Source organism: Xenopus tropicalis, chromosome 6 (assembly GCF_000004195.4).
Source record: "Xenopus tropicalis strain Nigerian chromosome 6, UCB_Xtro_10.0, whole genome shotgun sequence".
NCBI lineage: Eukaryota > Metazoa > Chordata > Amphibia > Anura > Pipidae > Xenopus > Xenopus tropicalis.
The window spans coordinates 151,654,763-151,726,851 of NC_030682.2; the positions used below are offsets into that span (position 1 = coordinate 151,654,763).

At 42.9% G+C, this 72,089-nt stretch overlaps 2 protein-coding genes and 1 pseudogene across 2 annotated transcripts; 2 read left to right on the forward strand and 1 right to left on the reverse strand.

The window, feature by feature from the left end:
* The first annotated feature begins 1,202 nt into the window (after window positions 1-1,202).
* On the forward strand, window positions 1,203-5,227 carry LOC100498231. The gene is made up of 2 exons (XM_002941868.5): window positions 1,203-1,297; window positions 4,100-5,227. Exons 1-2 carry the CDS (start codon window positions 1,234-1,236, stop codon window positions 4,912-4,914), a joined length of 879 nt encoding a protein of 292 aa, XP_002941914.1. The 5' UTR covers window positions 1,203-1,233; the 3' UTR covers window positions 4,915-5,227.
* A 7,949-nt stretch (window positions 5,228-13,176) lies between these two features.
* Window positions 13,177-14,487, forward strand: LOC101734100 (proline-rich protein 2-like). The gene has a single exon (XM_004919250.2). The coding sequence runs from the start codon at window positions 13,177-13,179 to the stop codon at window positions 14,485-14,487; it is 1,311 nt and encodes a 436-aa protein (XP_004919307.2).
* An 18,837-nt stretch (window positions 14,488-33,324) lies between these two features.
* Window positions 33,325-33,422, reverse strand: LOC116411826 (annotated as a pseudogene).
* Window positions 33,423-72,089: the final 38,667 nt, after the last annotated feature.

Consider the following 72,089-nt stretch of genomic DNA (forward strand, 5'->3'; position numbering starts at 1 on the left):
AGGGCACAGAGAGGGAGACATGAGGGCACAGAGAGGGAGACATGAGGGCACAGAGAGGGAGACATAAGGGCACACAGAGGGAGACATGAGGGCACAGAGAGGGAGACATAAGGGCACAGAGAGGGAGACATAAGGGCACAGAGAGGGATCATAAGGGCACAGAGAGGGAGACATAAGGGCACAGAGAGGGAGACATGAGGGCACAGAGAGGGAGACATAAGGGCACAGAGAGGGAGACATAAGGGCACAGAGAGGGATCATAAGGGCACAGAGAGGGAGACATAAGGGCACAGAGAGGGAGACATGAGGGCACAGAGAGGGAGACATAAGGGCACAGAGAGGGAGACATAAGGGCACAGAGAGGGAGACATAAGGGCACAGAGAGGGAGACATAAGGGCACAGAGAGAGAGACATAAGGGCACAGAGAGGGAGACATAAGGGCACAGAGAGGGAGACATGAGGGCACAGAGAGGGAGACATAAGGGCACAGAGAGGGAGACATGAGGGCACAGAGAGGGAGACATGAGGGCACAGAGAGGGAGACATAAGGGCACAGAGAGGGAGACATAAGGGCACAGAGAGGGAGACATGAGGGCACAGAGTGGGAGATATGAGGGCACAGAGAGGGAGACATGAGGGCACAGAGAGGGAGACATGAGGGCACAGAGAGGGAGACATGAGGGCACAGAGAGGGAGACATGAGGGCACAGAGAGGGAGACATGAGGGCACAGAGAGGGAGACATAAGGGCACAGAGAGGGAGACATGAGGGCACAGAGAGGGAGACATAAGGGCACAGAGAGGGAGACATAAGGGCACAGAGAGGGAGACATGAGGGCACAGAGAGGGAGACATAAGGGCACAGAGAGGGAGACATGAGGGCACAGAGAGGGAGACATAAGGGCACAGAGAGGGAGACATGAGGGCACAGAGAGGGAGACATGAGGGCACAGAGAGGGAGACATGAGGGCACAGAGAGGGAGACATGAGGGCACAGAGAGGGAGACATAAGGGCACAGAGAGGGAGACATAAGGGCACAGAGAGGGAGACATGAGGGCACAGAGAGGGAGACATAAGGGCACAGAGAGAGAGACATAAGGGCACAGAGAGGAGGAGAGGGAGAGACAATATGCAGCTGAGGGACTGCCTCCCATTGTCAGGAACCATTTGGGCTCAGTCGGAGCCAAGGGGTCGGAACACAAGCAGCAGCTTTGGCTTCTCTCTCCCTTACAATGAGTCCGGTTCTGGTATCACTGGGTCTCCCGTGCCTCCTGCTCTTCATTTTACCCCCAATGGGTGAGTGGCTTTTACAGAAGCTGTTGCTATGGCTAATAATGCCCTGTATATATATATATATTACATAGAGACTGGCATCAAACCCCTTCCCCTGGAAATAGTTATATAGTTGTCTGGGCTCCATATGGGGCTGTGAATACTTTTAATGGATTGAAATAAATGTAATATTTTTATTGAGCAGCAAAGGAGACTATAATATTAATAAAGCTGAACTGAAATCAGGGAGGAATTTTCCTTCTTTCAGGCAAATTGGAGGCCAATTGTTGCCAACAAAACAAACAAATCACATAACCGCCCAAAAATACCTGCATTTGTATCTCTGGGCAACGTTTTGGGTCTTTCGGCAAAGACACTTCTCAGAATTGTCTACGGCAGGGTAATGACTGGTGTTTTGTAGCCGCAACAAGTAGCAAGTAGCACCGTGTGTCATTGCCCATAGATTTCTTTATTAGTTATTAGTTGGGTTAGTCACTTGGGTTGGACTGGGCCACTGGGGCACTGGGTAAAAACCCAGTTGGGTTCTGTGTCCATATAAAGGCACAAGGCTGCAGGCTGAGTTATACAGGGAACTCTGAGTATCACTCATGTATTATAAGGGATAATGTACCCCCTACTGTAAATGATAAGGATATTAGCAGTCACTGAGGGGTTCTGTGCCCCCCATATAAAGGCACAAGGCTGCAGGCTGAGTTATACAGGGAACTCTGAGTATCACTCATGTATTATAAGGGATAATGTACCCCCTACTGTAAATGATAAGGATATTAGCAGTCACTGAGGGGTTCTGTGCCCCCCATATAAAGGCACAAGGCTGCAGGCTGAGTTATACAGGGAACTCTGAGTATCACTCATGTATTATAAGGGATAATGTACCCCCTACTGTAAATGATAAGGATATTAGCAGTCACTGAGGGGTCCTGTGCCCCCCATATAAAGGCACAAGGCTGCAGGCTGAGTTATACAGGGAACTCTGAGTATCACTCATGTATTATAAGGGATAATGTACCCCCTACTGTAAATGATAAGGATATTAGCAGTCACTGAGGGGTTCTGTGCCCATATAAAGGCACAAGGCTGCAGGCTGAGTTATACAGGGAACTCTGAGTATCACTCATGTATTATAAGGGATAATGTACCCCCTACTGTAAATGATAAGGATATTAGCAGTCACTGAGGGGTTCTGTGCCCATATAAAGGCACAAGGCTGCAGGCTGAGTTATACAGGGAACTCTGAGTATCACTCATGTATTATAAGGGATAATGTACCCCCTACTGTAAATGATAAGGATATTAGCAGTCACTGAGGGGTTCTGTGCCCCCCATATAAAGGCACAAGGCTGCAGGCTGAGTTATACAGGGAACTCTGAGTATCACTCATGTATTATAAGGGATAATGTACCCCCTACTGTAAATGATAAGGATATTAGCAGTCACTGAGGGGTTCTGTGCCCCCCATATAAAGGCACAAGGCTGCAGGCTGAGTTATACAGGGAACTCTGAGTATCACTCATGTATTATAAGGGATAATGTACCCCCTACTGTAAATGATAAGGATATTAGCAGTCACTGAGGGGTTCTGTGCCCCCCATATAAAGGCACAAGGCTGCAGGCTGAGTTATACAGGGAACTCTGAGTATCACTCATGTATTATAAGGGATAATGTACCCCCTACTGTAAATGATAAGGATATTAGCAGTCACTGAGGGGTTCTGTGCCCCCCATATAAAGGCACAAGGCTGCAGGCTGAGTTATACAGGGAACTCTGAGTATCACTCATGTATTATAAGGGATAATGTACCCCCTACTGTAAATGATAAGGATATTAGCAGTCACTGAGGGGTTCTGTGCCCCCCATATAAAGGCACAAGGCTGCAGGCTGAGTTTTCATAGAATAATAACAAACACTGTTTGTAAAAATATGGTAAGAAAAAATGGAAACCCCTAAACTAATTGACAGTGCAAGTAAAGCCCCCAAAAGCTTAAAAGGAACTAGCAAGCCCCCCTAAAATAACAGAGGGTAACAATAGCTACAATATTCCCTCCTATTTACCTTTCTTTCTGGAATCAAAACCACTAGCCCAAAGGTTTTATGTAGAAAGTATAAGGTTCCTATTTGTGCAGGGAAGCGCCCATTGAGAAGGCAGGGGCGGAACTACAGAGTAAGCTGTAGGGGGGCCCAGGTGTGTGAGGGGCCCAATACGGCCCTAATTAGGGGGCAATTCCAATATATATCCTGGTAGTATAGGTCAACTTACCAATGTTTTGGGGCCCTAAATGGAATTTGCTGCGGGCACATTAACATCTAGTTACGCCACTGTGAGAATGGAAAACATACACAGTCCCCTCGCCGAAATTGTATTTCATGAGTTTGGATGCAATTAGACACACAGGGGCAAATTTATTAAAATTCAAATTTGTACAGTTAGACTTTTTTTAGTGCGAATAAACTCAAATGTTTTCTTATTTATTGAACAATTTGAACGAATCAAATAAAACCATGTTTTGAATTCGTATTCTACTCACCATTTACTCTCCCATCCATTTTGCCTAGGATAACTCCCATAGACTTGTACAGGAACTTGTGAGCTTTTAGATGCCGAAGTTTCACTTCAAGTTTTTGAAATTCGAATTTCTGAGTTCTATCACAAAAAAATGTTTAAATTGTGGAAAAAAAATTGAACTTGAACACTGATAAATGAGCCCTTTACTGTGCGACAAACGGACCTACACCGTTTGGGTATTAATATTTACTTGTGTAACTCATCGATATATTTTTGTCTACCACCATCATTCCTATGACAGATCGGGGAGCAAACGGGCAGCCGGACCTTCCCACTACAAAGAACCACAACTTGGACGATCAGGTACCATATTGCCAGAAACTGTTGGAGAAAGTGTTTGGAGTTGATGTTATAAAGGAGGTGCTGGCAGTCAACGCAGCTGCTACTCCAATGCCAGAAGTCAAAAACTTTGATCCACAAATTGGTGTAAAGAAACTTCCAAGTCTGAAAGCAGCCAAAACAGAAGAAGGAAACACACTGGAGTCCAACGGGGAGGCAAACTCAGTCAGTGAGGAAAATAATGTGTCGCTGAGCACAGAGCCTACAGTCAAGGGGAAGGAAGATCCGGAGTGGGGCTTTCTTGATAGGAAAAAGCCAAAGAATTACGAACAAATGGACATTAATAAGCTCTTGATGCCCAACAGTCATAAACACAAACATCCCCCAAAAGTGACCACAAAACCCACCCAAAACAAATTTCCAAATACTACAACAGCTTCTGCTACCACTACCAGTGCTACTTCCCCCGCACTTCCACCAGTAGAAGAAAGTACAGTAGAAGAAAGTCCTACATTCACCGAGGCATTACAGAACCAAGAAACCCCTGAACCGATTGAGGTTAATACGCCAAGCCCAGGGGAAGGATCCGTGAACCAGCAAGCGCAAAATGCCAGAGGCGTTGCGGAAACTTGTCAGCCATTACAGGAAGAGTCTCTCTGTTTCAACGACGAACTTCTGCATAAAATTGAAGAGAAGATCAAGGATATTGTTAATCAAGCGCTGAGTGAAATTATGAGTGAAGTGTATGCCTCCGGCCAACGTAGGTGTCCAACCTAATAGCAACCATTGGCCTGAGTGGAAGAGATACAGTACCTACATAGTAACATAGTAACATAGTAAGTTGGGTTGAAAAAAAGACATACGTCCATCACGTTCAACCATAATGCCTATATATAACCTGCTTGACTGCTAGCTGATCCAGATCCAACTACGCAATGTACAGTAATTGTAAGCAAGGCGGCCATAGATGGAGTAATTACAATCCAAAAGGGTCAACATGTAGAATAGTGAGGAAACCATAAGTCTTTCATAGAATCCAAATGATTTCAATAAGTGGAACTCAATAAACAGTAGTAAAGTTTTATCCAAATATCTGTGTGCTTGGTGTCTAGATCAACTGAATCTCATAATAATCAATGTTATATTCCGTCCTACTTTTCCCTCTATATTCCCTATATTTTCTCAAGATTCTCTGTGTTCTTTCCCAGGATGCAGTGGGTCAGTACTTTGCTACACCCAGCACCCAGCACAGCCAGCAAGCATTCCAAGCCATTCCTAATGTGATGATAGTACTGAGGGTACCAATGGGGTTTTGGTACTACCCATAGTGCAGAACCCTTAAACTACTAACAGGCATGGACCTATACTAACCAAGCTGAGACCGTAAACCCTAATTACATATTAGAATCAGCTTTTTCCTAATCCACCGAATCCATTAGTACCTTACCAGAGAAAAAAAGTAGTGGACTGTCTAAAACTAAGCTAAGCTCCCCAAGTACTTGTGGGTATATGGGTACCAAGTGGTGGGTCTTGAGCTAAATCTTCTGAAATATTGCAATGTAAGTACTGTAAACCTGTCTCCTCTATTGTAATATACTATTCTCCCCTGTAACCAACATTTTGCTGTGCACCCACAATCTAAACCAGAATCGTCAGACTGAAGTTTATGGGATTGGTCTTTGCAAGTGAAGCAATCAGTTTCTCATTTTTAACAATTCATATTTACTTTCATATATCTAGAAGTATCTGTGCTTAGTGTTTTTACTATTCTTTTCTAAAGGAACAAAGATGCTCTTGTATTATTTTAAAGGGGAAGGAAAGGTACAAACTCAGTCACTTTATCAGCCATAAGCACTCACAGCTGCACTGAGTCCTCTATCAAAAGATTTGTTGTCTCTGTTTTCTTGTGCCAGAGACACGCAGCTCTCTCCCCTCCCCTGCTCCCCCCTCCCTCAAAAATTCTAAGAACTCACTCCCCCCCCCTTAGGAATGTGGATCTGAGCCAATCAGCAGGAAGCTGACTCATAGGGGCACATTTACTAATCCACGAACGTCCTAAAAGCGTCCGAATGCATTTTTTTTGTAATGATCGGTATTTTGCGACTTTTTCGCGAATTTTTTGAGCGCTCAATACGAAAAAGTCACGACAATTCGCAAAAGTCGTAATGGCTATGCAAAAGTCGCGACAATTCACGAAAGTCGTAATGGCTATGCAAAAGTCGCGACAATTCACGAAAGTCATAATGGCTATGAAAAAGTCGCGACAATTCACGAAAGTCGTAATGGCTATGAAAAAGTCGCGACAATTCACGCAAGTCGTAACGGCTACGAAAAAGTTGCGACGGTGACGAAAAAATCGCAAAAAATACGGAAAAGTCGCAAAATGTTCGTTTCCAATCCGATTTTTTCCCGTTCGGGATTCGGATTCGTGGATTAGTAAATCAGCCCCATAGTCTTACTAACTGAGCATGTTCAGGGGTCTTGGTCTCGGTGCAGGAGCAAGGCATTATGGGAACTTTCTTTATACAGATCAGCGTTTTTTTTCCTATGAGGCTTCTGATCATCTGAACAGGTGAAATATGGGGAGACTACTGGGCACTATTGAGAGAACTGAAGGTATGCCTGCAGCTTGGGATTAACTCTTTACTAGCCTCTCCTTCTCCTTTAAAGGACAACCATTCGCGTGTCCCTATTTAAAAAAATTAAATGTGAATAAAGGGTTTTTTTTGTTTGGAAAAATGAATTTTAAACAATGGCCAAAGTAGGCAAAATTGCTGCTTCCGGTAAAAAGAGTCTGACTTTTTATCAAATCAGAGAATTTAGTAATGAAACCACTGAGCTGCAGTGATGGGCGGATCTGTCCCATTTCGCTTCGCCAATAGGTGACTTTTTCATGAGTGACAATTTTTATGCGTGACAAATTTTTACACGGTAACATTCAGGGGCAGATTCATCAAAGTACGAGTTCGAATCCCGTAAAATTTGGATTGGATACGATAATTTATGATGATCGGAAGTGTCACAAAAATGCTTACGTATATCGTATTGGCGATCCGAAAGTCAAAAATGTTTGTATCCGAACGATCGTAAACGGTTGGAAAACCTTTCCGACTTTGATCCTTCTGTGATTTTGGAAGCCTCCCATAGGGCTCAATGGCACTCTGCAGCTCCAACCCGGCCCAAGGAAAGTCTCCCATAGGGCTCAATGGCACTCTGAAGCTCCAACCCGGCCCAAGGAAAGTCTCCCATAGGGCTCAATGGCACTCTGAAGCTCCAACCCAGCCCAAGGAAAGTCTCCCATAGGGCTCAATGGCACTCTGAAGCTCCAACCCGGCCCAAGGAAAGTCTCCCATAGGGCTCAATGGCACTCTGCAGCTCCAACCCGGCCCAAGGAAAGTCTCCCATAGGACTCAATGGCACTCTGCAGCTCCAACCCGGCCCAAGGAAAGTCTCCCATAGGGCTCAATGGCACTCTGCAGCTCCAACCTGGCCCAAGGAAAGTCTCCCATAGGGCTCAATGGCACTCTGCAGCTCCAACCCGGCCCAAGGAAAGTCTCCCATAGGGCTCAATGGCACTCTGCAGCTCCAACCCGGCCCAAGGAAAGTCTCCCATAGGGCTCAATGGCACTCTGCAGCTCCAACCCGGCCCAAGGAAAGTCTCCCATAGGGCTCAATGGCACTCTGCAGCTCCAACCCGGCCCAAGGAAAGTCTCCCATAGGGCTCAATGGCACTCTGCAGCTCCAACCCGGCCCAAGGAAAGTCTCCCATAGTGCTCAATTGCATTCTGCAGCTCCAACCCGGCCCAAGGAAAGTCTCCCATAGGGCTCAATGGCACTCTGTAGCTCCAACCTGGCCCAAGGAAAGTCTCCCATAGGGCTCAATGGCACTCTGCAGCTCCAACCTGGCCCAAGGAAAGTCTCCCATAGGGCTCAATGGCACTCTGCAGCTCCAACCCGGCCCAAGGAAAGTCTCCCATAGGGCTCAGTGGCACTCTGCAGCTCCAACCCGGCCCAAGGAAAGTCTCCCATAGGGCTCAATGGCACTCTGCAGCTCCAACCCGGCCCAAGGAAAGTCTCCCATAGGGCTCAATGGCACTCTGCAGCTCCAACCCGGCCTCTGCGGCTTATTTGTGTCGGTGACATTTTTTGTCTTGGCAAATTTTTTGCCGCAGTTTCACGAAACAATTCTCTGGTGCCGAGATGCGGTTCGCTGCGAATCCATGCCTGGTTAAAAAAACCGCTCATGACTACTGTGTTGATTACATACAAGAAATTCTAATATGTAATGCTGCACACCTACAAAATCTATTCAATATAGTGGGTGCTCACTGCAGGGGTCCCCAAATAATAAAAAACTTCGTTTTACATATCAAAAAACCCAACGCGTTTCGACCCCAATTCAAAAGGAGGGGGGGGTCTTTGTCAAGGACACATATAAAAAGCCTGCTTTTTATATGTGCCCCTGACGAAGACCCCCCCCCCCTCCTTTTGAATGGGCGTCGAAATGCGTTGGGTTTTTTGATATGTAAAATGAAGTTTGTAATTTTTTATTATTTGGATGTGCCCTGCTCCTCTCTTATGATTACATACAAGAGACTGTGTAGCTACTATAGGTTCCTAATTTCCTTAGGGACTTCAGCTGTTCCAATTTCGATATCTAAGGCTGACGGCAACTTTTTGACGAACGCAACATTTTTTTTTTTTTATGAGCGTCATTTTTGCGTTTCACAAATGTTTCGCCAGGACAGATTCGCTCATCACTATGTAACATTTATATCACGGTATCCTCGCTAGATGAATTGTGTAACTGAGCAACAATGCATTTTTTAATGATATTTTAGGGAATTTTATTATTATTTGGGGGAAGTGCAATATCCTTCAGGTGACATAATGTTCTAGGGGGCATTTATTAACTGCAACTTTTTCTGGTCAGGCTTTTTGACGCCAACTGAAATCTGTTGAGATCACGAAGAAGCCAATGACAGATTTCCTTTTTACAGTTGGAAGATCTTTCTTTGCTTTGTTTTTTTTTAAACTGGCTTTTGCGCAACAAGTCAAAAAAGACTCAGTTTTCATGACTTTTCCACAAATTTTTATCGTTCGTGCCAGTTGCGTAACTACTCTGTGTTGGGCCCCCCTGCAAAAATATCTTCAGAGGGGCAAACTCACCCGGCTCCCCCTGTCCCCTGGGCTCTATATGATACAACTACATATCGTTAAAGAAAGTGATTATGGATTGATAAGTGAAAAATGCTAAATTTTTTTGAATCAGGGAATTTGTTTATAAGGAGGGCAATTATTTTATGATGAATTCAAAATATACAGAGAGCCTTTTGGTTTCTCATTTTATTTCTTTGTAAGATAATTAATTTATTTCTGAAGTTCAACTTATATTAAATATGTACATTTTTCTTTCGTATATATTATAAGGAATACAGAGAATAGCGACGAGCGCATTTTTTTGGGCAGGCGCGGATTCTTGGCAAAATTACGCATTTCACAAAACTGTGGACGAAAATTCACCATGAAAAAAAAAATTGCAGAGACAAAAAAGTTGGCAAGAAAAAATGTCGCCGAGACAAAAAAGTCGCCACAAAAAAAAAAAACTTTAATACATTTGGGGGCTGATTTACTTATCCACGAATCCGAATGAGAAAAATTTGGATTGGAAAACGTACATTTTGCGATTTTTTCATCGCCGTTGCGACTTTTTTGTAGCCGTTACAACTTGTGCGAATTGTCGCGACTTTTTCATAGCCATTATGACTTTCGTGAATTGTCGCGACTTTTTCATGGCCATAATGACTTTCGTGAATTGTCGCGACTTTTTCATAGCCATTACGACTTTCACGAATTGTCGCAACTTTTTCGTATTGAGCGCTTGAAAAATTTGCGACAATTCGTGAAAAAGTCGCAAAATACCGATCATTACGAAAAAAACGCATTCGGACGCTTTTCCGACGTTCGTGGATTAGAAAATGTGCCCCTTGGAGTGAGAAAAAAAGTTGCACGCGAAAAATTGACGCACATAAAAAGTTGCCTATTGACTTCAATGCATTTCACAAATTTTTCACCGTTTTGCATTTTTTTTACCAGTTTCATTAATTTTTGGGTGAATCGAAACGGGACAGATTTGCTCATTACTAATAGAGAATTGAATATTGGAAAATACATTTTGGGTCTCAAAATAGATGGAGTCAATTTCATGTTACTAGTCACAATAGTACAAGCTAGAACCCTATATTTATTCTGCAGAAAGCTTTTCCATTCCTGAGTAACAGCCCTAAAAGATCCCTCTGTTTGTTTAAGATAGCAGCTGCCATTTTAGCTTGGTCTCAGTAGCTTCCTGCTGCAGCTCTAGCTCAGTGGTTCCCAACCTTCCTGATGCCGTGACCCTTTAATACAGTTCCTCATGTTGTGGTGACCCCCAACCATAAAATTACTTCTAAGACCATTGGAAATATGTGTTTTCCGATGGTCTTCTGTGACCCCTGTGAAAGGGTCGTCCGACCCCCACAGGTTGAGAACCGCTGGTCTAGCTGGTAGCAAATTCTGATGGGTGGGGGAGCGAATTCTGATGGGAGGGGGAGTGAATTCTGATGGGAGGGGGAGCGATCTCTGATGGGAGGGGGAGTGAATTCTGATAGGAGGGAGGGGGAGTGAATTCTGAGGGGAGGGGGAGCGAATTCTGAGGGGAGGGGGAGTGAAATCTGATGGGAGGGGGAGCGAATTCTGAGGGGAGGGGGAGCGAATTCTGAGGGGAGGGGGAGCAGAAGAAGGGAGGAGAGAGGAGCAAACTGAGCAGACTCGTGCCCGTGCCCTGAAGGATATATCTGAGAGCAGGAAATCTGACACAGAAGAACATGTGACACAAAAGAAGACAAGAAATCCTGTGTTTCCTTTGATAGAGGACTCAGTGCAGCTGTGAGTGCTTATGGCTGTATTTACATAGAGCTTTCTGATAAACCTACTGAGTTTGTACCTTTCCTTCTCCTTTACATTATGGAAGACACTGAATTTTCAAAACATAAATCTGAAAGTTGACAATAGATAAACCACCAAATAAACTGTTCCAGTTGAAACAGACCCCGCCCCCCCCAGTCTTGAAATAAGCAAAAAAAACAAAAAAAAGAAACATTCGGTATCTAAAATAATTATTGTAAATAAATAAAGCATGGAGAAGAGGAAGAGGAACTGAAAGCTTTTGGGACAAGAGTCTGTAATGTACAGGGACACATCCAAAATCCATTCACCCCTCAGATGGGTTGTGGATCAGTTACGGTGGCCCTAAAGCCCCAAATGCACCAATGCCTTCGCCACCCTTCCCTTCCCAGTGTGAATTAGCTTCCTTTCAATATCTAATCCATTCTGTTATTTTCATTCAGTGTAAAATGAAAACATTACATTGGGTCAGGGAAGAAATCATCAATATCTCCTCAAAGGTTTCCTGGTCAACTAATTACCTTTTTTTTTTTTAAAGGAAACTATACCCCCAAACGTTGTAGATCTGTATTAATATATATTGCATAAACAGCTCATAGGTAAAACCCTGCTTCATCTAAATAAACCATTTTCATATAAATATACTTATTTAGCAGTATGTGCCATTGGGTAATCCTAAATAGGAAACTGCCATTTTAAGTACTAAGCCCCGCCCCCTGGGATCATAGGAGTCACAGTGCACACAAACAAGCCAAGGCACACATACATGCTAGGCCCCATCAGCCAATGAATGGGCAGAGTTCTGCCTTTTGCTCCCACACTACTTCCTGTTACAATTGGAGCTGCATCACTTCCTGTCAGCTGATCTCTGAGGGGGCACCCAGCCCATCACTAAATGGCGGCTCAAGGGAAAGGATGTAAAAGGGCAATATTTACTGATATATATATTCCAGTTTGGGGAGACTCTTTAACATAATATAATAATGGTAAATGTTTCTAATTTGCTAATGAATCTAATTACACATAAACAAGAGAGGGGGAATGAGTGATTCATTGGGGGTGGGGAGGAAAGGGGATCTCGCCATCAGCATAGGAAGGGGTTCCTTACTGTAAGGGCAGTCAGGTTATTGGATTCCCTACCAAGAGAGGGGGAATGAGTGATACATTGGGGGTGGGGAGGAAAGGAGATCTCACCATCAGCATAGGAAGGGGTTCCTTACTGTAAGGGCAGTCAGGTTATGGGATTCCCTACCCAGAGAGGGGGAATGAGTGATACATTGGGGGTGGGGAGGAAAGGGGATCTCACCATCAGCATAGGAAGGGGTTCCTTACTGTAAGGGCAGTCAGGTTATTGGATTCCCTACCAAGAGAGGGGGAATGAGTGATACATTGGGGGTGGGAGGAAAGGAGATCTCACCATCAGCATAGGAAGGGGTTCCTTACTGTAAGGGCAGTCAGGTTATGGGATTCCCTACCCAGAGAGGGGGAATGAGTGATACATTGGGGGTGGGGAGGAAAGGGGATCTCACCATCAGCATAGGAAGGGGTTCCTTACTGTAAGGGCAGTCAGGTTATGGGGTTCCCTACCAAGAGAGGGGGAATGAGTGATTCATTGGGGGTGGGGAGGAAAGGGGATCTCACCATCAGCATAGGAAGGGGTTACTTACTGTAAGGGCAGTCAGGTTATGGGGTTCCCTACCAAGAGAGGGGGAATGAGTGATACATTGGGGGTGGGGAGGAAAGGAGATCTCACCATCAGCATAGGAAGGGGTTCCTTACTGTAAGGGCAGTCAGGTTATGGGGTTCCCTACCAAGAGAGGGGGAATGAGTGATACATTGGGGGTGGGGAGGAAAGGGGATCTCACCATCAGCATAGGAAGGGGTTCTTTACTGTAAGGGCAGTTGGCATTTAAATCCCCTTGGAAAAGATGAGCTGTTCATTTTCAGTGCCTGTGAGTGTGTGACTGTGACAGGAAATAACCCACTCATACTCACTGAGTGTCTGGCTGTGAGTGTGGGATAAAGGGAGGCACTCAGACAATCTCTGCCGGTAACACACAGCATCCCCAGAAATTCCGCCACTGAGTCCGGGCCTGAATGCACAGTTGCTACTTCAAGCACCAAGGCCCACCCCGCACTATCCCAGAGGGCACCAAGGCCCACCCCGCACTATCCCAGAGGGCACCAAGGCCCACCCCGCACTATCCCAGAGGGCACCAAGGCCCACCCCGCACTATCCCAGAGGGCACCAAGGCCCACCCCGCACTATCCCAGAGGGCACCAAGGCCCACCCCGCACTATCCCAGAGGGCACCAAGGCCCACCCCGCACTATCCCAGAGGGCACCAAGGCCCACCCCGCACTATCCCAGAGGGCACCAAGGCCCACCCCGCACTATCCCAGAGGGCACCAAGGCCCACCTTGCACTATCCCAGAGGGCACCAAGGCCCACCCCGCACTATCCCAGAGGGCACCAAGGCCCACCCCGCACTATCCCAGAGGGCACCAAGGCCCACCTTGCACTATCCCAGAGGGCACCAAGGCCCACCCCGCACTATCCCAGAGGGCACCAAGGCCCACCCTGCGCTATCCCAGAGGCACCAAGGCCCACCCCGCGCTATCCCAGAGGGCACCAAGGCCCACCCCGCACTATCCCAGAGGGCACCAAGGCCCACCCTGCACTATCCCAGAGGGCACCAAGGCCCACCCTGCACTATCCCAGAGGGCACCAAGGCCCACCCCGCACTATCCCAGAGGGCACAAAGGCCCACCCCGCACTATCCCAGAGGGCACCAAGGCCCACCTTGCACTATCCCAGAGGGCACCAAGGCCCACCCCGCACTATCCCAGAGGGCACCAAGGCCCACCCCGCACTATCCCAGAGGGCACCAAGGCCCACCCCGCACTATCCCAGAGAGCACCAAGGCCCACCCCGCACTATCCCAGAGGGCACCAAGGCCCACCCCGCACTATCCCAGAGGGCACCAAGGCCCACCCCGCACTATCCCAGAGGGCACCAAGCCCCACCCCGCACTATCCCAGAGGGCACCAAGGCCCACCCCGCACTATCCCAGAGGGCACCAAGCCCCACCCCGCACTATCCCAGAGGGCACCAAGGCCCACCCCGCACTATCCCAGAGGGCACCAAGGCCCACCCCGCACTATCCCAGAGGGCACCAAGGCCCACCCCGCACTATCCCAGAGGGCACCAAGGCCCACCCTGCACTATCCCAGAGGGCACCAAGGCCCACCCCGCACTATCCCAGAGGGCACCAAGCCCCACCCCGCACTATCCCAGAGGGCACCAAGGCCCACCCCGCACTATCCCAGAGGGCACCAAGGCCCACCCTGCACTATCCCAGAGGGCATTAAGGCCCACCCTGCGCTATCCCAGATAATTAAAGGGTAAATTCAGTCCCTAGGGAGATGCATACAGAGATCCAAGCTGAACTGTTCCTGAGCCCCCCCCCCCCCTGCCCCTAATGCCTAGCGCCCCCTATTACCAGGGCAACACAATGACTCGCTGCCTGGTTACGTCCCTCACAGGGGCAGGAAATGTCACCCCCAACTAACAAAGTGGCGCTTGCAGCACAAATACAGGGAGGCTCTTACCCCTAAATACTGATTTGCCCTGAGGTGAAATGGCAGCTGGAACCTCAATGCACAATATAATAATAATAATTCTATATATTACTGTGCTGCCACTTAGTTATGTTAGAGTAACCCCCTCAGTGCCAGACTGGGTCTCACATGGGGATAAAGTGGGAATGAAATTGCTGCTTTAATCCATTTTATTTCTCTCACACGTCATTGCGCCACAGAAACAAACCATTAAATCAGGAACGCGGCACATTTACTTCATGAACTACAACTCCCAGAATTCCATCCCGCATGGCAACTAGAAGAGGCATTCTGGGAGTTGTAGTTCTTTACGCAGAGAACAAAGGGCTGATGTCTTCCAGGACACTAGGGGGCGCTGTGATGTAGGAGCCCCGCTGCCTGGATCCGCAGTCCCTCCTCTCAGCTCTGTGATTATTGGCTATAAAAACCCTCCCAGAAAGCAGCGGGAGTTTATTTGCAACGGGGAGAACTGGGGTGGGGGGCAGAAACGCTATTGAATTGAATTGAATTGGGCTGGGGGGGAGAGACGCAATTGATTTGAATTGGGCTGGGGGGGGGAGAGACGCAATTGAATTGAATTGAATTGAATTGGGCTGGGGGGGGCAGAAACGCTATTGAATTGAATTGGGCTGGGGGGGAGAGACGCTATTGATTTGAATTGGGCTGGGGGGGGGAGAGACGCAATTGAATTGAATTGAATTGAATTGGGCTGGGGGGTGCAGAAACGCTATTGAATTGAATTGGGCTGGGGGGGGGAGACGCTATTGATTTGAATTGAATTGGGCTGGGGGGGGGAGAGACGCAATTGAATTGAATTGAATTGAATTGGGCTGGAGGGGGCAGAAACGCTATTGAATTGAATTGGGCTGGGGGGGTGAGAGACGCTATTGATTTGAATTGAATTGGGCTGGGGGGGAGAGACGCTATTGATTTGAATTGGGCTGGGGGGGGGGAGAGACGCAATTGAATTGAATTGAATTGGGCTGGGGGGGGCAGAAACGCTATTGAATTGAATTGGGCTGGGGGGGGAGAGACGCTATTGATTTGAATTGAATTGGGCTGGGGGGGGAGACGCTATTGATTTGAATTGGGCTGGGGGGGAGAGACGCTATTGATTTGAATTGGGCTGGGGGGGGCAGAAACGCTATTGAATTGAATTGAATTGGGCTGGGGGGGGCAGAAACGCTATTGAATTGAATTGGGCTGGGGGGGAGAGACGCTATTGATTTGAATTGGGCTGGGGGGGGGAGAGACGCTATTGAATTGAATTGAATTGGGCTGGGGGGGGCAGAAACGCTATTGAATTGAATTGGGCTGGGGGGGGGGATACTGTTGAATTGAACTGGGGGGGGGACGCTGTTGAATTGAACTGGGTGGGGAGAGACGCTGTTGAATTGAACTGGGGGGGGAGAGACGCTGTTGAATTGAACTGGGGGGGGGGGAGGAATGTTTTGTAAAGGTGGAATCAAGAAATAACATTAATAGAAGCACAAAGTGAAGTGGGGGCTGTTTAAATGGGGAAACCCATGGAAGCTGATTTTATTGGGGGGGGGGGTCTGTGCACAATATCATGGGGTTAAGGCTGAATTTAAACCATTGGTCGGTTTAGTTGGGGGCTCAGCTATTGGCTTTGGAGCTGCACAGGGAATAATGGTGAATTATGGAGCCCAGAACTGCTGGAGGGAACCGGACTCTCTGGGGTGGAATTGTGGGGGGGTGTGGGGGACTGATCTCTGGGGGGGGGAAGTGATCTCTGGGGGCGGGGGAACTGATCTCTGGGGGGGGGGCTGATTAAGGGAGGTACTGGGATATGAAGTTAATGAGCCTGTTGGCAAATTGGGGCTGAAATTCCAGCTGAGCTGGTTCTCCTGTATAACTAAATGTTACTCAATATGCAAGTGACTTGGAGTGTGGTACATGTCTGTGTGGCTAGGGATTGGCCAACTGGCCACTAATCTACCTTCAGCTAGCTGGCTAATAAGCCCCCACTCTGGGCAAGTGCAATACAAGTGCAATACAAGCCATGGGGGCTGCTGTAGGTCCAAATTAAAGGCACCAATGCAATAAGTTGCTGAAGTCAAAATTGACTCCTTGTAGGAAACCTCCTGATCTGATTGCAATAAGGCAAAATGTCTTGGGTCTCATTCAGTCACACGGGGGGCTGCCCTGGGGGGAGAACTGCAGTACAAGTGTGGTGCTTAAAGGGACAGGAACACAAAGAGCAAAGCTGCATTCCTGTTGTGTAATAGCAAAGACTTAAATTGGAAGAGATTGTCTCATCCTGTTAGATGTTCTGAGACTTGAACCGTTTGGTGCTGCCCCTTAACTACTTATTCTGGGGCAAACTGGGTGTTTGAGTCTCTGGCAGCTCCCACTGCTGCTCATGTCTATAACCAAGTATTGTAACCAATAAACCAGCAGCTTACTAAAAAAAAAAAATATTTATCTTTAATAGGGTTAGAGGTGGAGTGGGGTCTGGTGTTCTCTAAGGCCTCATTGGCTTAAGATTTTAAATGAAGCAGCTGAGGAAACTGTGGCCCTTTCATCCTGGTCTGTAGCAAGTCCAGTGGCAGTTTAAGTGCAACCCAGTCGCCCACCTATGGGTAAGGGCCTGTGGCTTTATCACTAAATTACATGAGAATGCCCCCCCATACTGGCCCTTATTCTATAAACCCCATTGCCGGCAGTATGGGGGTGGGGAGGATTTATGTTTGGTAAAACCCACAGCTCTGTGCCTTTTTGTCTGATCATGTAATGTGTAATGGAACGGTTACTCACTCCAACTTTGTGCATAAGGGAAGGGGGTGGGAAATGTAGAAGAATACCCCCCATTTATTGCACCTCGAATGTCACCATTCTGCACCAAACTGCAATGGTTGCACAAACGCGAGGAAATCAAAGGGGGTCAGTCTCCTATTTAAAGTTTGCTGTTTTGTACCTTTTTTATTTATTTTTATAGATTAAAATCCTTTATCAAAACTTTAAGGTCAAAGTCCAGGCACCATGGGGCTCCGGCTACTTAGGGCCACATTTACTAAGGAGTGGAGTTACTCGTTTCTAACAAATTGCAACTCAGGGGTTTACATTTCTGAGTGCATCAATACCTGGACAAACGGATAAATGTTAATGTTTAATGAACCATAAACAGGTTAAGATTATCATTTGAGCATTTAAAAGAGGCAGTCGGCATGTGAAATGCGCAGTTGGTAACAAAACAGGAGGTACAGGGGGTGCAAATATCAAGTTACATTTTTTACATCTATAACTTGTATAAAGAATCTCTTCAATATGAAAACGTGTGTGATTTGGTTCCGGATATATTTGTTTAAAACTCTGGATTTAATTAGTTGCTTTGCAGATCTGGTTTCATCAATTCTCAAGTCAGAACCAGACAGAATAGACTTTGGCATAAAGGGGAATATAAAAAATTTTGCCCTTTGACTATGGAATTTTTGCCTCACGTGGTGAAACGGGGCACGTTCTTTAGCACTGAGGTTTTTTGCTAGTGAAACGTCTCCTTTTGGCAAATACGTGAATGCACTGTGCCGATGAATCTAAATATAGGAGTGGGCTTTAAAAAGTAGTGTTTCCTGCTGACTTATTGAAATTTTTCCCCCAAAACCCCACTAGCCCCGCCCATCTGTGCCACTTCCTGCTGCCTCCTTTCCCAGGCTGTGCAGGGGGGCGGCAGCACTGTAGGATAGGAACCAATCAGCAGCTAGGCTGACCTGAAGGGAACTGAAGCCTGTCTGATTGTGTGAGTGCAGGGCTGTGATTGGCTCTCCCCCCTCCTACTGTGCTTCTGGCAGGGACTGTTAGGACACGCCCACCCCTCATTTGAAACCCAGACAGGGACCTGAGAGGATCTATAGGGAGCTCCAATAAAGGGGCCATTGTTACAGATAGGGTTAATGTTTAGCCCAAAGGGAAACCAGCACCGTATATTCATAATTACCTACAGGGTTAGGGGTTTTTCCTTTATCCTATGTCTCAAGTAGAACGAGCCTAAATACACGGGAACTGCACCAAAATGTCTATTATAGTACAATAATACACATTACCGGTTTTGAGAAGCTTAAGAGGTGCACATTACACAGGCGCACACGCAATGCCGCACATACAGATGCTTACAAGTTAGTGCTTTTAGCGCATGTCGGAAGTGTAGGCTACTAATTCAATTTATTTCTATAATACAAATTAAAGTTGTGACTCTCGTCAGGGGTTTCATCTTCAGGCTCATAATTTAGACAGTTTTATTTTCAATGAGCTGGGTGCAACATGGGTGACAATGCTGTCCTAAGTGCATAAAGTAGTAGCACAGGGAGACGGCACAAACATCTTTATGTGGCCCCTAAACCCTACTAACCTGGTACAGAAAATGATCCTTATCTGCAGTTTATGGGAAATCCAGTCCCTCCAGGGTCAGGTTATTGGCTTTGTGGTAGAACCACCCCGAATTGTTCTCTATCCCTATTTACCCATAAACAATAACCCCCCTGGGAATGCGAGTAAGCGATGTATAATCGCTCAATGTTCTGTTTAGCCATATTCTAAATGTGTGTAATGAAGGTATATGAGGTGTTTTCCCCAACAAGAACCTTATTATATAATGACTCGGGTTCTTCAACATAAGATGCCTTATTGTTAGGGATGCACCAAATCCACTTTTTGGGTTCGGCCGAAACTTGAATTCTTCAAAAAACTAATCAGAATCCTGAACCCTAACTTTGTTGAAAGAAACTTCTAAACTGGATAAGAACCTACAGATTATAACTTAATATAAAACCAAAGGCAGCGCTGAAAAGGGTCTTACATCCTGCCCCAAGATTTCCCAACCGTGTTGTAAAAGCCGACCGCCAATAAGTACCAGGAAATCTACCCTCAGACTACTTTTTAAAATAGCAAGTTGCTTTTAATACCTTCAACATTAGTAACAATTGTGCTTCTATTGGCTCTAACTGTACAATGAGTATTTAATAAACCCCACACCCCCACCTTACACAAACATAATACCAAGGGCAGGTCTATTTAGCATACCCATACTTATGATTTTCCTTTTTGAGTTTCTAAAATGGTTTTAAAAGCTCAGTATAAAGCTTGTAGGCATCTAATACTCGAATGTAATTCCGCCCTAACAGCAGAGGGAGCCAAGCAACTTCAACCCCCATATGTAATAACCCATAGCAACCAATAAGATGTTTGCTTTTGAACAGGTTATCTGAAAATGCTGCCTGCTGATAGGTTGCTATAGGTGACAATATAAAGGTGCAAAGTTTGCTACATTTCTTGTGTAATCACCGTAGCATCTAATCTTGGTTTTTTAAGTAAGGGGATAGGTAGAATTTCTGTATAATCAATAATCTAAGGCTAATTGAAGCACATCCATTCTGGAAATTCGAAATTCTTATTTTAGACTGACAGAGTAAAGGGAAGACTCTGCTATGAGAGATGCGAGATTACCGGGTACACTATTGAGATGTAGCGGGAATATTTGCAATAACTGCATCAGTAACCACATGATCTGCTAAACTTCACAGTACCATTATCGGGTTTATAGCATGATTTTAGCATCCTTATCTATTGAACATTCATATAACCCTCTCCATATGAGCATATATACAATTAAAGAACATGGTATAATAGGTTTCAGTAATGCTAACATGGATACTCTGAATTCTGAAGTGTCCCATGTACCAATCTTAGTTTGCTGTTAGGGGAATTGCTACTGCTTCAGGTCTTAATATCAAAGTAGCATTACTAAGGCAATAAGTATATATGCACAGTCAACTGGAAAGTGTTCTTGGAAGCCTAGTAGGGTCTAATATGACCAAGTATCGTTACATTGATCAGCAAGATAACATTTGATTTCATTAGAGGTGAATGTATCTAGCAGTTCTGTTAAATTGAAATGGGATTATTTTGTAAGGGAGGAGAGAATGGACAATATCGAACAGATTTTAAAATGGAAACTGACTTTGAGAAGTTGAACCCAAGCATTTTCACCAGGGTTGTAACTGTCGAGTGATTTACAGAGAAGAGGAAGCCTCATGGTGAAGGCAAACTCCTTTTTAAATGTGTCCATGTTGTGTCCATCTAGTAAGGCTTCTGTAGGATATAACAGTTCAATGCAAAAGGGTCTTGAGTATAAAGAGTGATCCCAACATTTTTGGGTTAAGAATAGTCTGCAGACTCGTGTCACCAACCTGAAATGGAAAGTTTTTTTTATTTTAGAAATTGACCTGAGTTAATTGAGCTATTTGAATATTTTGAATGTACTGATGGAGGCTCATTAACTGCACCCCCTCTGCCCACTATTGTATGTAACACATATATTGTCCAGATGTTTCAAAAGGAGTTAAGTCCATATCTGCTTATTGGCTGACTTCTCAGTATGAACAGAGCAGATGGGAGATAATCGACCAAGTAGGTTGTATTAAATGTTTTTCTACAATGCCATTGGTTGTTGGACTCTACACACGTGTTGCCATTTTACAGCGCTGTTGGCAAAACTTTCACATAACTGGTTCTTAAAATGACTTCCATTGTCGGAAATTAAATTAAATGAGTGCCATATTTTGGGGGGGGGGGGAGAAATGTCAATGTACATCAGTTACCACTTGAAGTCTCATGTTTACAAGGGAATGCTTCAACCCGTTGGGAACAAGGGTCAGCCATAACAAGGAGGTACCTATAGCCTTTGCACAATGATCATATCGGTAAAGTTAATACCATTCCCTAAATGGACCAGTAGGTCTAAGGATTGTACCAGGAGGTCTCCTTGTGATTAGTAAGTTGGGTTGAAAAAAACATGTCCATCACGTTCAACCATAATGCCTATATATAACCTGCCTAACTGCTAGTTGATCCAGAGGAAGGCAAAAACCCCATCTGAAGCCTCTCTAATTAATTTGCCGCAGAGGGGAAAATTTCCGACTCCAAGATGGCAATCGGACCAGTCCCTGGGGCATCTGGTACTAAGAACTATCCAAACCCTTCTTTCCTACACTAAGGTTATAGGCATTTAGCTCTCCATCCTCTTGCTGTCTTAAGTTTCCAGTGGCCCAGGCTTGATATACTTGATTCCTAAGCGCTCTAAGGTCCCTTTTTTATCGGTCTTTAATTTTGTCTTTAACAATATGTACCAAGACAGTTGGGTCATACAGTGGCTACCCACAGAAGAAAATGCCACAGGATTTAAAAAAAAATAATTCATAAACCGTTGCCAAAAGTGAGCCCAAGTCATTATCATACTATGTTGACACAAGAAACAAGGGCATAAACTGCTTATAAACCATTATTTGAATATAGCCAACTATATTTTTTCCCAGTCCCTTTGGCCATACCTTGAATTCATATAGAACAGTATCTACGGCAAACATCTCTATAGGAAGGGGTTAATTTTTTTCTTTATCTTGCTATTTGGCTAAGTATACCTCACATTTTTCATGCCGGTTCCTGTGCAAGGAAGACTGAAATTCCTTTCAGCTGTATGGGGGTGGAGCCATCACAGATTGGCTGAAGTACCAGGAGGTTTGCCCTTGGACAGTGCTATTAATACAGGGAAACCATTTTTTCATAAGGTATATTCGGTAGCAATCAGATTATTGTAATAGAAATAAGTCCTTTTCTTCCTGGTACTTCCCACGTGACTGTGTCTGGTGCTTTTAAGATGGGGCGCCCAAACCGCCACTCCTTGGGTACAGGTAACCTACATCCGGTCTCCTGTGGGTGGGGTTCTGGTGCAACACTCCTCCAAAGCCAAGCTTCTCATGGCAGCCAAGCTCCCCCCCATACAACCACTCATCCAGGTGTTTCTTGACTTCATCATACACTCACTCTGGGGCGTAGGGCATGTAGAAACCCCATTTGTCGTACACCTTTGGTGTCTTTTGAACCCTAAATACAGTTTGCTGTTTCTGGATCCGCCCACCCAGCAGGACTCCTCCTTGCTGAATGCTTGTGGCGGAGTATGGGGCTATTATGTTCCTAATCCTTATTTCCCCTCATTCTGCTGTCCCTTTTTTGCTTAGTTGGAAAAACATGAACTGCTGAATTTGCAAAACGTGTGCAACTTTTTATCCTCGTTACATTTTAAGCTTTTTTTAAGAATTGTCTCTATGAAGTCAGGCTTATATCTTTTAGTCGCAAAGTGGGAAACAAGCACAAGAAAAGGGGGCACACTAGAAATTACCTCCAACCTGTTAATTGCTGAGTGCACATACAGACCAAACGTTTTCAAGAGCTACATGCTCTCCATCAGTGGAAAAATACACACCAATAGCGATGCCCAACACCCTTACATACCCATAGGCACCACCTCCCACCGCCATATGGGCGTCACGCAGAAAACACGTGCATTAATTACAATGTGCATAATTTAGCAGGTACGTACGTGTGTAATCTCACGAGAATTGAAGAAAAATCTGCGTGCGTATCTATAATTGGCGCCAAAACGCAGACATGAATATCATTCAGTGCCAACCCCATTGTGAGTGGCCGCCATCTTGCCAACCGTCTATCAGTAAATATAAGTAAATTTAATACCTAAAAAAATTATTAATCAAATCTCGCAATATTAACATTTCTCTTACTATAGGAACTGCACAACCAAGGCACCTAATAGAGGTGTAGGCACCTTGACTAGCTAGTTTGGTAAAAACCTGACATTTTTGTTTAAATGTAGAGGATAAATACTAAATTTGCATGTATTGGAAAAGTAATGCATTTGTTAGATGTATTGCTATCGAGGCATTTAAAATGCGTACTTACAACTTAATATTTACCATACCTATGATCCAGCTGGGCGTGGTGGTTTGCACCTCCTAAGAGACAGGCCAGCAGCACTTCCTGCAATTTAAAGGGAATATTGCAGTGCATTGTGGGAACAATGACTCCTAATAAGGCTGGAGGGCTCTGCAAGCACGGGAGTCATTGTAAATGGGAAATGCTGGTTCTCAGAAGAGCTGCTGTACATGACCATTTTCTTTGTGAAAAATTTCCCCATGTCACAATTTCATGGCCAGGAGCTCATTTCTAAGGGCATAATCTCCATGTTTTAACTTTATTCAACAGATCCCTGGGCAATCCTTTTCGGTTACGATTTATGGTGCCACAGGCTGGGCTATCTAAAGAATATAGGGCTCTGAAAAGGGGGGGGATACCAGAGTAAGTTATCCACACATATAAGTGGTAACCTCGGCCTAGAAGTGGAGGGATGAGCTCCCATACTATTTTGCCACTTGGTCAGGTCAAGGGGACAACCAGGGGACTCTAACTGGGAATCCTTTCCTTCATATCAAGAAAATGCTGGTATACCAGAGCTGCTTTTTGCAGAGGTGGTAAAATTTGATCCCATAGTAGGCACGCCTGCTTGGGATGTATTGGTGGAATTTTATCCTTTTGTCCTTTGAAGAGAAGGGGCTCGTCTATACTAAATGTGGTGTGTTGTGAGGGGGGTACGCTTCTGCAAAGTGAAAATACAGGTATGGACAGCACTACTGGTATCCTGGTAGGACTCCCAAGAAATTGGCTTTCATAAGGCCCATTGCTAAAGTGAGTCCCATGAACCTCTTCATTTCCATAATATTGGTGGGATACCACGCCTGAGCTTATCTAGGAAGGGGATTATGGGCAAGAAACTGCTAGACGTACAGATTAGTATAGAGGACCATATCCTGTAGGATGGCCTCAGTAACATTTGAGAAATCAAAGCTCAATTACTGGTGTCCAACTTAATGCCAGACTGCAGTAATTGGGGGTATCTAAATGGGGAAAATTACAAGGAGGCCCCCACGCAGGTTCTCTTCCAGCTACAGCATCAGCCCTATTGCCCTCATCCTGATCCAGCACAACCAGATCTTCCTCCATAGGCTCCTCGAGCGTAACTGTACTACTGCTACCCCGTCATTCATCAGATGAGTCCCTTTCTAATCCAGAAGGCACATACTCACAATCTGAGTCACTAAACTCCTGAGCTCGATACAATGCAGCAGCCTCTTCAACAGAATAGAACCTTCTGGCCATGCTCCCAAAAATACTCAGTCTATCCATTGGGGGCAGCAATTGGGTTGGTTGGTGGGAGGAACAGAGCGCGGCTTATTGCCCAGGGTGTTGAAAGTATGAGGTGGGTGCAGCTCCAGGACAAGGAAGCACTTGGGGGGGGGGGGGGGGGTCTGCTATTCTCTCCCTAAATGGCAGACACTTACTTACCACATGTCTGCTGTATGGGGGCACCAATCTGTTTGGTGGGAGGGCTAATGAGCATTCAGAATTCTTACACCCAATCAATTTACCCATAAATCTACATGATTTAAGGCTGTTTTATATTCTACAGGGAAATTCTTAATGCCTAAAGGAGAACTCCCACCCTGCAGAGCTTGTGCAATAACTTCAAGATCAGTGGAATATTCCATCTGGATTTCCATACAAATTCTTGAAACTTGAGCAGCGTTTTCAATATTTAATAGACCTATAATGGCTTGGAGGTGAAATACAGAAGGGCCTAAAACGGAGGCTGTTTTCATAATCCTATTATTCAATATTTGATTTAGACTTCTTTGAAAATGCATTGCTCTCCTGTCCAACAATCCAGCATTTCCTAAATCCTTCTGTAGGGAACTTATTGGCTGGTTACTATTGGCTATAATACAAAGTTTTTTTTTTTTTCTAATCTTTCATCTACATCGTTACATGTTTTATTTTCCCAAACCAATTTTCCATGCCCTGTTCCATATTTGTGAGATTTGCTGCACTGTGGAAACCGTGAAGAAATCTTCCAATTAGATAGATAGAAAGGCCACATTATGGTCATAAATTGTCCATTAACAGGTTTAGAATGGAAGTAATTTTATCTGAAATGGACTAGATGGAATAAATGACTTGGTTGCACAAGTTATATTAGCAGGGTGAGGACTGACTACAATCGTGACTTGGTTACCCCTTTACTGACCTGCTATATTTATGCAACATTGATGATCCCCTTGGTCTGAAACCTTCAAATTTGTTAGACTAAGTGATATTTAGTTTAGACCATTCCACTTTCCGACTGCTTTTATGTATAACCTGGGAGCCATAGGATATACTACCCCGGAAATCATTACCTTTTGACCAAGGCATTGTGGATCCATGAGGTTAATGCAATTGCACATCACAGCTTACACATTATGGCCTTGTACATGTATATATTCTGCCCATACTTTCACCTCTGGGAACACAATCTCAGTGTCAGTAAGCACCAACTCTAGTTTTACTGATGCAAATTCTCTACTGAATTGAATTTGCCATTCTCTGCTATTAACATGGTCGCTAGAATAATTCCCTGTATTTGCTCAGGTTCAACATATTTTAACCAAGATCGTATATTAACAGAGGTTGTATAGTACCTTGTCTTTCAAGGTCTATAAACTGTGTTTATAGTTTAATGTGTTCTTTAACCTTTTTTTTTTATAAACATGTTCCAGAACACTTTTCCTCAATGTTGCATTCCACAGCCCTGTAACACGTATAGGACCCTTTCATCCACTGATTGTTCTTTAGGTCCAACTGTTACATTAACTTTATTTCCTCTCCTTCACTGAACTGTACTTTTAACCAACATGTTAATACTGGGCCCTTCTGGCTTCCTACACATAATTCACCTTTAACATCAGGTTGAACCACAGGATCCATAGACTCCCAAAGTCAAGGTCTTTGATCTCCAAATGCAGAACATTTCATATTCACCACTATGGTCGTCACCAATATAGGGATCACACAAACCATAATGAATGGTTTCCATGAAGTGTTCTGGTCTCATCCCTTCCTGTTATGAAAGTTGATTCTTTCATAGATTGCCATTTCCTAATGGCCAAATGCCAGTATCATTAATTGGGTATATAAAGTTTACATTGGTCTGCATGGACTCAAAAAATTGCTTACGTTTATTCCTTTTGAATCAGATGGCCTCTGCACCTGTATCATTTAACCCACAATATCCAGGATGGTATAAGGTCCATCCCAGTTAGCTTCCCATGGACCTGTTTTACGAAACTATTTTACAATCACTATATAAACCTAAAAAACTTAAAAAAAGAAGAAACTGATTGTGGATGATATGGACCATGAAATCTTTGACACCTAATATCGCACAGGCTCATTAATAATAATAATAAATAATAACATTTATAAAGCGCCAACATATTCTGCAGCGCTGTACAATAAGTGGGTTTCATAAATTGGGCATACAGAGTAACATATAAAGCAATCAATAACTGATACTTGCATTAATTGCCCTGTGAAATGTGTGCCTCTGTTGCATTCTCAAATGTGAGGGACTCCCCCATCTTGAAAAAATGTGTTCCCAAAGAATTTTAGCTGTCAAGTCATCTTTTCTTGCTGGAATTCCACCCACTTGGAGAATACATCTATTGCCACTAATACATAATGTAAGCCGTACCTACCAGCTGGTAGTGGTCCTATGTAGTCAATTTGGAGTGTAACCCACGGACCAACAGTAGGGACAATATGATTAAGTGGTGGTTTCTGATGTGGATTTACTTGCCCACACATGAGGCAGACTTAACCTGTTCTACAGTCTCTTCTGTTCCCAATAAAATTTTCCCTGTAACACCAAGTAGCCTTTGTTGACCTATATTATCTAGGCTTTCATGGTTGTATTTTGTAAAAGCAACTTGTAGATGTTTGGGAACAGGGCAGTTTTCCATTTACGTCCATATTATAACATTCCGTTCTCACAAACAAATGGGAATTTTGAACCAGAAGATTCGCAATTGATAGATCTCTTCTATAAAAGATGGAAACTGCCTGCTTAACAAGTGACATCACTATTGGTTCAAAAACTAATGTCTCTAGTTTAATGCTGCTTCTCTGGCTAAGTTATCTGCTATTGTATTTCCCATAGTGATAGGGTTTTTGCCTTGTGTGCAGGCACTTTAACAATGGGTACTTAAACAATAGCATAGAGGCAAGGTACTTGAAAAGCAAATTCAAAAATTGTGTACATCTAAGCTTACTATTAGACAATATTCTTTGTAACCGTAAAATCTCCTTAGCTGGTATACTATGCACCCCCCACGCCCAGTAATACTCTTGCTCACCCACCTATTACATGCCTAGTTTAAACACTCCAGCCTCTTGGCCATTCTCTTCCCTAGCACATTGGACCCCATTCCATTGAGGTGAAATTAATCCAGAAGTATGGATTGTACCCAAAGCAAAAATCAGCCCGGTACTCTCTGGACCTAAACCCTTCATTCCTATACAAAGATATTAGCCACGCTTGGCTGTTTGCAGTCTTCCTTAAGATGCATATGGTACAAGTAAAATTTTCTGAATGACATCAAAGACTTTCCCCCCCCCCCCCCCGAACTCTTTAATTCCTCCTATTTTGTCATTAGTACAAATATATAATGAAGACAGTTGGGTCATGCCCAGCCCCACCCAATTTGTCTACCCGACCAACCACATGCCGAACCCTGGCACCAGGATGACTGCAAACTGTTCAATTGTACTGATCTGGCTGACAGATTCCCTATCCACTTTACCAATTGAATCCGCTAACTATAATCTTTTATAACTAGCTTTGGTCTCCTCCCCAGCACTACTAGGGCTTTTCTCTCAAGCAGCCTCTCTATCTAGACACACCATTCCTGAGTTCACACTCCCCATATACACACAATCTGGCAAATCTGTTGGAATGCACAAACCCTCTCATCCTACTAGCTCATGTGTTTATAACCCCACTTACAGAGTCCCCACTTAAAGAGCAGTAACCACCAGAGCAAGCTCCCTGGAGTCCCATTGGTTATATTTATACTATCCAGGTGCAACTAATCAAGCCCCCCCCCCACCTCAAGCTGAGGGTAATTTACAAAGGAATTTAACTTCTGGCAAACCTGCTGTAAGCCTTATAGTTCACCAAACGTTGTAATTTAGCACCAAAAACAGCAAATTTTGAAAATTAAACAATGATTTTGAATAGTTAATAAAATATACTTATCCCCTTTTTTTTGTTGAATTGAAAAGCACAAGTTGTTTAACCAGCCTGTTCTACAGTCCTTTTTAAAGTTCTAATTCTTCAAAACAGAAGTTGCCCCAAGAAGGATAATAAATGCCTGACTATATCATCCGAAGAAATAAATGTAAGACATTTATATATTTGATCCAACCAAGTTTTCAATGGGTTCTGATATTTCATCTTTCTTGCTTAGTCCTTTGTTTAATGTGAGGATATGTACCCAATGGGTATGTACATCAAGGGAGATGTGTCAACTGTAAATTGTGAGGCTACTTGTTTGACTGACTTCCTCTTGAAATTTATACTTTGCATATGAAATATCATGGTAACCTGGGGCTGGGTGCACCATTTTCAGAATCTTATTGAGACTTACACAAATTTATTAGAAATATTAAGTACTATGGTCAACAAACACCATATATATTTTCTGTAACTTTTCTATACTAAATATCCATTTAGCCAGTCATAAACATTACTGACTGCTTAGCACTATAATACAGTATGTATTTACTGTATTAAAAGGATGTGTGTAAGACTTGAGTCTGAGATCAGACATTTGTTACTGGATATAAACACACTGGGGGCACTCTAATTTACCCCTAAGACATTTCAGGCCTGGGGTAGAAGTCTTTACAATACCCAATATTTAACAAAGGCCTATATCAATTTGAAGATCTCCCATCACAATGCAGAATTTACAGAAGTCTTTGGGGAGTGTTCATGTGATGTTTGTTCTAATTTCCTTGTTAGGATGGATCCACATGTAGATTCTACTATATAAGACATCACAATGACACTAACATAATTGCCTTTCATTAGAACAGCATGTCAGTTGGGGTGCCCTTCATAAGGTGCAGAACCAGTAGACCAGAACACTCTTGAACAAATGGCAATTTTCATCCCAGTCTGCCGCGCTTATAAACAACTTGGTTGGTAAACTAAATACTTTTGTGTTTGTGTTCCAGAGTGGAATCAAACGGCAAATACTGATCAGTGTTTCCTGTAACTTCAATATCCCCCCCCCCCCCTTGCTCAAAAAATGCCAGTTTGCGGCGTCTCCTCTTCGCTTTTGAACCTGATGTTTTTGTCCACTGAGTTTGTGTTCAGTGAAGGCTGGAACCCCACATGTAGTTGACATCTGGACTTGGTGGTTGTTCCTTTTGAAGGTGTCCAGGGCTTTCCTGCTTCCATGTAAAGGTTCTCTACGATCGGAGACACAGGCGAACCCATGACACAGCCATATTTTTTATCCATTAACTTCCTTGTGCTTGAAGTGGTATGAAGACCCAGGTCCAGTAAAGAACAAACTTGTTCTGTATTCAGCTTTGTTCTGCAGCTGAGGGTGGTGTCTTGTTTCAGCCATTTACTCACATTTCATTTGCCTCGGTCGTTATGCATCTATAGTGATGTAACATCATAGGACATCATTGTCACCTGTCCTGCTTTACCTAATGACTTTAAGTCAGAATTAATGCTGCTGACAAAATTGGCCTCAGAGGGGCTCCTTCCTTGTGTATTTTTGGGAGTCCATATAGGCATGCAGTGGCTTCCCCTGGGTAGAGGAGATGATACAAAACCTCTAATATTTCCACTTCAGTTTCAAGCCTGATCTGTAATGGACCAAGAAGATGTTGGGTGCATCATTTCATGTTTCTCAGTTCCTTTTATCTTTAAACTGATTTGAGAATTTTGAGCTCATCCTCAAGTTCTCTGAATTTTCAAGATTCTCATTTTCTTTATAGAGTTTTTACTAGAGGAATTCCAATTTTCTCTACCTATTTCAATTGTACGAGGTACAGTACTTCGCTATGTGCCCAACTTTAGAACATGCTTAGCATATTAATACTTTTTTTCTGTAGTATTTTCAACCGTTAAGTCTATTATCCAGGATAAGAAGCCTGTACTGCAGACTTTCATTGCCATGCTTTTTCTAGGTTTCAGGGGGTTATAAACTTCTTAAAAGGTTCCTGGTTTTGTACAGTCCTATTTTTCCCTAGGCATAAGGCAATTTACCAGGCCTGGTTTGTCTAAGACAATTGAAATTACATTTTTTACTGTCTAGTAACATTTTCTGCCATTACACCTCCTATATAAGCATTTTTTTTTTACCACTAACAGCAGCGACAACAGAATTGTTTCTTCCTAATTTAGCCTTAAACTCCAATTTTGTCTGACAATGTGAATGATCAGCCCTTACTTTGCTGGAGGTAACAACTGCAGTTTTGGTGCTTTCTGCATCCCTCAGTCTGTTTTGAGCTGCTCATTCTGTATATTAAAGTGAATACATCCTAATCAAGAAATTATTACAATTTAATGATTCAAACTAGAACAATATTTACTTTAGTTACAAATTAATCATAGAATGGAGGCCAGCTTTGTTCTTCCCATCATGGCTTCCCTCTGTCCTCCCATGCTGTCTTGTATCTGGCTCCTGTCTTCTCACTGGCTGCTTTCCTTCTTACTAGGGCCTGGATTCCACATTTATATCTAGTTTCAGCAACTGCCCCCACAGCTAACAACCTAACTGATCAAATCAGGGAAGTTGGGATGGTGGGATGATTTGGAAAGTGCCATATATTTCCTGTATCTCAATTTCTACAGACCATCCCCATCTTACTGCATACTGCCATTCTGATGCTGGCCAGACCTTTCTGTGTCGGTCTGTATCCATTCCATCCAATGTCTGTGGTGCTACAACTGGTCTAACACTATTAAATGGGTGGTGGTGGCATAAAATGTGTACTGAAGGAAGGCCAGGTTAGAGAAGCTTTTCTAAAGAAAGGAAGCAGTCAGATTTCCTATATATAATCTACTGGCTGTCTGCTGTCACATAGCAGTATAAAACAAATAGACATAGAAAAATAAGAATAGATAAAATAGAGCAGAAGAAAACAACAAAGCAAAACATCAACCAATTCTACCAGGGTTGTGTTCTACAGGTCCTTTTCAAAAAATTAACTTTATCACAATATGCTCATTATTTTCTGTAATGTACTGATAAACATTAGACTTTCATATATTTTAGATTCATTACACACAACTGAAGTAGTTCAAGCCTTTTCTTGTTTTAATATTGATGATTGTGGCATACAGCTCATGAAAACCCAAAATTCCTATCTCAAAAAATTAGCATATTTCATCCGCCCAATAAAAGAAAAGTGTTTTTAATACAAAAAAAGTCAACCTTCAAATAATTATGTTCAGTTATGCATTCAATACTTGGTTGGGAATCCTTTGGCAGAAATGACTGCTTCAATGTGGCGTGGCATGGAGGCAATCAGCCTGTGGCACTGCTCAGGTGTTATGGAGGCCCAGGGTGCTTCAATAGCGGCCTTAAGCTCATCCAGAGTGTTGGCTCTTGTGTCTCTCAACTTTCTCTTCACAATATCCCACAGATTCTCTATGGGGTTCAGGTCAGGAGAGTTGGCAGGCCAATTGAGCACAGTAATACCATGGGCAGTAAACCATTTACCAGTGGTTTTGGCACTGTGAGCAGGTGCCAGGTCGTGCTGAAAAATGAAATCTTCATCTCCATAAAGCTTTTCAGCAGATGGAAGCATGAAGTGCTCCAAAATCTCCTGATAGCTAGCTGCATTGACCCTGCCCTTGATAAAACAGTGGACCAACACCAGCAGCTGACATGGCACCCCAGACCATCACTGACTGTGGGTACTTGACACTGGACTTCAGGCATTTTGGCATTTCCCTCTCCCCAGTCTTCCTCCAGACTCTGGCACCTTGATTTCCGAATGACATACTTTGGACCACTGAGCAACAGTCCAGTGCTGCTTCTCTGTAGCCCAGGTCAGGCACTTCTGCCACTGTTTCTGGTTCAAAAGTGGCTTGACCTGGGGAATGCAGCACCTGTAGCCCATTTCCTGCACGCGCCTGTACACGGTGGCTCTGGATGTTTCTACTCCAGACTCAGTCCACTGCTTCCGCAGGTCCACCAAGGTCAGGAATCGGTCCTTCTCCACAATCTTCCTCAGGGCCCAGTCACCTCTTCTCGTTGTGCAGCGTTTTCTGCCACACTTTTTCCTTCCCACAGACTTCCCACTGAGGTGCCTTGATACAGCACTCTGGGAACAGCCTATTTGTTCAGAAATTTCTTTCTGTGTCTTACCCTCTTGCTTGAGGGTGTCAATGATGGCCTTCTGGACAGCAGTCAGGTCGGCAGTCTTACCCATGATTGCGGTTTTGAGTAATGAACCAGGCTGGGAGTTTTTAAAAGCCTCAGGAATCTTTTGCAGGTTTTTAGAGTTCATTTGTTGATTCAGATGATTAGGTTAATAGCTCGTTTAGAGAACCTTTTCATGATATGCTAATTTTTTGAGAGGAATTTTGGGTTCCCATGAGCTGTATGCCACAATCATCAATATTAAAACAAGAAAAGGCTTGAACTACTTCAGTTGTGTGTAATGAATCTAAAATATATGAAAGTCTAATGTTTATCAGTACATTACAGAAAATAATGAACTTTATCACAATATGCTAATTTTTTTGAAAAGGACCTGTATATAAAGTAAAGCAAGGAAACAAATAAAATGGGGAAGGTAACAGTTGTTGGCAAGGAATTTCTCAAGTGGTTTTTTTTTTTTTTTTTTAAATTTGAGAAATATGGAACAATTCACGAATTTGCGTGTCATTCTTACGCAAGGGCCACGCAAATCTTTGGGTTCCAATTCTGGCATTCAGCATGTGCTAATGACTTCTACTGGCCTGAATTGGTGATTGTGTTTCCATTCCCCCCTTTTTTAAGTTTAAGTACAATGTAAAGAGTAATATATTGAATAACCTTTTTTTTTTTGTTTTTTAAGCAACTTATTCAATTCCACTGACTGTATTACTTTAGTTTTTTACATGCTGAGGACTTCACAAATCAATCACAATGGTGCATTGAATTGAATAGCGTCCGTATGCCTTGTTCAAACAAACAGTCTTCTGTCAATGTGACTATTGCCATACATCCATTTTGTTAGCTGTACAAAGACAGCAGAGTCTTTCCCTGTGGAGTTGCCCTCCTATGCTAAAACATTAACTTGGGGAGCAGTTGCTTCATCTCCCCAATGTGTAGATTTGTGCACTCCTTGCTACACTGTGTATACCATTTTGTTCATTTTCTTTGGATCTTTTGGGTGGTGGCCTCCTGTAAAAGCCACCACTTCATGAGATCTGAATTTAACCCGTGTCATCTACATGTCTCAACCAGGGACTTAGTGTAGTTTACTTGAATGTATGCAAGGCTGTTCCTTCCACTTTTCCCATGTATAAGTTGGCCACAATGGAAGATACAGCAGAACCCATCGTACAGCCATGTTTGCCTGTATAAGTGGTCCTTGTATTTGAAGTATGTGGTGCTTAGGCACAAGTCTAGCTACAAGCATTACTTTGGTAGGACTGAGCTCCGTTCTACTGCTGAAGGGGTTTATCTAACTCCAGTCAACTTCTTACAGCCTCAATTGCCTTTATTCTCATTTTAACAAGTATTGATCCATTGACACTGTCAATTGTTGTAAATATGTCTAGTAACTGATATTCTGGCAGCATCATTTGCCCACCCAAGATTCTGGGTAGTAAGGGATGGGGAAGTTTAGTTTGACTCCTAACATTTGCAAACATTCCTTCTTTACATTGTCTGCCTTGATTAGATTCTATGGAGGATGGTAAAACCCCACCTGGTAAATTACCTGTTCTACTAGGACTTGGCTGTACTGGCCCTTACTGACATTACAGTAAACCAAACTGCAATAAATATTCTTTGATAAATCTTTATTAAGACCATTGTTTATAAATGGAATTATCTACAGATGGTTCAGAGCCTGGTTAAAATTTTATTTGAGATTTGGGATAAAAACCTCTCCCACCTAAGATGCAGGATGGCCTGTTGGACCTGTGTGGTTCCATCTTTGATGTAGATGGTGAGATTCAGGAAGCGGATTTTGAAAATATGTGAAGAGAATAAAGAATAAGTCATTGAAGTACTGTAAATAGGGCAAAGTCTTGGTGTTGCAGGAAGCCATAAACAGATTGGCATACTAAGGTGCCATTTTGTTTCCCTTAGCATTTCCCATCAGTTGTACATAAATTGCAACTCTTAATGAAGTAGTTGTACCAATATAAATCTGATCCGTTGTAGAGTTGGCACTGTGGGTATGACATTTTTCAAGAAAGTATTGGCAGGCTACAATAACCTCTTTATGTGGGAGGTTTGTATGCAGAGACTCCACATCCATGTAGCTAAGATGTGAAAATCGGCTTCAGGATATTTTCTATGCAGCCAGATATGCCCTCAGTTAATATTCCATGTATTTTATTATATTTTTATAATTTATATTATATTTGAGCAGCATCCTCTTCCTACCTTTATATAATATGTGGTTTTAGACAGTTGTCTGTTGGCTTTTATGTAATCTGTGGTGTCAATTACCATAGCACCCCCTTTATCAGCCGGTTTAATTATAAAGCCTTTATTGGTTTTCAAAGACCTTTTATAGCATTTTTTCCTGGATACTGATTGGAAATCAACTTCACTTCTTTGGCCAGTATATTAGATTTTACTTTTTTTTTTTTTTTTCTTAAACGATTCTTCATATCCTTCAGAAAAACCTCCATGTCACTACAGAGCTCTGTTTTTATCAGGTTTTTTTATAGCACAGACAGTACTTTTGATCCCCAAAGTTACATTGTACTTAGTTTATATTTGGAGAGGTTAATGTTAAAGCAGTCAATGTTTGAAGGTTTCCTTGATGGGTCCACAGTCAATCCTGCTTCCTTACCCCCTAATGTAATGTTACTAAGTTCACTAGATCCAGTACAGCAGGGTTTCTGACTGGCTCCTCATAAAAGGCAACTAAACTAGTCAAGTTTCGGTACATGCAATAGATTCCAGATCTCCTAGCTTGCCTGCCCAGCGCCACCCAATAATTTGTCAACCCGATCAACCACATACTGAACCATCGCGCCAGGAAGACGGCAAACTTTTCGGTTGTAGGGATCTAGTTGATAAGGTCTGGTCTGCCGGCTGTTGGAGAGATCAGCCCCATCTAGAACCGCCAGTCCAGAGTTCATGCTCCCATCTTCACACAATCTGGCAAATCCTGTAGGGATGCACAAACCCTGGAGCAGCCTCCCTTTTTTCTTTTTCCCCACTCACCCAGCTCACTGCCTTCTAATCCTGCTGAAGTTCTCCTCCCCCCAAAATATCTGACCCTGCTAGGTGCTGCTCAGGGAGCAAGAGAGTCCTCTCCAGACAGTCAATCAAGTGCAGTGTTGCAACTTGTTCATCTAGGGCATTAACATGAGCCTCTAACGTGGCAATTTGCTCACATCCCACTCAGACCTTCAGTGTTGCTGCCACTCATTCTCCCGGTTAGAGAAACAGTTAAAGAAAACTGGGGAAAAACTTAAATATGTTGCTTTACCCCGCCACCAGCCTGTTCTCAACTTTCCAGATGGGGAAAAATGTATCAACACTTCTGCCATATTGAAGAAAGTTTGGGAGCTCCTATACCCCATTGTTAACACTTGGTAGACCTATTGTTGGTGTGGGAACGTAAATGCATATTTATACTGACAATTTTGGAGAAATGATTTAAAAAGCCATTATTTGTGTCCAAAACCAAAAACCACCTTGCTGTAGCCATGATTTATCATGTCTGGCATCTCTGCCACATGTTGGGTAAAGTGGGGTATATTAACACCCTCAAATCAATGGTCGATCTGAGCCTTCAGACTTTGACTTGCCATAGAGAATTGATCTAAGATCTGGGTTATAGGTTCAATTCCTTCAAGAGGAAGTCTATATTGTCATTGTGGAGAAGGATCAGGTCCTTGGATGTCTACAAGGAAATCTCTCATCTTGCCACAGATTCTTTTTCCTTGGGCCCACAGGTTGGGAAATTTCAGACTTTTTGGGGGCATGATTTTTCCCAGGATCACTGCTGGAGTGCCACTGGTGGTAAACCTGGAACCCAATAATATATATATAGCTGCTTCCTGAAGAGTATCAAGATTGCAAGTGAAGATATTAGCTACAGGATCTAGATGTTCAACCTTTTGTTTACAAAAGCTTTAATCATTTGCTGTGGAACGTGATCTTCTCCCATAACCAGTCTGTAAGCTTGCTCAAGCAAAGACATAAATGTAAAGGGGTCATCCATAAAGGTCTTGCGATTATTAAGCATCTCTATGAAGCACATTTACCCCATTAATATAATTAAAGCTGTAAGAGTCTGTCCCTTTCTGTACCGTGCATTACATTCCCATCTATCAGTTTCTGGAGCACTCAGGTATTGATGACCTCTGGGAAATACATTTTTTTTTTTATGCTCTTCCTCACAACTCATTTCTCTAAGACTCGGACAGATAAGAATTCATTAAGATTCTTATTTTGGGTTAAAATTTGGCATCTTTTCCACAATGTTTAAAAGCTATTAATTGCAATTTTGCCCTATGACCTAATGTTGGGCAACAGATCTGGAACAAACGTGGATCTCTGTTCCTTTTGTAATAACTATAAAACCCTTGTTGATTCCTTCTGACAGTAAGTTAATGCTTAGCCATCTCCTTAGCCAGTCAGTGCTGTCACATTTTAGTCTTTCCTCCCTCTGGAGAAGTAATCCTTCATTTTTCCTTCCTACCTGAGCACATAAACATATTAAAAAGGTTTTCACCATTAACATATAACAATGTATAAGATTAACAGTATCTTAGAGTGATATTACTTTTAACTTGCCTCCGCACACTGACTACACACCTGACCATATTTCTGCATCAGACATAATCCCCCCCCCATACCGGCTATATCCACTGTAATACTTACACAAATGACTTCTAGGTTCTTTTACTTGGACATCTGGGAGCTTCAGTTCAGCTACACCCTTAGCAGGGATTTAAAGATCACAGTGAAACAGATGGTTGCAGTGAGGCCTACATACTGGGGTTTGTTCACTACGTAGAATCCTTTTCTGGATTTCACTGTAATCAAAATGTAGCCGCGTCAGAAATCTCCCAGAAGCATCTCCGGGCGGTGTCTGCAACTTTTTGGATTTCCTCTGTTGAGCTCAATCTCATGCATCTCCTGAGTGGTCAGATTTTTGTCCACCTTTTAAAGCAATTAGGACAAACCAGGGCATCCCAATTCTGCCTAAAGAGGGGGGAAAAATTACTGAGAAATACAAAATGGAGGATTGGAACAATAAATGAAATACATAAAACATAAAATACAAATGTTTGTTGTAGATCATGCCAAGCCAACTTAAGCATAAATGGTGGTACTTAGGCATATGTCCAGTAAGGAACATACTTGCTCTGGGTTAACTTTTTTTTTTGTTCTGTTACCAAGGGTGTTTTAGCAAATATTTTCTCGCTGTTTCAACTGGCTCTGTGATGGGAATGTAATGTAGCCTTCTCGGAAATATCCCAGAAGCATCTCTGGGCGGTTTCTGCAGTTTTCTTGATCTCCTCTGTTGAGCTGAATCTCATACATTTCCTCTGTAGATGAGTGGTCAGATATTTGTCTACCTTAAAACAATGAGGACAAACCAGGGCAACCCAATTCTGCCTAAAGAGGGAAAAAACCATTGTGAGAAAGCAATACAAAATGGAGGAACAATAAATGAGCATACTTGCTCTAGGTTGGTTTTTTTTTTTTTTTTTCTTACTAAGGGTGGTTTTTTAGCAAATATTTCCTCGCTGTTTCAACTGGCTCTGTGATGGGAATGTGGTTACAGTGAGGCCTACATTCTGGGGTTTGTTCACTGTGTAGAATCCTTTACTCTCTCTCGGCTTTCGGGGTTTATTGTAATCGATGTAGCCTTCTCGGAAATATCCCAGAAGCATCTCCGGGCGGTGTCTTCAACTTTCTTGATCTCTTCAGTTGAGCTGAATTTCATGCATTTTCTTTTTAAGATGAGTGGTCAAAAAATTTTGTCCGCTTTTAAACAATAAGGACAAACCAGGGCAACCCAATTCTGCCTAAAGAGAGGGGGGGGGAGGGAAATTACTGAGAGGAATACAAAATGATGGATGGTTGGAACAATAGGTAATAGTTGTCCAAAAGTCAGCAAATACTTAACCCACTCGGTGCACTGCTGCAGAACCTCCTGGATGCCTAATGCCTAGGACAGGTGAAACCGCACCGTGGCCCTTTGCTGTGCAGTGCTGAGAGGGGGAAAGACTTTCTGGTAAAAGGAAAGGTGGTGAAAAATGTGGCTTTGCCAGAATCTTTGTCTGTATTGAGAAGGGAAATGGGGTGCCAGTTATCAACCTTAGATTTGTCTGAACTCATGGGCATCTAATGGAAGGAGGGAGTAGGTCCTCTTCCATGGTGCTATTTAAAAAAAAAAAAAAGCCCTTGGTGAGAGAAGCCAGCCTGTCTACAAACAGCTTATACTACTCTGATGTAAATCTGTCGGGCCCTGGAGACTTGTGGTGGTCCAGTTTACAAATGAGACAAACTGATAGACGTAGATCTGATCTTGCTTATGGCATAGGAGGTCTTCTGAGGTTCTACCTGCTTGATGGAGAAAAGACCTAATGTACAGGTTTTGATCTCCTCCTTGTATACTATTGATTTATAGGGTTGTATTGGGACTATTCTGAGATTCCAAATCCGTCCCAAAGACCATGTTATCTGTTCTTCCATATAGAACACTACCATACAGTGTATTGCATACATAATACATTTCTTCATTTTAGATTCATATAAAGACAAATACATTGTTACTATAACACAAATTATCCTTGCATTCTATTATCACACTGTACACTTAAGTTAATTCTATCTTTAGTTACTAGGATATTTTTACATTGAACGAACAGTTGTATATTTGAAGGTCACTAGGAACAACTGTTCTAGGTCTCTGCACATATACCCTTATCCTAACCTCCAACATAGATTTTTAAACTCCTCCTGAGTTATTTTTGTTCACTATGAAGAATCCTTTATTCTCCAAAAAAGCTGAGAATTCAGCAGAGGAAGTCGGCTTCTGGATTTCATTGTAATCAAATGTAGCCGCCTCCGAAATCTCCCAGAAGCATCTCCTGGGCGGTTTCTGCAGTCTTCTTGATCTCCTCTGTTGAGCTCAATCTCTTGCATTTCCTCTGTAGATGAGTGGTGAGATATTTGTCTACCTTAACAATGAGGACAAACCAGGGCAACCCAATTCTGCCTAAAAAGGGAAAAAACCATTGTGAGAAAGCAATACAAAATGGAGGAACAATAAATGAAATACATAAGCATGTTGGTAGAACATGCCAAGCCAACTTAAACTTGAGTATTAAAAGGTGGTACTAGGTTCAGTACCACCTACCTACCACCAGTCCAGTACTATGGCATAGGTCCAGTAAGGAACATACTTTGCTCTGGGTTAACTTATTTTTGTTCTGTTGCCAAGGTTTTGTCTTTTAGCAACTGTGTTCTCACTGTTTCGACTGTGATGGGAATGCACATAAAGTGGTATGTAACATCATAGGACACCATGGTTTTCTTCAGTGACCAGTACCAACCCTTGGATTTGGTGATTTTTGAAAATCCTGGGAGTTCTGGATGTGATGTTCTAGTCCCTTTGGAAATACAGGATATTGGCTGAGTTTTTTTGTACCACTTTTAGGTCACAGAATTAATGCTGCTGAGGATTGTGTTTGTATCTTAGTGAGTCCATATATACATGGAATGGTTTTCCCAGGGTAGAGGTGGTGGTACGTGGCCTGATCAATAGCTTCATCCTCCTGCAGAGGTCTAGGACCTTTCTTGTAGCTGTTGGTTAGGTCCCTTCATAGAGCTTCATATGTGGTGGTGTCATTTAAAAGTGTGGCCAGGAATGGTTTCTGGAGCAATTGCAAAGTGTTAAACCTTTAGCTAGGACCTCCATCTCTGGATGGGTACGGGCCCTGTTAGACAGATTCTTCACCCACTTCTTTGTTTTCCTGTGTCCCCATTTCTTCAGGTTAATGTCTCCTTTTTGGTTGTTCCCAGAATGGGAAATGGTGGAGAACATCTTCCGGCCGCTCTTCATGGGAAAACCAGATATTTACTGTCTCTAATGTTTTACATGTGCTTTTCCTCATCTTTCGACCAAGGACTGAAACGTGAGGTTCTTTTTAAAAGTTCCACTGTTACCTGTTAAGTGTCGCCATCCATTTAATAACCCTTTCATTTCTGATCATCCCTAATGCAATGATATGTTTGCGGAGAAGCAACACAGGATTATAGTGTGATCTCAAAATTATTTCTTGTCCAGACAACACACTTCATACGCTGTATAATCCAGAAGACTGACTGATGAAGGGGAGGGTACTCTCTCTGAACCCTCAAAATAGATGAGTATTCATACAGGAAGTCTTTTAATCCTTTAGGCATAAATGTAATATAACAAACGAAGTACAGTTCTTGGCACATAAAATAAGTTATTCTAAGGTGCCGGCCTATTATCTTACATGACCTGATGTTGGAGGGTTCTGAGGCCTTGATGTTCCTTCTGGGAGTCTCTTCTGTCCCACCACCCTCCCTCCTCACTAATACAAGTAAGGCTTCCTTTTATACAGGGTTAAATCATATTCCACTTAAAACCCACCCATTTGCCAGTAATAGATATTATATTGTCAGGGATTGGCTACTATGGACATGGCTATTTAGCAGCACAACCTTGTATGTAGGAGGTGTTACTGCACCATAGACTTACTGCTTGTCGCATAGTGGCATAAATTAGGACCCCCCCTGCACTGGCACTATATTATGGGGGTTATGGGAGGGTATGTAGATCATGGTGCTAATGTGGATTCTGTCCCAATCTGTGCTCTGCTTTGGACCGGGTGGCACACGGGGGCTTGCAGTGGGTTGTGTACATAATTATTTGCACCTTCATAAAGAAATCCATGGGGCTATCCCTGTGCCACACATCTGAAGTCCTCTCTACCAACATTTCTTAGCAGCAGATTCCCAGCTATTAGTGATGTGCAAGTCTAACCCAATATCCATAGGACGTGCAGGTCAGGTGTCTTCGGGCCAACATTTACCCAGTACAGGTCTGCTCTGCTAGGGTGACAATGAGCAAGCCGGAGCCATATTTACAATATAGGCCATACCCAGGGTGTCGGTTATGAGGGGCAGCCCTTGGGTGTCTATGGAAAATTTGTAAATGACCCCACCCCAGCTCACTGCTGGATACTTGGCTAAATCCAATGGCAGAGCTAAGGGGTGGGGGCACCTTCTTCCTGCATGATCTAGGTAGTACAACAGGCCTCTCTGCACATGTAGCCAATGCAGTATGAAGGGGTGGGGCTGAGGTCTGGTGCCTAGGGAGGCTCGTGCCTTAATACAGTGCTGGAATAGCCTTTCTATTCTCTCTGCCCTGGATGTGATTCTTGTCAGGTTGGGGGGATACACCCTAAACCCTCTAGTTCTGACCTAGAAATACTGGGGTGCAGGACCCATATAAAAGGACCACTAAGACCAGGCTGCAGGGGAGCTCTGTAGGAGCGCCATGTCTTTGTGGGTTACCTGGGGATGGAGAAGGAGACACAGGCAGCACTGGATGGCAAGGGCTGGCTGTTCACTAGTGACCTGGGAACAAGAGACTCCAGTGGGTTCCTGTATGTCAGAGTGGGGTGCAGGTACCCCTGTACCTGCTGCTAAATCCTGTCTCCTGTGTGAGGCTTCTATGTGATACCCACCTGAGGGGGCAGAACATGTACTCACTGAGCCCACCGCTTCCTTTATGGGGAGAAAATGTTCTGTACATCACAAGGTTCTGGAGTATCACTGCTGTGAGGATGGGGCCTATATCTGTGTCCTGCCAGGCCGGGGGCACTGGGCCACAGGGTGGAGCTGCTGAGTGAGGCCTCTGAGAAGAAGAAACAAACTGAAGTTCTAGAGGAGCCCAGAGGCTGCAGGAGAGAGGGCAGGAGTGGCAGCTGGAGAGTCACTGCCCTGTTTAGGGGCATCAGGGAAGAGCTGGAAGCCCTAGAGAAGCGACTCCTGAGTGACATCTCCAGGCAAAAAGTGGAGCACTCACTGAGCTGATCCAACAGCTGGAAATCAAGGACGAGCTGTCCAGGAAGATCAGTCACATTGAGGAGCTGTGCAACATGGCAGATCCACTCACTGTCCTACAGGAACAATGGGAATCCCATGGAGCTGCCTTTTGTGGGGCTGACGGGGCAGATACTGAGGGCAGAGAGAGAGGGGGTACTGAGGGGGCAGATACTGAGGGCAGAGAGGGTATAATGGTCCCAGCTGTAGGGGATCTGGGTGTGGGTCGGATCTCAGACATTACTCAAGGCTTAGCTGGGATTGTGACTGGGGTAGAGGGAAGGTTCCTTGGGCAGGAGGCTAAAGGGCTGGTACTGGATATAAACACTGCTGGGAATCTTGTATCTGTATCAGGGGACGGGAAATCTGCTTCCCACTCACTTACAGCCCAGCGTCGCCCACAAACCCCAGAGATTTCAGGTTCCTCAGGCTTTAAGCACTAGGAGTTTCCCCTCAGGGCGACATTACTGGGAAGTGGAGGTCAGTGAATCGGGGGGCTGGAGGGTAGGGGCGGCCTATCCCAGTATAGAGGGGATCAGTCCTGTATTTGGGATAAGAAGTCCTGGTGTTTGGACAGATCGAATAATTACTATACAGTGAAATGACAGGAAAGAGTTACCCTAATTCCCTTCCTGCAGGAGAATAAGGATTTCATTGGACTACAAGGCCAGACATCTGTCCTATGAGCTGAATGTGCCAATCAGGCACTTACACACCTTCACTGCCTCCTTCACTGAGCCCCTTCATGCTGCATTCTGGGTAGGGGGGAGGTGCCTGTGTGAGAATCATTACATAGGGCCCAGCAGAACCCCATTCCCAGAGCTGCCCTTAGCCCTGTGATGCCAGGAAAGGAAGGGGGTGCAGTGACTGGGGTGCCATTATAACTACACAACAGTGGGTGCAGGGTGCATAGATGTGTATGTGTACAACAATTTTTTGTTTTAATCCTAAATACAGACATACAGGGTGCTACATACAGACATGGCGGCAGCAATACATACCCTGTTGGCGCCTTTGCCTTCCCTCTTACATAAAATCCATTCTGCTACAGGAAATTAACAATTCTTTTGGATGAGAAACCTTGTAAATTGCACGTATTTTATATTGCTTCAGAGCGAGGGCTCAAAGTATGCACTCTACCCCTTCCCCAGCATATCTGCAGATTTTTTGGGCTCCTGGGACTTTGGGGTGCTCTATTTAGGGCTACACACTTTGTAATTAACAGTCTGAAATGATTCACTATAGTAAACCCCCCCCCCCCCGAAATTGGCATGGTAGCCCCTCTAGGTGTACTGTCACCAACAGTTCAAATGCAACCATAATGCAATCTGTGTCGGAAGGGGTATAACACTACTGCTTACCAATTTAGCAGTATAAAACTAAGTGCCAGTTTGTGTCTCTAGGGGTTTAATGATATTTTGGCTCTTTTATATAATAGAAATATTCCTTGATAATTGAAGATGCAGCATAGGTACAGTTAAATAAAAATAGAAGCATAGGGAACCAGCATAAGATGTAACAAGGCTGTCCCCCAATGACACAATTGTTGCATAGTTATGTAACGTATTCCTTGTATTAAATTTGCAAACATTACCTATAATCAGATAATAAAGGTATGACCCCCACACACTCCCTACACCATTCACTGAAGCAATCCAGCATACAGTAGAACCCATATATCACTTAAGGGGGCACAGCAGGTATAGTGGCAACCCCTGTGTAGATACAGACAGTGTTAACAGTAACTGGGACAGGGGGGCCTCTGTAGATTCTAGATTGGTGGAAAAAGCATTCTGGTTTGCCAGTGGTTGAAAGTCCAGGAAAAGCCTCTTCTTCTTTATTTTTTTTTTTTTATTTTTTTTTTTTTAAATTTAAACCTAAGGTCATTTGAAAATGCCATGAATCTTCCCAGTTAAGTTATTGTGGGAATCGTCCCTTACCAGTCTCTCACATTCTCGTAGTACACCTTGAACCACCTAGAAACATAACATAATTACTATGGATTCCAATTTCTTCCTCTTCTGACAGTGTGAATGTGGCCACTTGAGTTGCTCTTGTTTCTGTACGCCAATGGTTAAATCCAACTTGTGTATCACCTCTAGTGGCCTTAGGGGTAAGTTATTTTAGAGTGATTTACTCTTACATGTTATCAAAGTCTTCATGGAAATATTTACTTACTGTCCTTATTCTGACCCTCCCCGGGTCTCTGCAGATGTTTGAGCACCAGCATTGCCTCTAGGTAATGGTTAATCTCAAGTTTCATCTCCTTTTTGTCTCTTTAGTGGCATCAAGAGTTTTCAAACTGAATCTTTTGCTGGGTTATCATTGTACCGGTTACAGAAGGGTACCTGTAAGCAAAGTTATTTATGATACTTCTAAAAAGCAGAGGGCTGAAAGGAAAGGTCAGTATAGCTCACACAACCTTGACAACTTGACCACTTCCTGCAATATTTCCTTTTTTGTCTCCAGTGACATTAGAGCTGGATCAGGAATTACATAGGGATGGATTTGTATGAAACAAGTTAGTGCTCTTTACCTGAAAGTTAATGAATCAAAGCACATGCTTTTATATAGTTAAACATGGTCTGCTATGAGAATTGATTCTAGTTTTGGGAATCTTGTTGGTCCATTGGAGGTCTTCTTTTTTTTTATGAATTCCAAGCATGTTGGCATGTTGTAGGTTCATAAAATAGAGAAACCTCACCTACATCTGCCACCTAAAGAAGGCAAAAACATTCAGTTTCAAAGATAAGGCATAGAATTGTGTAAGCAAAGGCAGCAGGAGATGCCATTGGGCGGGGATGGATACAACTTACTATGATGTACTATGTGCACATATTGACAGCATTGGGGTATTAACATTCTCTCTGCCACCCCTCACTAGAGCTATCCCGTAGCATTACTTAATGCTCAACATGACGAAAACATGGGTCTAAAACTTTAAATGAAGATGATGGCTGACCCCCACTGATAAAGCATTCTGGGAGTGGAGTGGACTTGAGGAACTAAGGATATAATGAGAATAATCACAACATATTAAACAGATCCAGAGTTTGATGTGCAAACCTTCATAGCTAGCTCTGGGCTAAAATTTACCTTCGCATGGAAGATTCCTCCATGGGTTCAATCTTTGCTGGGCAGGATAGTGAAGGGATTGCTTCTGACTCCTGTTCTTCTGGAGCTTCTATTGACTCCATTTCTACATTTGGCTCTGGGGCTGAAACAGCAGCAGAAGTAGATGGTGATTCTGGTGGTTCATGGTTTTTACATTGGCAACATCGTACTCGCTATTCTATACCTGGCAAGATAGTGTCCTCCTATCAAAAGTATAAGTTGCTGATACTGGTTAACATTAAAATTTAAACCAGTCAAGATTTAAAGCTCACAGTGAAACAGATGGTTACAGTGAGGCCTACACACTGGGGTTTGTTCACTATGTAGAATCCTTTACTCTCCAAAAGCTGAGAATTCAGCAGAGGAAGTCAGCTTCTGGGTTTCATTATAATCAAATAATGTAGCCTTCTCAGAAATCTCCCAGAAGCATCTCCAGGCGGTGTCTGCAACTTTCTTGATCTCCTCAGTTGAGCTTAATTTCATACATTTCCTTCGTAGATGAGTGGTGAGATTTTTGTTCACCTTTAAAACAATAAGGACAAACCAGGGCAACTTAATTCTGCCTAAAGAGGGGGAAAAAATACTAAGAGGAATTAAAAATGGAGGATTGGAACAATAAATGAAATACATAAAATACAAAGATATGTTTGTAGAACATTCCAAGCCAACTTTAAACTTAAGAAAAAATAGGTGGTACTTAGCCATAGGTCCAGTAAGGAACATACTTGCTCTGGGTTAACACTTTTTTTGTTCTGTTGCCAAGGGTGTTAGCAACCATATGTAACATCATAGGACATCATGGTTTTCTTCTGTGTCCAGTACCAACCCTTGGATTTTGTTCATCAAATCCAGAACTCACACAGGATTTTACACTCTGTATTTCCAACCAAACGGGCTAGGATGTTGCATGGGTATTGTACCACCCATGTTGAGAATGGTTTGAGGGGGCCCCTTCCTTGTGTATCTTAGGGAATCCATGTATACATGGAGGGTTTTTCCCAGGGTTAGAGATGACGCATGGCCCGATCAATAGCTTTGTCTTCCTGCAGATGTTTTAAGAAGTCTATGACCTTTTTTTTGTAGCTGTTGGTTAGGTCCCTTCATAGAGCTTCATACGTGCTGTTGCTTAGAAGTTCAAGTTCAACCCTTCCAAGTAAACCCAGCACACACACACCTATACTAATCTTACAACCATTAATACTAACTGTAGATATTACTCTTGAATAATGATAGCGTTGGATACTATGCTTGTTCCAGAACTCATCCAGGCCCCTCTTATAGGCATTAACAATCTGCCATTACCACATCTCTAGGAAGGGCATTCCCCAACCCCCTCACTGCCCTCACCGTGAGGAACCCCCTACCCAACATCCCCCGGCAGGGCATTCCCCAACCCCCTCACTGCCCTCACCGTGAGGAACCCCCTACCCAACATCCCCCGGCAGGGCATTCCCCAACCTCCTCACTGTGAGGAACCCCCCTACGCTGCTACAAATGGAAGCTCCGTTCCTCTAATCTAAAGGGGGGCCTCTGGTGCGCTGATCACTTATATGGGGAAAAAAAGAACCCCCCCATCTGCCTATAATCCTCTTTAATGTACTTGTACAGAGTAATCATGTCCCCTCGCAATCGCCTTTTTCCAGAGAAGAAAACCTCAACCCTGACAGTCTCACCTCATAGTTTAACCCTTCCATCCCCTTAACCAGTTTAGTTGCAGTCTCTGCACTCTCTCCAGCTCATTTAATATCCTTAAGGACTGGAGCCCAAAACTGCCCCCCCATACTCACTGTCACTGCCCCCCATACTCACTGTAACTGCCCCCCCATACTCAAGGTGAGGCCTTACCAGGGGCCTATAAAGGGGCAAAATTATGTTTCATCCCTTGAGTCAATGCCCTTTTTTATACAAGACAGCACTTTATTTGCTTTAGTAGCCACAGAATGACACTGCCTGGAATTAGACAACTTGGTATCTACAAAAACCCCCAGATCCTTTTTCATTACGGATCCCCCCAACTCACTCCCATTCAGTAGATAGTTTGTTTGGTAGAAATATAAAGTGCATAACTTTGCACTTGTCCACATTGGAACTTGTAGTTTTGCACAATTTAGTGTCATCAGCACAAATAGAAGCTACTTTCAATGCCCACTTCCAGGAGCTCCAGGTGATACGAAGCTAATCTGAAGTGATATCCAAGAACTAGAGATTGTGATTTACCATTGCTCTTAAAATAAGTTCCCCTTGGTTTATACTCTGTTTTATGCAGTTGTACATATTTTTCATCCTAAACATACCTGCATGCCAATACAAAGGAGAGCTATGCTTATAACATTTTCAACAGTACTTGTCGAGGTCTTTGACCACATTTTTATAGATTTCATCATCTTCCTCCACCAATTAGACCCAGACCTTTCTTGATAACTCGTGTTCTATTTCTTTTAATTCACCCTGTTCGTGTTGGAATACTATTTCTGCTTCTTGTAATTCTGTTATACAACAAACCTTTCAATCCAAATCGAATGCAGCTTTAGTCAGCACACCGAACGACCATGGTCTTAAAACATCAGCCTTTATTCATTCCCTTTAAAAACACTAAGCCTAACGCGTTTCGTGCACATGGGCACTTAATCATAGGCAATAATACAACAAACCTTTGTCTGCTTAAAACTTTTACCCACGCTGCCACGGGAACTCATTAATTTGGGAAAGATTAAATTTAATCTGTATTGCATCCACATTTTATGAAGAATTGGGGAATGTTGATTTGTTTACCTTGCAACCCTATTCCCGTTGCCCCTTTATACAATATAAACCTCTTCCTAATGTGGCGGAAAAACTCTTACAGATTCCTTTATTATACAATCTGTATGTATACTTTTCTGTAACCGGTGTTACCAAATCAAATTTTTTCACCAAGCATGGATTCGCAGCGAATTTCCGCATTTCACCATTGGTGAATTGTTTTGCGAAACTGCTGTGAAAATTCACCGCGGATAAATTCGTTGCGTGGAATTTTTTTTGGTCGTGTCAAATTGGGCGATGTCACATCAAGTGCAGGCAACGCGTGATAAATGCGTTTCGCAAATTTTTTCTTGCCATTTTGCAAATTTTATGGCAAAATGGGACAGATTCGCTCAAAGATATATATATGATGGTATATGGGTCTAATTTTGGTGTGGGGTAGGCACAGAATTTTGGAATTAAAATGCAGACGTGGGTAAGTCTACCTGTTCGGGTTCTGCTGTTGAACTAATCATAAAATCATCATTTATATTGTAAATTATAAACCAGGCGTACCCGTGAGTGATTCTCAGCTAATGGAATACACGGATTCCTCTCCAATAGGAATAAGATGTTGCTACACATTCCATTTCCTTACATCCCACCCATTTATTAACCCATAGGTCTGTATGATTTTAAAGCAACCTTAAGTTCTTGAGGAAACTATTGAATTGCCATTGGTTTTTATACCGCCCTGTAAGGCTTCTGCAGTGACTTTAATATCCGTGGAATATTTCGTCTATTTCCATACACAACCTGGATACTTGTGCCACATTTTCACTGTTTATTAACCCTGATATTAATATCCTGGAGGTGTAAAACTGATGGTCCTAAAACTGAAGCTGATTTAATCACCATCTTTAGGATTTGATTTAGACCCCTGTAAGGTTTTGCGATCTATTAAACCTGCACGTTCTTTACAAAGACATAGAACTAATTCCCATACAAATTGTAACCGTTCCTAAAGTTCCCAAACCTCCAACAATATTTCCTATCAAGTCCCTTTTGGGACCTAGCTGTGTCCAGTTTACCAAACCAGTGTTCGATTCCTTGCTCCATGTTTAAAAGATGTTCCTTACACTGAGGGAATCTCGTTGATATTTTCCACTGGGAAACATTAAAATGCCACAGTATTGTAATAAGCTGTTTAAATGGAATGAACTTGAGGGAATAAATGGGTTATCTTCACAAGTAACATTCACCAGATGTGGATATACAGTGATTTTTTAATTTTCTTGCACAACCTGTTGTGAATCATGGAAAAACATTGATATACTCCCACTATCTTTCAATTCCACACTAGCCAGATCATAAGTAAGATTTTGATAAAGGCCCAATTGGAAGAATAAATTGGTTTAATGTATAGCCACCTGGGAATCATAAGTGATACTACCACGGAAATGATCTTCCTTCTAACCATGCTAGAGTTGATCCCACAGGTAAACCTAACTCAGTTCCAAAAGTTAAATTGGCCTTTGTATAAATTTACAGTCTTAGGTGATACTTGAAACTCAGGAATCATATATTTTTCACATCAACAAATGTCATTTCCAGTTCTACAGGAACGGATTCCCTGCTTATCCGAATCTGCCATTTATTTCCCGCATTTCTACTATTTGTTGTATTTGGTTCAATATACCTCATCCTTGATCTTTCATAATGCATATTGAAAGGTTTGAGTGTTCCCTGTTAACCTTGCCTCTGGTAATTCTGGGATACGAATCCATTTAAAGGTCTTTCACCAACAAATTATCCAATAAGATTTCTCATCAATGTTGCATTCCCATGATTTCCTGCGGCTGTTATTCATATAGGTACCTTCTATCCATCTATAAATTTAGATTTTGTTCCTTTTTGTATCACTTTCAATACTGTATCTAGTAGAATTAAGACAACTTGGACTTTTGAGTTTTTCTTCCACCACTCATCCGAGTGGCTTCTTCAGTTCAAATGACTGGTAGGGAATTCCCCGGTATTTAAACCCTTGATGGTAGTACAGTCAGACATCCAATCACAATGGTTCCATTGAGCTTATTCAGTTAGGTGTCGGCTGAAACTGACAGGTGTAAGAAGGTATGATCCAATCAGAATGGTACTGTGATTTTCATTGATCCAGGGGTTAATCCTTTAAAGTACATGACTGGAAGTGTGAACTGTTAAGCCGCCGGGATAAGGATGTCAAAGCGGCATTGTATGTTGATGACAAGCGGTGTCGCAGGCCCCCTTTTTCAGGGATGGTTTTTCCAGGCTGGCATAAATGGCCTCTTCCACACCTCTTTGAAACCATCTGTCCTCTTGGTCCAAAATTATGCACGTAACTGTTCTCGAGTGTCCATTTTCTTTGAGGTGTAGATAGACTGCTGAGTCTTGAGGAGTTTGCTTGCCTATGTTGGGCCTACAGAGGTTTTGTCTCCCCAATGTGTAAGTCAGAGCACTCTTCACTACATTGGACAGCATAGACCACATTACTTTTCATGTGCTTTGGTGTAGGGTCTTTAGGGTGCTCCAACTTATGTCTGAGTGTTGCTGGGTTTGAAAAACACAGGAATGCGATGTTTGTTGAAAATTCTAAGTTTTTCCGATGTTCCAGCAACATATGGAATGACTATGTTGCTTCGCTTGCTTTGTTCCTCCCTTCTGTTTGTTGGGCTGGTCTCTGTTAGTCTTTGATTTGGTTTTGATAATGGCCCAGTCTGGGTACCCACAAGTTTTCAGAGCAGCTTTTAGATGTTTTATATTCCTTCTCTTTAGCCTCTGCATTGGATGCCACAGTTTCAGCCCGATGAGTCCTAATCACACCCAGTTTGTTCCAAAGGGCGGTGGGAATCAAACCGCAAGTACTGGTCTGTGTGGGTGGGTTCAATTAATACTATTTTTATACAACGTGTTGTGACTGCACCAGTCTGACTACCTATGTGTTCTCCTTTTGCAATACATAGACTAAAGATTTTTACCTGCCTCTTCGCCCCCCCCCCCTCGCTTTAAACTTTGTGTTTTCAAACTGCCACAACATTTTAAAAATTACATCTTTATTGGGAACTTTATTGTGTTTTTTTTTAATTGTGTTCTTTAAAACATTAATAAAGTACAATAATTACCTTCCGCTATTTCTGCTATTAAATCTTGCCTACTGCGCTTTAGATCTGACCATATCCGCTGGAGAAGTCGGAGGTCCATGTCAAGTCGCTGCAGGCTCTAAGACAAAATGGCCGCAAGTCACACCTGTCATGAGATTCCAACAACGTTGCGACCGAATAGTCGCCAAAATATAACTGCAATGTATTTGTGCGTATAGTCGCCATATATACTTACGTGTCGCATATTTGCATTATAGGAGTTGAAAATGCACCACCCGAATTTCTCATCACCCTATATGATAACTTGATTCTCTCATGTAAATCCCAAATTTTCTTTTAGAGGAAAATTAGAAAATATTCACTGCTATAGTGGCGAATATTCTGGCTACAGAAGCAGGTTATAGCGGCTAATATTCTGGTGACAAAATAAACTTTGCCGCTATTCTTTCTATAAAAGTCTACTTTGATGGCGTTTAAAGTTAGCGACTATTCATAGACTATACTCTTAGACAATTTAAACACACTTTAGTAAACGGACCCCTTAATGCCCTGTACTGTCCTTTCTAAAATACGCACACATTCGTGCGCTAATTAACGCACTTAAAGCTTTAGGTGTTTTTGTGAATCATTCGTTCGCATTCTTATCACTAATTATCGCATTGTGTTAAAATTAACGCATGCGGTTGCACACGAATTAACGCATGTGATGTGCAACTTAAGGAACGTGGTAATACTGTAGTGAATCGCGCGCTAATTTTCGTGTCTTTACGCAAAAAAGCGTGCGTTAAAACTTATCGCCCTTTAGTGAATCAGCCCTAAGCTATGGAGATCCAAATAACAAAGATCCCTTATCCAGAAAACCCCAGGTCCCGAGCATTCTGGATAATGGGTTTCATACCTGTATTTAGTTTCTATCTAAAATTCCAATATCTATATTTCCCCACTTCTAATATGGGCAAAATATATAACCTAGCACGGCTGGCTGAAAAATTGTTTAAATAAATAAAAAATAAAAAAATTGGCCTGCCAGACTAATTACAGTGGACTTATTGATTAACAACATCCACATATAACTAACTGTACAATACAAATAATTAGATGTAACCTAAAATTAAAGAATTGTGACCTGTATTGCTATATCCAATTATAAATTCCCACCATGACACCTGTCCATCTTTTTGAAACTACTGCAGAAACTTTTTTTTAGAAATACCTTGTTCATGTTTTATATTTGTGCTTATTGTGACTTTAAATCATTAAGGAGAGAAATAATTGATTCAGTTAGCCACTTTCCCTTCTATACCCATTCCTATTGGTAAATCAGATGTACTGAAATCTATATGTTCCCACCCAAGATCTAGACAAATTTAATGTTTTGGTATCGTCAGACTCCTTGCATTGGTAAACATACATTTAATACTGGTTCCGGCATGAGAATGACGTGTAAACAACTTATGGGCCTCCCTGCCATTATCAGTATCCCGAAGCAAGTCTCCTCCCCCATTTTCCCTTACTATGCCCACTACCCCATCTATCCTGTCTCCCACAATTACCCGCTGCACCCTCCCCCCCCACTTTTAGTTTAAAATCTCCCCCAACCCTCTAGCCATCTTTTCCCCCAAAGCAGCTGCCCCATCATTGAGGTGCAGCCCATCCCTGGCAAAGAGCCTGTAGCCGACTGAGAAATCAGCCCAGTTCTCCAGAAATGGGGAAATCAAAAAATAAAGCAGGCAGGCACTCCGGATATCCAATAGATTGTAGAGAAAAGCAGCCAGAAAAAGATTTAAAGTAAAGTGTAAATTTTATTTAATCCCATATATAAAAACATGGAAAGCCTTACGCGTTTCGTACCAAAGGGTACTTAATCATCCAGAAACCCAAAGCCCCCTCCCTGCCGGGCATTAATCTCCCTAAGCTCCCGCTCCCGCTGCCTTAACGTTGCTCGTGGCACAGGGAATATCTGAGAAAATGACCTTGGAAGTCCTCACCCTCAACTTATCGCTTAGTTTTTTTAAAATCGTTCTTGAGGACCTCCTGTCGGAATAGAAGTGAGAGAAAGTAGAGAATAGAAGCACAATAGAGAGATAACAGGAAGACCGATAATAGGGAAGAAATGTGTATAGCGAGGTTGCACAAATGAACGAGTGCCAGAATAGATCCTGGCTTGTCGTAAGCTGCCGCCTTAACGTTGCTCGTGGCACAGGGAATATCTGAGAATTTTATCTTGGGAGTCCTCGACCTCAACTTATCGCCTATCTTTAAAATCGTTCTTTATGACTTCCCCACCCCTAACTGTCATTGGTACTTATGTGTACCCCCAACCGCCGGGTCTTCCCCAGCCCCTCCCAACAATGTGCCCACTCGTTCCACCACATGCGAAACCCTAGCACCAGGCAAGCAACACACAGTTTGGCACATAGGGTCTTTGCGACAAATTCCCCTATCCACCTTTCTACTAATTGAATCCCCTACAACAGTGATCCCCCAACCAGTGGTTTGTGAGCAACATGTTGTGCCCCAACCCCTTGGATGTTGCTCCCAGTGGCTTCAAAGCAGGTGCTTATTTATGAATTCTTGGCTTGAAGGCAAGTTTTGGTTGCATAAAAACCAGTTGTATTTCCAAACAGAATAATCCCCTGGGCTGCCAGGCCACATAGGGGCTACCAAATATCCAATCACAGCCCTTATTTGGCACCCTCATCAACCTTTTTCATACTTGTGTTGCTCCCCAATTTTTTTTTTTTACATTTGAGTGTTGCTCAAGGGTAATGGTTGGGGATCCCTGCCCTACAACTATAGCCTGCCTTACCTTCCTAGCACTACTCCCCCCCCCCACCTGTATTAGAGGTGCCGGCTCCCAGGGGGCTCTGAGAGTCAGCCTGCCCCATACATGCCAGCTCAGAGCTGCCTTCCCTCCCTAGCACTATTCCCCCCACCTGTATTAGAGGTGCCGGCTCCCAGGGGGCTCTGAGAGTCAGCCCGCCCCATACATGCCAGCTCAGAGCTGTCTTCTAGATTCTGCACCTCAGATCCCAAGAGGAAAACCCACCTGCATCTCAAGTGAATGCTGCATGGAACTGCTGCTCCAGGACCCCATACATGTGCCCAGATACAGAGTAACACCAGCAATCATACTGGGACCCATATTGTCACTGGTACTTACAGTCTCCCGAGTGCAACCCCTCGTATAGTGACTTTTTAGATTTATACGCCTTTTTGTACACTTAATCTACATGCAACACTTGGATCCCATGCAACACTGGCTTAGCAGCTCCCACACTCGCTGTGCAGTCAGAAACTTATAGAGGTTCAAACCAACGAGCCCAACGCCTGGTGAGAATTTACCAGATTTACTTCTCCCCTTAATTAGTAGGTTCGGGGGGGTGGGAATACAATTTACCAGCAGTAAAAAACAAACCCCTGTTATACAAAAAATCTTTTTTTGTAACCCCCAAACACTGCAGACAAGATACTAAATCTACTGTATATCTACCTGCTTAACCCACACAAGGAAAACAGCCGTTTACCTCAGTCAGCCGGGTAACATTTAGGTATCACTCAGCAGTCAGTTAATTGCACTTCCTTTTCACCCAGAACTCCCAGCATGCACAGTAACCCCAACGCCTTTGTTTTTTTGAACACCTGCCAAAAGCTTAATTCACATGCAACACTCCCTTAGCGGCCACATACATGATAACATTTATCCGACTTAGAAATTGGTGATAGCGGCGCTGACCTTACTGATCCATTAAAAGAATTTTATAGTAATGGCTTTTATTTAATGGCCCTGTTTTGTTGAATCCAGGAACAGAGGGGAGTGTGATGGGTTTTGGTTGCTTTTCTGTTAAATCCAATATCTGTTTTACTACTTTTAGCTAAGAGACAGGAATATTCTTTTTGGCATTGATCAGAGTGCCTGAGGCAAGGGTAAGTGGCCTGGGTATGGTTTCGAACAAATGCTCTTTTTAGTCTATTACCAAAGCCCTGATCGGTCCTGAGGGGCTTTAACAAGGCTGTGGAAAGTTCTCGTGTAAGAATCAGGAGTAATGGAGTAGCTGGCTAGAAGAATCCACTGTTCTTCCCTGTAATCCGCCTGCTGAGGATACGGTATTTTCTGGTAGACATTGGCTTTACCAGTGAGCTTACCAGGCAGGATAAGTACCTACTCCTTCTAAGGGACCTGGGACAGGCCTTCAAAGGAGTGAAGGAAGCTGGCTGTCCTGCTTAGACTAAATGTAGGGAATGTAGCGTGGGTTAATTGCGCAACTCACCGCCGAGTATTGGGCTGATGGCTGGTTTGCCTGTAGAGTTAGGTGCCATACTTTTAGCCGTTCTGCTGGGGTCAGGCTTGGGCCAATAGTAGCTAGGTGCTTGTGGAACAAAGTGAGGGTGCTGTCCTCACCTGCCCCAGCTTCATCTTGGTGCAAGATATACTTCCCTTCTCCCTCCTCAGGAGTTTCTGGGTGTCGCCTTCTTGGGTAGTGTGCGGTATAATTGCCCATAAGTTTTTTTTTTTTTTTTTTTCTTTACATCATATGAGCCATTATATTTTTTTAAAAACAGGATGCCCATGATAAAAACAGCCCTGAAATTCTAATGTGCTTACCATCAACAAAAGCATAGCCTTTCAAAGTACTTTCCATTCACTGCACCTTAAACCATGCTGAATAGTAATATTCTCTGTGCTGGTGTAGAGAAATTGTGGGAATTTTGTCTTCCGGTAAAATGGTGTCTAATGGTAGGAATTTATATCTGTACATTGCCACACAGACACTGACCCTGTCTCTAAACAATCACATGCCATTTTGAGAAAACTCCATATTTTGTTTGCAATGTGCTTTTAGTTCTTCCTGGAAATTCAATGTGGTGGTGGTGGTGGTGGTTCTGTGTATCATGTCATGAATTCATTTTTCTGATTAGGCATCACGTAGTCTGAGCCATAAGCTGATCCTGTATAATAAACCTGCCAGTGCCCCTGACAAATACAGAATTTGAATGGTCACTTTTAATTTTCTAATGCCCCAATATCATTAAAACACACTAACTGGTATGCAATTCAAAAAATTGTCTGCATTAAAATCTTCCCTAGATGTTTTGCTGAATTTACAGGGTCCTAAGTGTTTCCCACCCTCCAGTCACAACTGTACAAAATCCCCTGCTGCTCTGCCTGGTAAGGTTCTGTTCCATTGGAATAGTGGGATGCACAGCATTAACAGCATCCAGCAATGAGTGTATTCTAAGTTTACAAATCTAAAACGGTCAATATGTATAAAACCATAATTGGCTAAATCTCAGTTGGTGGAAAATAGCCTCTAAATATACAGCCATTATGGCTCTGGTCAGTGCAGTGTACATTACTGGCACCGCCATTCTGTTGTGTCTGTAACCGGGTTTATATGGTTGTGACGTGTTTTGTGTAGGAACATTACTGAGACAAGTATCGTGTCGTGTTCTGAGGGCCCTGATTGGTTGGGTAAAGAAGTCGTTTTAGGACACAAATTTTGCTTTTTAAAATCCAATATCTCTGTTCCCTTGCCCTTAAAGAAGCCCTGGCTCTGATTAGCAGTTTAATATCCCGACTGATCAGTTTGTGCAGTTTTATCCTACCACCACCAACCACTTCTTCTAGTCATGCCGTTTCTCCTATTTCTTATTCAAAAGCCCTAAGAATCTTACTTTTGTGTCCTTTTCAGATACAGCTGTTCCCTCTGCCCCCTTAGGCTCTTTAGGATCAGCGCCCCCCTAATGCCACGGCCTGTGCTAAACTATTACCCGCGCTAAGCCGCCTGTGGTTTAGGCTACCTATGTGACTCAAGGCACTCAACCTTTTAGTCCACGTTCTATGGCCTGTACATTGTAAAATGTGTATACATACCCTCTGATGGTAACACAATATCTAAACTGTTTTCCGTTTTGTTTGTGTCTGCTAAAGGAGTGTTCTATGTAACAGGCTATTTAGGCACATCCCGGATAACATGAGTTGGTATAAACACGTTGACTCGCCACCCATAACACATTGTGATGCAGATTCATCTGGCTTAGAAATTGGTGATAATGGCGCTGTCCTTACTGATCCATTAAAAGAATTTTATAGTAATGGCTTTTATTTAATGGCTCTGTTTTGTTGAATTCAGGAACAAAGGTGGGGAGTGAGAACCCCCCCCCCAACGGGCAGTAATGGGGGAGTATGAGTGAGAGAAGGAAAGACCCCCATAAGAGCTGCCTCAATAGCATTATCATTCTGAGAGAGCCGGGTCTCTTATGGCAAAAAGGTGAGAGGACTTGGAGCAAAACAGATCATGAATTTAAGCAGCTTTGTTCGTTACAGAGCGGGTATTGAGAAGGGCACGAGATAAAGGGAGAGTGAATTTCAGAGGTTAGTAGTTTGTGAGGGTTTTACCAGATGAGAAGCATTGCGTGGGCGATAGCAGATATCTCCTGGGGCAAGTAGGAGCAGAAAGGGGAGGGAGAGGAGGTGGGAGAATGATTTGAAATTGTTATGCTTTTGCGGGGTATTGGTTGGAGGTGCTAGATTTTTCAAAAAGTTATATAGATTATAAGAGCAGCAGTGAGTAGAATGGAGCAGAGAGGGAGATATTACTATGGAGTAGGGACAGGCAGCTGGGGCTAAAGGGAGACGTTACCTTTGGAAGCACAAACATGAAAGATAAAACTAACAAGAGCAATCACATTGTCAATATATCCAGGGAACTGGGTCCCAATTCTGCTGCACAGAGGCTGCCGAGTCTTCTGCTGTTGCTCCTTGTTAAACTCCTTTTCAGTTCACTTGTGAATGATTCACTTTGGAAGGATTCAGCCTTGCGCTGCTTTCCCAAATGAGGTTCATGAGATACAGGGAGAGCTGGGCCTGTACCCAGGGCTGGGGAATCAGAGCTGATTGCAGCCAATTAACTAATTACTCAGCTGTGTCCCAGTATGAGAGAAGTGCTAGAGAAGTGTTTTTATAATCAAATTAAACAAAAGTGGACCCAGTACAGAACCCTGAGGGACCCCACTGAGAACCTTACTCCAAGTAGAGAATGTGCCATTAACAACCACCCTCTGTACCCGATCCTGTAGCCAGTTTTCTATCCATGTGCAAACGACTTCACTAAGACCAATAGACCTTAGCTTAGAAAGCAGTCGTTTGTGGGGAACGGTATCAAATGCTTTGGCAAAATCCAAATAGATTATATCTACTGCCCCCCCACTGTCCAGCTTCTTACTTACCTCATCATAAAAAGCAATTAAATTGGTCTGACATGACCTGTCCTTCATAAAGCCATGCTGATTCCTACCCATAATGCCATTCTCCAGTATATAATTTTGTATGATTCCTTAACAAGCCTTCAAATAACTTGCCCACCACGGATGTCAGACTTACAGGCCTATAATTGCCAGGCTGAGATCTTACTCCCTGTATAAATATGGGAATGATATTCGCCTTCTTCCAATCCCTAGGTACCATACCTGATGAAAGCGAGTGAGTATCAGAAACAAGGGCCACTGTAATTCTGCCCCATAAATGCCAGACTAAACAGGTGGCTTTTCAGTTTTGATTTAAACGTGTCCAGGGTTGGAGCTTGATCCCGTTTGGAAAGGCATTCCACAGGGTGGGGGCAGCATGACAAAGCTCTGGATCCAAAGGTTTTCAGTTGAACTCTGGGGGTGGTCAGGAGCTGGGGAGCGCCTGAACAGATCCGGGCATTTCAGCATGAACTGTGTTGGGCCAGGGTCCAGGTTGCAGGTAGTCTGGCGAAGGTTTAGAAGGATATATGAGATGACTTCTTCAGTAATTACCTTAAAGTCAGAACATGATGGTAGGTTGTTGTGGCATCCATTTTGAGGCTCTGCGTAGGTTTTTGGTGTTGTGGATTGGATTGAGTAGGAGCTGAATGAGGGTTTCACTGTCTGGAGTCAGCTTCCAGCAGGCTGGGATGTTGCAGTAATGGGAGAGTTCAAAGAAAATATCAGTCCATATCAATCCATATAATATCTTGTCAATCCAAAATGATCCGTGTATTCTGATCGGTCCCAGTTGTTGCCAGAGGTGTCATAATTAGGATTCCATTGAATTTTGGGTCCTGTCTATGAACAAATGTGCCAGATTCTGAGACAAGGTTGGAGCTTAGAGCAGCAGCCAGCGTGGGGCGCTTCACCAACTCGATGGGGCCAGCGTGGGGCGCGCACCAACTCGATGGGGCCAGCGTGGGGCGCGCTCCAACTCGATGGGGCCAGCGTGGGGCGCGCTCCAACTCGATGGGGCCAGCGTGGGGCGCGCTCCAACTCGATGGGGCCAGCGTGGGGCGCGCTCCAACTCGATGGGGCCAGCGTGGGGCGCGCTCCAACTCGATGGGGCCAGCGTGGGGCGCGCTCCAACTCGATGGGGCCAGCGTGGGGCGCGCTCCAACTCGATGGGGCCAGCGTGGGGCGCGCTCCAACTCCAGGGGGCCACAACCTCAACCTGCATCTTTTTACTATTCTCTACTTTTTGGGGTTAGTTTTGGCCTCTAAATTGAGAACAGTAATTTAATATCAGTTTAAATGACACCAATTTCTGCTGTTTTTATCAGAAAACATAATGCCCCAATCTATGCCCTGAAGCGCTGCCCTTAAGGAGCTAAAATTTTGCCTTCCTAAAATTCATTGTCTTTGCTGCCCCCGTGTAAATTTGTTTCCTGCACCAAACATTAAATGAAATAACATTATGGTCACTATTACCCAGGGGTTCAACCACTTGCACATTTGCTATACGTTCTGGGTCATTAGAGATCACTAGATCCAGTATAGCAGGTTCCTGGTTGGCTCCTCAACAACCTGTGACATAAAGTTGTCGTGCAGCAAGTTTATAAACTAAACCATTTACTGTCCTGGCAGTACTATTGCCCCAGTCAATATCAGGGTAATTAAAATCCCCCATTATTATCACTTGCCCCAAACTAGCAGCCTTTTCTATTTGCAACAGGAGCTGGGCCTCCTCCTCTTCGCTTACATTAGGGGGGCTATAGCATACCCCTACAATTAGTTTGGTAGATTCTTTACTATCTGTGAGAAGCTCAACCCATAAGGATTCAGCTCCCTCTGTTAACCCCATCACTTCCTCCCTAATATTTGCTTTTAATTCCTGCTTAACGAACACACACTCCTCCTCCTCCTCCTCCTCCTCCTCCTCCTCCTCCTCTATCACAACCACCACAAGTTTGAGAGAATTGCCTCTAAAGCAGTCACAATGCAATTCCAAGTGTCTGCATTAAAATCTTCCCTAGACGTTTTGCTGAATATACAGGGTCATAAGTGTTTCCCACCCTCCAGTCACAACTGTACAAAATCCCCTGCTGCTCTGCCTGGTAAGGTTCTGTTCCATTGGAATAGTGGGATTAACAGCATCCAACAATGTGTGTATTCTAAGTTTACAAACCTAAAATGGTCAATATATAAATATAAAACCATAAAAGTTGGCAGAAAATAGCCTCTATATATACAGGCATTATGGCTCTGGTCAGTGCCCGGTACATTACTGGCACCGCCATTCTGTTGTGTATTTGTAACCGGGTTTATATGGTTGGGACGTGTTTGTGTAGGAACATTACTGAGACAAGTATCTGTCACTCTCGTGTGTCATGCCTTCTGAGAAGCCCTGATTGGTTGGGTAAAGAAGTGCTTGTATTTGATGTTGGAGGCAGATTTGCATTGTTACATCTGTTCCCTTGCCTTTAAAGAAGCCCTGGCTCTGATTAGCAGTTTAATATCCCGACTGATAGTTTTAGGTCTGTTCATAGACAGTTTGTGCAGTTTTATCCTACCACCAACCACTTCTAGTCATGCCGTTTATCTTATTTCTTATTCGAAAGCCTTAAGATTCTTCTTACTTTTGTGTCCTTTTCAGATACAGCTGTTCCCTCTGCCCCCTTAGGCTATTTAATGGGCCTTTTTTGTTGAATCCAGAAACAGAGGGGAGTGTGATGGTTTTGGTTGCTTTTCTTTGTGTTTATATCCAATATCTGTTTTACTTCTCTTAGCGGTGAAAATGCAAAAAGACAGAAAATTCTTTAGTACAAGTTTTTTTTTTTCTTTGATCATTGGCATTGATCAGAGTGCCTGAGGCAAGGGTAAGGTGGGCCTGGGTACGGTTCCAAACATACTCATCAGCTAGCTGGGTGGCCTCTAGTGTGCCTGGCTTTCACTCACTATAACCGCCTCCTGCACCCCATATAATATATATGGCATATTTATATACCTGTTATCTCCTACCTCACCTGCCTTGGGTTGTCTTTATAGGGGACACTGGGGGATTTTATTTCCCCCCCTTTATAAAGAACTTACCAGTCATAAGTGAGTGTCTCGACAAGTTCTCGGGTAAGAATCAGGAGTAATGGAGTAAATGGCTAGAAGAATCCACTGTTCTTCCCTGTAATCCGCCTGCTGAGGATACGGTATTTCCTGGTAGACATTGGCTTTACCAGTGAGCTTACCAGCCAGGATAGGCACCCACTCCTCCTCTCAAAGGAGAGGCGGAAGCTGTCTTTGTTCTGCTAATTAAATGTAGGGAAAGCAACGTGGGTTAATGTCACAGCTCGTTGTGGAGCATTGGGAGGCCCCACAGTGGGCCCAGAGCTCAAGGCCCCAGGCTGATTTTGGGGTCAGGCTTGGCCCAGTAGTAGCTAGGTGACTGTGTTGCATCTTCAAACGCTTCTAAAAAATGTTTTTCCAGGACACATGTATCACCATATATTTGTCATTTTACATTTTGTCCAGGTTTTCTTAATCTGACAAAACACATTTTGCACAAAATCTATAATAAAATTTCTGATTTTTTTCTATTCCAACATTCTCACTGGCACTTTCCATATTCATTAACAATCGTCAAATTTACCTTACCGGGTGGGAACAAAAAGCATCCATAAATGTGTCGGGTAGACCCCCAATAAACCTAATATGGAGAAATGACCAAGAGTATTCACCATAGAGTTTCTGCCCGCATGCATGTCTCTTTATGTAAACACTTGTATTCCAGAGAGTCCTGGTCTCTCTCCCAACGTTTCTTCTTTCTGACAATACCAGATTGTTCTGCTCCTACTTGTGTTTTGAATCTTAACATCTATGTGGGTATTCCAGAATCAGAATTTTTTTTGGCTTTCGAAACGAAGAATATGCCCTTTGCTTTCAAGGTTGTTTTACCAATATTACGCCTGTAACCATATGTATTGGGGCCTGCAGATACATTCTGTTATTTGGCCCTTCACTGCTCAGTTCACCCAGGTAATCCCCAATGGTAGGTTCCATCACCTTCTTTATTCACAGTAATAGCCTGTGTTATAATAGAGGCATCTGGAAGTGTATACAATTCTAGTCAGACAGACATAAACTGTAGTAAAATAGGCCATAAATGTGTTTTTTGATTAGTATTCAATTCCTTACTGTATTTCTAGTTTACAGCCACTGTCAATTTATTAAATTAACCTCAAAGTTCATAGGTAAAAATGCTGACTTGAACTGTTCATCGGGGCCTGTGACAATGCTGGTACATGGTTGGTTAGATCTGTGACCAAACTTGCCCCACAAAGTGAACAATATGAAAATGTGTAATTTTGTACAGTTCACGGCTATCTTGTAGACAGCTGCCCTCTTTTATAAAATGTAAGGTTAGGCGACACCTTCTTATTGGCTAACCAAGTAAAAATTGAAAGCTTTGGGGATGATAGTATTACATCTCTTTAGGCTTAAAGATGTTTCATTAAATGAAACTAGAAGACATTTATACACCCCCAAGATAGAATAGGGTGGGGTTAACGAGTGCCCATGTGGGAATTGGAGAAGTAAAAAGTGATATTAACAGTCTAAGACTCCTCAATTGGAGAATGCACGTGGCTCTAGATGTTACCCACTTCACACATCCATATCAAACTGTAATAAAGTAAAGACAACATAATATTTTGGCCCAGATATGGATAAGCCTCCTAGGGTACAAAATTTAGCTTCACTCTGCCAAGGGTGCAAATACAAGTGCAACTAGCACCTCGTTGTGAGGGGAAGTCAGCCGAAGGAAAGGGTCTTGTGGGATGTAAATTGTCCTTAGTTGTGTCTTTCTAGGTGTCAGATCATAGTCATATCTGGACACAATTCCTGTCCAGGCCATATTCCAGGGTGCTGAAATTCTTTATCGGTTTAAATTCTCACTCCTTCCGTTCTTGTCGAGTCTTGAAGTTGCCCTTTTATATAGTGACCAGAAGATAGTTGACAATGTATTGTGTTTCTTGGTGTCATTGAGGACCAGTCTGTAAATAAGTCAATTGTTGCATTGGGGGGAAATGCTGGATCTCCTAGATCTGCACTATTCTATAACCCTTTTCTATCACTAACTCTAGTTCCATAGTTGTCCATGTACCAGAGACCAACTTAATCGGAGTGTGTACAAGGCTCTAAGAGGGAACATGAGTGTTTTTGTTCAGCTTCATATGTAAGACTGGCACAATGAAAGTATATGCTCCATAGGATTTGTTTCCAAGGTATGTTTTGATGTAAAAAAAAATTCAAAAACAATTTTTGGATGGCCAACTGGAAAGCTTTTGGTTTTATTTACAAAGGGGGTAAATGCTAGTGAAATCATAACTTCATGTTTTTACCTCTTTACTTTGGTACAACTTGATGGCGTTTGTTCTTTCACCATAAAGTGCACCCCTTGAATCCAGGGGTAATTGAAGCTGCATTTTATAAATTTTGTGTTGCACATCCCTCTTTAATTTCATACCATTTATGCTCCCACATAACACGAATTGGAAAGCCACATTGTTGCAGGAATCAGGTTTTTTTACCCAAAAATGTGTAGTATAATTGCTCATAAATTGTATTTGTTACATTATTTGAGTCACTTAGTGTAGCAAGCTGGACCCCATGATAAAAACAGCCCTGAAATTCAGAAGCTATGTGCTTACCATCAAAAAAAGCATAGCTGTCCAAAAAGTACTTTCCAACCTTCCTTTCCTCCTTTCCTTTGCACTTATCAGCATTGAACCCCAGTTTGCTGCCCAGTTTTCCAATTTTGTCAAATCGCTCTGCAAAGCGGCACATCCTGCATGGAACTTATAGTTTTGCACAATTTTGTGTCATCAGCAAAAATAGAAACAGTACTGTCTATGCCCCCCTCCAGGTCATTAATAAACAAGTTAAAAAGCAAAGGCCCAAGGACTGACCCCTGCGGTACCCACTAACCACACTGGCCCAATTAGAAACTGTTCCATTTACCACCACTCTTTGTACTCTATCCTTCAGCCAGTTCTCTATCCAATTACAAATATTATGTTCTAGGCCAATATTCCTCAATTTGATCATTAACCCTCTGAGGTACTGTATCAAACGCTTTAGCAAAGTCCAAGTAGATCCCATCCACTGCCATTCCAGCATCGAGGTTCCTACTCACCTCCTCATAAAAGGCGACTAAATTAGTCTGGCAAGATCTGTTACCCATAAAACCATGTGGCACAAACTAATAGTATTGTGAACTGCAATGTATTCAAGTACCCTATCCCTTATTACCCCTTCCAGAAGCTTTCCTACTACTGATGTCAGACTAACAGGCCTATAGTTTTCAGGCTGAGAACGGGATCCCTTTTTGAATAACGGCACCACATTAGCAATCCGCCAGTCTCTCGGCACCATGCCAAACCTCAATGAATCCTGAAAAATTAAGTGAAGAGGTTTGGCAATCACAGCGCTCAGCTCATTTAATACCCTGGGATGAATCCCATCCGGCCCTGGACCTTTGTTTCCCTTTACATGTTCAAGTCTTATTTGAATTCCCCCCCGAGTGACCCATGCGTCAGTAGCTAAATTACTAGAACTGGGCATATTACAAGGGAAGCCTTCATTATCTGGCTCCTCAGATGTATAGACAGATGAGAAATAAGTTCAAAATTTCTGCTTTTTCCCCGTTCTCATCAACCAACTTACCCCCCCGTGATAATAAAGTTCCCACCCCTTCTTGCTTCATTTTTTTATTCACATAATTTAAAAATTTTGGATTCTTTTTACCCCTAGCTGCAATATCCCTTTCCATCTCTATTTTAGCTGCCTGATAGCTTTTTTGCTGCTTTATTTGCCCCCTTGTACCTGATGAAAGCCCCAGCTAACTTGAATGCTTTAAAAGCACATTTTTTCTTACCAACCTCGACAATAACACTTTTATTCAGCCATAAAGGTTTTTCTTTGCGATGCCTCTCCTTGCTTACAAGGGGAATATACTGTTGTGTATACCTACAAAGCAATGTTTTAAAGATGTTCCATTTTCCTTCTGTGTCTAACCCCATGAAAAGCCTTTCCCAGTTGACACATTGCAGAGATGCCCTTATACTGGCAAAGTCTGCACGTCTAAAATTGAGCGTTTAGTTCCTCCCTTATAGAGCTGTCTCTGCAGCATTATCTCAAAGGGACCATGTTGGGATCACTGTTCCCCAGATGCCCCCCCCCCCCCCACACAAATGTTAGAGATGAGTTCGTCATTATTAGAAATCACCAGGTCCAAAATAGTCATTCCTAGTGGGTTCTTGAACCGCCTGAAATAAGTTGCCATTTAGCATATTTACAAACCTACTAGCTGTTTCTGACTTAGCCCCCCCATTACTCCAGTCAGTGCCGGATAATTAAAGTCCCCCATAATAACAACTTGACCTAGTTTTGAAGCCTCCTCCATTTGCAACAATAGCTGGGCCTCATCCCCCTCATCTATACGGGGTGGTTTATAGCATACACCAATGACCATTTTCTTTGTGACCTTCAGCCCTACCAAAATATCTACCCAAAGAGATTCAATGTTTTCATTGGTAATGTCTTTATTACACGGCTTTAACTCTGACTTTACATAAAGACAAACCCCTCCACCCTTTTTAATCTGTCCCTCCTAAAAAGTGTATAACCATTTAAATTCACAGCCCAGTCGCATTTATCATCCCACCAGGTCTCAGTGATACCTATTAAATCATAATATTCAATACATGCAATAGCTTGCGGCTCCCCTAATTTACCGGACAAGCTTCGCGCATTACCCAGCATGCAGCGGAGATTACTACTTCTCCCTCTGATGTTTACATTAGCTAATGGAGAGTTAGAGCTAAGGCAAATATTAGACTGTGTTTTCCTTGTAACGGAAGCTCCTTATCTGATAAACTATATTCCTCCCCTACAACCCTTTGCTAGTCCCACTGCCCCGTATACACTACCTTTCCTATAGACCTCTAGCTCACCCACCCCCCCTTGTCTAGTTTAAACACTCGGGTTAGGCGACACACCTTCTTATTGGCTAACCAAGTAAAAATTGAAAGCTTTGGTGATGATAGTATTACATCTTTTTAGGCTTAAAGATGTTCCATTAAATGAAACTCTAATAGACGTTTATACACCCCCAAGATAGAATAGGGTGGGGTTAACGAGTGCCCATGTGAGAATTAGAGAAGTAAAGTGAAATATTAACAGTCTAAGACTCCACAAATGGATCTAGATGTTACCCACTTCACACATCCTATCAAACTGTAATAAAGTAAAGACAACATTCTATTTTGGCCCAGATATGGATAAGCCTCCTAGGGTACAAAATTTAGCTTCACTTTGCCAAGGGTGCAAATACAAGTGCAACTAGCACCTTGTTGTGAGGGGAAGTCAGCCGAAGGAAAGTCTTCTGGGATGTAAATTGTCCTTAGTTGTGTCTTTCTAGGTGTCAGATCATAGTCATATCTGGACATAATTCCTGTCCAGGCCACATTCCAGAGTGCTGAAATTCATCAGTTTAAATTCCCACTGAGTCAATGTATTGTGTTTCTTGGTGTCATTGGGGACCAGTCTGGATAACCCGGTGATTCCCGTTTGTCCCTGAGTTGCAGGGTAATGTATGGTGTAAATAAGTCATTTGTTCCATTAGGAAAATGCCGGATCTCCTAGATCTTCACTATTCTATAACCTTTTGCTATCACCAATTCTAGTTCCATAGTTGTCCATGTACCTGTCAGACGCTGTAATTGAAACTGCATTTTACAAATTCTTTGAGCTGCGAATCCGTCTCAAGCATTTCGTACCAATTTATATTTCCACACACGTGTAGTATAATTGCCCATAAATTGAATGTTACGTCATTTGAGTCGCTTATTGTAACACAGGACCCCCATGAAATAAACAGCCCTGAAATTCAGAAGCTATGTGCCTTACCATCAACAAAAGCATAGCCGTCCAAAATACTTTCCAACCTTCCTTTCATTGCCTCTTAAAGCAGCTGAATAGTAATATTCCCTGTATGTGCTACATACATCAGCCACTGATGGTGTGGGATAGTGTTTGTCTTGTGGGAATTTGTCTAATGGTTGGAATTTGTATCTGTACATAGCTATGCAGAGATGCCAGTGTAATAAATTGTAAAGCTTTCACAGATGTTGATAGCCGGAGCGCATATATGAAAAGTAAAAAATATATAAGTGCAATAACATTTATATAAAGTAAAACCTTCTCCCCATATAAGTGAAATAGTGCTCAACCAACTTTTGTAAACACCAAAGTGCAGTAGTATGAACTAAATAAATAGGATGTATTAAAGTGCAGATTGTAGCTGAATGGAAAAAAGTATCCAGATGTAGATTGCAGCTGTATCCAAGTGCAGATTGTAACCAAATGGATCAGAAGTATCCTGTTGCAGACCTGCAGCTGCACCCTCAATAAGGCACAAAGAGAAGAGCAGCAAATGGTGCAATATTTATTATAGAAAACTGCTAAAAGCAATATAACTTACAGGATATCGAAGAAATACCAGGTACTCAAAGCCCAACGCGTTTCGTGTACTAGCAGTACACTTCCTCAGGAGAATAAGTGGCAGTAAATCAAATGGTCACATAACCCCAGAAGTAATCCTTATATAGCCATATTGTGTGATCAATGCTACGTGTAAAACTTTTGTCTGCTGTTTATGACATCATTGCATGCCTGCCTACGGGTGCAACAGTGTTAAAAAGGGAGTATCCTAAAACTCTGATGCGCATCAATGGAAGTGTGCAGAAAAAATATATAGCGCCAACAATAAAAAGGAAAGGCTATGTAAAATGCTTTATAGTGTGTATGGGTGCGCACATTCGCAAATACTTTAGGTGTGCACAAAACCTTCTCCTTAATGCAAGAAGGTTACGATATAGTGCGGAACGATGTTACCATAGCAACGCTTAGCGCTACTATGGATGCCTTATACACCGCTGCTGACAGTCTCTCTCAGTGAGAGCTAAACTACTTAATGGTTGTGCAGAGCGATGCGTTACCCTAGTAACGCGTGGTGTTACTAAGGGTGCCTTAAACCCCGCTACCGTTACTATGGGTGCCTTAAACACCGCTGCCGACACTGTCCATTGGAACACATATATGCGCACATCGGCGCTTATTTAGAAAGAACGAATCTCCTCACTAACGCAGTACTGTTATGATATTGTATAGAACAATGCGTATCTACGGCGCTTACTTAAAAAGAGAGCGGATCTCCTCACTGTTAAGATATTATATAGAGTGATGCGTTACCCCAATGACTGGTTGTAGAGACTTAAATAGATAAAATCAAACTAGAAAACCTAAAACAAATACCACTTCTGTAGTATTCCTTATCAAAATTGACTAAAATGTCACCTGACAATATGATATGGACTTGTAACCAGCTTTATAGAACCCAATAAACATGAGGACTGTAAAATGTAAAATGCAGCTAGGTCCAGATCTATATTTAGACCCATTGGTTGCAAAGTATTTAATTTAAAAATCCAAAAAGTCTCACGTTGTGTTAACCTCATGAATCTATCTCCCCCCCTTAAATTAGAAGAAACCTGTTCAAGTCCCATAAACACCATACCAGCAGGATCACTATGTGCCAATTTAAAGTCTCGAAACACCATGATCCATTTTACCCTTTCTGATATTACGGACATGTTCAGTAATTCTGGTACCTACACCCTTTATAGTTCGTCCTACATACAATTTATTGCAAGGACAAATCAACACATATATTATTTAGATAGAACGGCAGTTTATGAAAGTTTTAGGGACCGGAATGTCTCCAATCTGTTTTTTGGAAATAACAAAAGAACAGGCATTACAGCGCTTTTTACCGCATTTGTAGGTGCCATTGAGACCAAAACTATTGCAACTGATGTGTGTCATCACGTCCCCAAACCTTAGAGGGCGCTACAATATTGCTTAATGTTTTGGATCTGCGAAAGAAAACCTTGGGGGTCTGCCTACAAAACTCCCCTAATGTGGGGTCCGCCGATAGCACATTCCAATGTTTATGTATAATTCTGTGAATGTGAATTGGAATTTTTAGGGTTGGTGTCACCCAAAATAAGTCTTTTTGCTTTTTGTTTAGCAAAAGATCTGTCTTTATTCAAGGCCAGTTGTTCAGCCTCCTGTAACCAAGAGGACTTGTATCCTTTATTGAGAAATCTCTCCTCTAAAATCGCACATTCCCTCATAAAATCTGTTGGTCTTGAGCAGTTTCTTTTCGCTCGCAAATATTGCCCCTTGGGGATATTCCTAATCCACTGTGTGTAGTTGCTGGTGGCATGTAATAAACGGTTACGATCTGTAGATTTACGGAATAGTTTCGTCTCAATCTTACCATTTTTAGATTGAAAAGGGTCAAATCCAAAAAATCTATTGTAGTGGCACTAATGTTGGCAGGAAAATTTAGATTAAACGTATTAAGATTGATGTGTAGTGAAAGCTTTCATTAGCTCATCTGGGCCATCCCAGATGAAAAGAAGATCATCGATATATCTGGTATAAAAAATGTGTATTAAAAATGGGTGACCCCCAGATATGAATATCTTCCCAAACTGACATATATAAGTTGGCATAGGATGGTGCAAACTTGCTGCCCATCGCTGTGCCCTGTTTTTGTAGATAAAACCCATTATTAAACATGAAATAGTTGTGTGAGAATGAAAGAAATACTATCCAGTATAAAGGACTGAAGGGCCGGGGTAAGGATACTATCTGAGTTCAATTTATGTCTAATGGCTTCAACTCCTTTGTCATGTGGGATATTAGTGTACAGAGAGGCTACATTACATGTAATCCATCTATATATAAGTATCTTTCCAACAGAAATATTTCAGTTTATTAAGTAAATCAATCGTGTCCCTTAGATATGACTTTTGTTTGATAACCACTTCCTGTAGGAAGTGGTCTACACATTCAGAAAGGTTACTGGTGAGCGAATTAATACCTGTAATAATTGGTCTCCCTGGTGGTTGGCTAGAATGTTTATGTATTTTGGGAAGGTGGTAATATAAAGGGATTCGGGGATAACGTGTGTAAAGAAAATTGTACTCCCTATCTTCAATAGTGCCCGTTGACTTTGCTGTCCTCAAAAGGTAATCCAAATCTTTAAAAGATTTAGTTGGGTCAAGTGCTAATTCCTAAAGGATCAATATATCTACGGACTGTTTCTTTTCACGCTGACCATAGTAAGAATTTGTTTATCATTGCCATGATCTTCTCTAACTCTCAGACTATCTGAAAACCTTTTGCATTCTGTTTGTAAAAACGAAGGAGTCGGCCAGGAACGTACGGAGGCTTTGAAGGTTAAGAGAAGGAGTTTGTAAGATATTCTGTGTTTAATAGGAAGCCACGATAAGGACTTTAGCAGGGGAAGGGCCTGAACTCTCATGGATGAGGAGGAGGAGAATTCTGGCAGCAGTATTTAATATAGACTGTAGGAGGGAAAGATGGGAGTTAGGGAGGCCGGTTAATAGCAGGTTGCAGTAGTCCAGTCGGGATAGTATGAGGGCATGCATGAGCAGCTTAGCTGTTGCAGTAGAGAGAAAGGGATGGATTTTGGCAATATTGCGTTAGAAAGTAAGATCCCTCCCCCCCCCCCAAACAACGCGCCAGGTTGATGAGGGGGCCTTCAATAGAGAGAAAAGGGGGGGGGGGGTAGGACCAGGCTTAGGCGGAAAGATCATTAGTTCAGTTTTTGGAGATAGCTAGGAGGCAGTTAGAGATTTGAGTCTCGGTTTCAACTGTTAATGAAGGGGTCAAAGTAAATTTGGGTATCATTGACATACAGATGGGATTTATTTTGAACAATAAAATACTCATTGTACCTCCCAGCACTGTGAGCAATGAATGTATAATAATCTAATGCCCCACTGGTGAAGCTGAGCAATTCCTGCACACAGCCGATACTTCATTCTCCAAACTGGCTGATCCGTATAAGTTTGTGGCATAGACGTCATTTGGAATGTTTGTGCCCCCCTCCTGAATATTTTCAGTCATAAATCTATTCATCTGACTTTTTTTATGGTTTGCACTCTATTTTGTCGCCCGTGACAAAATTCTTTCGTTGCGTAGCTATTATTTTG

Coding starts and splice junctions, on each gene's coding strand:
- LOC100498231 (XM_002941868.5), top strand. CDS start 1,234: ATGAGTCCGGTTCTGGTATCACTGGGTCTCCCGTGCCTCCTGCTCTTC. Junction 1,298..4,099: donor CTTCATTTTACCCCCAATGG/GTGAGTGGCTTT, acceptor TTCCTATGACAG/ATCGGGGAGCAAACGGGCAG.
- LOC101734100 (XM_004919250.2), top strand. CDS start 13,177: ATGCACAGTTGCTACTTCAAGCACCAAGGCCCACCCCGCACTATCCCA.